The sequence below is a fragment of the Macaca nemestrina genome, chromosome 10 (assembly GCF_043159975.1).
Source record: "Macaca nemestrina isolate mMacNem1 chromosome 10, mMacNem.hap1, whole genome shotgun sequence".
NCBI classification, from domain to species: Eukaryota; Metazoa; Chordata; class Mammalia; order Primates; family Cercopithecidae; genus Macaca; species Macaca nemestrina.
The window spans coordinates 136,802,097-136,859,093 of NC_092134.1; the positions used below are offsets into that span (position 1 = coordinate 136,802,097).

The 56,997-nt window shown below is 51.2% G+C and overlaps 2 protein-coding genes across 9 annotated transcripts; one reads left to right on the forward strand and one right to left on the reverse strand.

Annotated features, from left to right (window-relative positions):
• Window positions 1–1,146: 1,146 nt before the first annotated feature.
• LOC105484178 (lymphotoxin beta receptor) lies at window positions 1,147–9,405 on the reverse strand. Of its 4 annotated transcripts, none has more exons than XM_011745559.2 (10): window positions 9,102–9,405; window positions 8,872–8,968; window positions 8,410–8,520; window positions 8,179–8,331; window positions 7,372–7,468; window positions 7,095–7,192; window positions 4,878–4,985; window positions 4,558–4,583; window positions 3,182–3,410; window positions 1,149–2,859 (listed from the first exon to the last, which is right to left on the reverse strand). In XM_011745559.2, exons 1-10 carry the CDS (start codon window positions 9,195–9,197, stop codon window positions 2,582–2,584), a joined length of 1,293 nt encoding a protein of 430 aa, XP_011743861.1. In that variant the 5' UTR covers window positions 9,198–9,405; the 3' UTR covers window positions 1,149–2,581. The 4 variants fall into 4 exon arrangements, with proteins under 4 accessions (XP_070928427.1, XP_011743861.1, XP_011743860.1 ...); XM_011745558.2 differs by having other exon boundaries at window positions 1,153–2,859; window positions 8,410–8,535; window positions 9,105–9,401; XM_011745557.2 differs by having other exon boundaries at window positions 1,153–2,859; window positions 8,410–8,535; window positions 9,102–9,400.
• Window positions 9,406–16,314: 6,909 nt separating this feature from the next.
• LOC105484177 (sodium channel epithelial 1 subunit alpha) lies at window positions 16,315–52,582 on the forward strand. 5 transcript variants are annotated; one of them, XM_024793577.2, is made up of 13 exons: window positions 16,315–16,427; window positions 18,841–19,310; window positions 33,824–34,091; window positions 36,034–36,224; window positions 43,892–43,995; window positions 44,337–44,500; window positions 44,923–45,021; window positions 45,213–45,330; window positions 50,031–50,109; window positions 50,218–50,275; window positions 50,428–50,483; window positions 50,631–50,706; window positions 51,178–52,582. In XM_024793577.2, exons 1-13 carry the CDS (start codon window positions 16,413–16,415, stop codon window positions 51,556–51,558), a joined length of 2,079 nt encoding a protein of 692 aa, XP_024649345.2. In that variant the 5' UTR covers window positions 16,315–16,412; the 3' UTR covers window positions 51,559–52,582. The 5 variants fall into 5 exon arrangements, with proteins under 5 accessions (XP_024649345.2, XP_011743854.2, XP_011743858.2 ...); XM_011745552.2 differs by lacking the exon at window positions 16,315–16,427 and adding an exon at window positions 18,118–18,177; XM_011745556.2 differs by lacking the exon at window positions 16,315–16,427 and adding an exon at window positions 18,195–18,329.
• Window positions 52,583–56,997: the final 4,415 nt, after the last annotated feature.

Consider the following 56,997-nt stretch of genomic DNA (forward strand, 5'->3'; position numbering starts at 1 on the left):
TCTAGCTATGTGGGAGGCTGAGGTAGGAGGATCATTTGAGTCTAGAAGTTGAGGCTACATGAGCCATGATTGTGCCACTGCACTCCAGCCAGGGTGACACAGTCAGACCCTGTCTCTAAAAACATATCGGCAGGTATAATCATAAATCTGAATGGTGTCACAAAGGGCTGTGCTTTAGTACCATTTCTTTGCTTTAGTACCATTTCTTTCAAAATATTTTCCTCCTTTTATTTTGTTGAAAAAAATGTGTAAAATTTGTTTTTTTTAATCTAAACACATTAGAACAATTATTAAGAATTCATGCAGTCTGGCCCCAGCATATTGCAGGGGCAGGAGGATTTAATTTTATTTAAAGATACAGCTCACCATTATTTACTTTTCAAAAAAGGAAGTTGGATGTGATACTTTCACAGTCAACCTTAAATGACCCATCCACTCAGTTGGATCAGACGCCTTCTGAGGTGTGTGTTTGGCAGCCACTCCATCCTGATGATCCCCAGTGACAGAGTTCTTCATATCAGAGCCACGACAGTGGCCTTTTATGGAAGGAGCAGCCAACTGGCAGCAGCTCCCTAACAATCCTGCAAACTAAGATCCTCTCTAGGGAGCACAGGAGATAATTCAGGGACGGGGAGGGGCAAACACTTACTAATAAGAGGACTTGAGAAGATTTAAAGTCCTTTTGGGGGGAAAAAATAAAAGAAGACAAAAAGAAACCAAAGAAGTAAAAATCACAAATACTCTTTCTGAACCAAAAGGAGGCCAGCCTAAATTTCTGTTCACCAACAGAATGTGAACTTGGCCTCTCTCATTTTATGTCTAAAGTGCACACCTCGCCGGGCGCGGTGGCTCACGCCTGTAATCCCAGCACTTTGGGAGGCCGAGGCGGGCGGATCACAAGGTCAGGAGATCGAGACCACGGTGAAACCCCGTCTCTACTAAAAATACAAAAAATTAGCCGGGCGCGGTTGTGGGCGCCTGTAGTCCCAGCTACTCGGGAGGCTGAGGCGGGAGAATGGCGTGAACCCGGGAGGCGGAGCTTGCAGTGAGCCGAGATCGCGCCACTGCACTCCAGCCTGGGCGACAGAGCGAGACTCCGTCTCAAAAAAAAAAAAAAATAAATAAAGTGCACACCTCGGGTCAGGCACGGTGGCTCTCACGCCTGTAATCACTGCATGTTGAGAGGCCAAGGCAGGAGGATTGCTTGAGCCCAAGAGTTCGAGACCAGCCTGGGCAACACAGGGAGACCTGATCTCTACTAAAAATACAAAAAATTAGCCGGGTGTCATGGCACACACCTACAGCCCCAGCTACTTGGGAGGCTGAGGCAGGCAGATCCCTTGAGATAGGAGTTCAAGGTTGCCATGAGCCATGATAGTGCCACTGCACTACAGCCTGAGTGACAGAATGAGACACTGTCTAAAAAAAGAAAAAATACACACATTTCCCTTCAATCAACCTTGGAGAAGTTTGCGTGTGGCTAGATGTTTGAGAGCTGACTGAGACTTAACACCTGCGGAACATGCAAGAGATCTGATTATTTGAGAAGGCCAGACCATTCTACCTGTTCAAAGAAATTCTGGAAGGGCGTGATTTTTCCCCCCCTCAAGAGGCCTCTAAAAGCCAGACAAACTGGGTGCAAATCCCAGCTTTGTCATTTGCAGCTGAAATGGGAAAGTTACTGCTCTGTGCCTCAGTGTCCTCATCTGTTAAATGGGAATCATATCTACCTCATGGAGTCATTGTGAGGATTAAATAAGTTAGTATTGTAAAACATTGAGAACACTGCCAGGCACGTTGTCAGCCATCGCTGACTCGACTGTTATTTCCTGGACTATATCCACCTCATTGAAATACCTTTATGGGATTATATTTTAGTGTCTTGACCTTTGTCTTTGGGACTGTCTCCATGGAATAGTGTTTCTGTATAAATCCCAAGAAAATAAATTATCTAGGTCCCATTCTTTTTATTTGCATGTGGTTACAATATAAATACACTCGCCATTTTCCTCCCCTTCCAAAACTCTTCCCCACACCTAGGAATCCTACCCAACCCCTAGTTGTTAATGACTCCCTTTCCTCTCCTCTAGGAGGGGAGGGAAGGAGCGTCCTCCCTATAATTTCATCCTCATGCAGGGTCTACCTCAGTCCATGTGAAGTGTGGAACCCCAAAGGGCCTCTGAAGCTTGGGGATAAGCACCACGAATCCTTTAGAGGGCCCGGTGACGTACTTGGAGGTGACCATGTGGCGGCTCCCTCGGTGCCGTGCTCCGGTGCGGCGTGCCATAGTGGGCAGCAGTTGGTATCATGTGCCCTGTCCGTGCCTGAGGCTGAGCAGCCCCAGTGGGTGGGCGGGTCTGCCAGGAGGCCTCAGGTTTGCTCAGGCAGTAGGGAGAGTCCTGTGGAGGGCATCGTACCCAGCCAGTGCCCACCTGCTCTCGGGGGTGTCTGAGCTTTCGTCCCTTAGGGCTCTGCCTCCCCGGGCCCTACTCAGGCCCCCTGTGAATCCCACATGGGCAGGGTGGCCTCAAGGGAGAAGGTGCCCTTGTGCCTCCAATCTTCTGCCTTTTCTCAGACGCCATCAGTCATAGGTGATAAATTGGCTCCTTGGGCCCCTGTTAGAGGGCGTGGCACCACAGTGCTCTGTCTCCGCCAGGTGCCAAGCCTTGCCATCTTCCTGGTGGGGAGTAGAGAGCCCGGGAGGGCCAGGGTCCCCCTCTTCGGGAATGGGGTATGGAGGGTCGGGGGTAGCTGGGAGATCTCCAGGACCTGGTGGTCCCCCCAGTACTGGTCCATTGTAGATGTAGATGTTGCCAGTGATAGTCATAGACCCGCCAGTGACATGAATGCCATTGGTACCTGTAGGAAAGGAGGCAGAGCGTTGAGGAAAGAAGGCCCCCAGTTCAGGCCCGCTGCTTCTTGAATTCCTACCTTCTTCTCGCCTTTCCCCTGCCCCTCTCCTGCTTGCTGCTGGTTTCTTGAGCTCTGTGTTCATTTCTCTGTTTCTGGGTTTTCCAGTCTCTTCCTTTTTCTCTAGTTGTGACACTGACTGGCAGCAGAGTCTCTGTCTGCCTCTGTTTTGGTCTTTTTATTTCATCTGGCCCACAGTCTCTCTCTGCCAGTCATCCCTCTCTCCCCATCCTTCCCCATCCTTCCTCTCTTCTCCCTGCCCCAGGCTCACCGTGGGCCACCTGGTTCTGCTCCCCAGGTTCCAACTGCGGCTCCCTGGTCAGGTCCAGAGGACTCTGCTGCTGCGGCACCCCTTCCTCCGAAACTAGGGCTGTGGGAAGCCCAGTGGATACTGGGGAAACATCTCCAGAGATGGGTAGCAATGGCTCTACCAGGTCAGGGTACTGTGGATTGGCCTTTGGAGGGTCCCAGCCTGCAGCTACAGGATTAGGTCCCTCTCCCTGCAGGGAAGAGATGGAGACCCAAACAATGACAAGGGCCCCAGACCCTTTTTTCTCCCTCCCTCCCTCCCTCCTTTCTCTCTCTTTTTCTCTTTCTCTCTTTCTTTCTTTATTGAGACAGGGTCGGGCTCTGTCACCCAGACTACACTGCAGTGGTGCAGTCATAGGTCACTGCAGGCCCAAGAACTCTTGGACTCAAGTGATCCTCTAGCCTCAGCCTCCTGAGTAGCTGGGACTGCCTGGCTATCTGGTTTTTTTTGTTTTGTTTTTTTTTTTTTTTTGAGACAGAGTCTCACTCTGTCACCCAGGCTAGAGTGCAGTGGCATAATCTCAGCTCAACTGCAACCTCCGCCTCCCGGGTTCAAGCAATTCTCCTGCCTCAGCCTCCCGAGTAGCTGGGATTACAGGTGCCTGCCACCAAGCCCGGCTAATTTTTGTATTTTTAGTAGAGATAGGGTTTCACCATGTTGGCCAGGCTGGTCTCAAACTCCTGATCTCAAGTGATCCACCTGCCTTGGCCTCCTGAAGTGCTGGGATTACAGGCATGAGCCACTGCACCTGGCCCTGCCTGGCTAACTTGAAACAACATTTTGGGTAGAGATGGGGTCTGGCTGTGTTGCCCAGGCTGGCTCATCTTTCTTTAGTTCTCGTACCCCACTCCATGCTTTGGCATCTCACCACCCGCCTCTGCTCCTCCCCATGCCCCAGCCTCAGGGTCTTTGCACTGGATGCTCCCTCTTCCTGGAGCACTTTCCCCCCAGATAACCCCATGGCTGGCTCCTCGCTTCTTCAGCTCTCCGCTCAAATACCAGGTTCTCAGAGAGGCCTTCACTGTCCCCTCTGTCTAAAATACCCCCCTCCTTTGCCACTGTCACTCTTTGAGCCCTTACCTGCTTTATTTAGCAATTATACCACCTGATATGTGGTTTAACTTTATTCTGGCTCCATGGGCATGTGGACTCCAGGAGAGGAGGTACCCCCAGTGCCTAGGACAGTGCCTGGCACATGGCATGTTCAGTCAATCATCAGTTGAATGAATGAATGAATGAGTGTGGAGTCAGCCTGCATACTCTTTTCCTGTCTGCTCCCACTTTGTACTCTCATCACCTCTTCCCCTCCTTGCTGCCTTCTCAGCCCCCGCCATTACCTGTGGACGCCTCTTGAGCAGCGATCCTGCAATGGAGAACGAAATGGGTGTAGGCTCCCGGGCAGGCCTCAGACCTAGCCTTTCAGCCTCCACACCCCACCACAGTGTGTAGCAACTTGACCACCCGGGGGCCAGAGGAACAAGCCACTGTCACTCTCATCTCCAGCCTCAGAATAAGCAGCTGGATGAAGATAAGGATGTCGATGTAGGGGGTAGGCTTTGGGAGTCTTGAGGGTGTGGAGGGTTGCACCGGGGAAGTTGAATATTCCTCCCTCTGCCTCCCACCGCCAACCCATCCACCGCAGCTGACCCCTTCCTACCCAGTTTCCTGCAAAGAGAAGGGTGGCTCTTCCAGATGCAGGCAAAGATGGTGGCAAGGAGCAGAAAGAAGGCCAGTGGCAGCAGGATGGCCAGCATCAGCATGGTTCCTGCCAGGACAGCAAACAGGAGGGGTGATCACAGCCCCAAAAAGGACAGAGGGGAGGAGAAGGAAGAGCTTTCCAGATCCCTGGGCAACCCAGACAGAGAAAAGGGAGCAGCTTTTTTTTCTTCTAGCCACACTGCAGCTCCTCAAGGCAGAATGAGAGAAACTTCCCTTGGGTTACAGAGAAGGGGAACTAAGTTGGACTTGAGGACCTCTTGGCAGCCAGGAGAGACTGTATCATGGATGGGCATGTTTGGGGGTGGTGCTGGTGCCCTCCTGCTCAGAGATCAGGATTGGGCAGGCTTGTGCGTGCAGGATGGGAGCTTGGGCAGCTGATTTTCAAGGTCTGGAAGTGGGATTGGGAGACAATAGGGAAGGGTGGGGCTTGGAGTTGTGGCCTCAGCCATTGTACAGAGGGGCCGCTGTAGAGGAGCTAGGGTTGCCCTGCTATACCTGTGAGGGTGTTTACGGGTATGAGAGAGTGGGGAACCTTGCTTTGGAACTGCCTGTGGTCACCTGGGAGAGCAGGGCTTGCAAGTTCTCCACCCCCTTGCTCAGGGCAGATTCTAGGAGGGGAAGAGAAAGAGAGGCTGGAGTTCAGCTTCTCCAGCTTTGATCTGTAGCAGTGGGTAATATCTCCTTCTCTGGGTACCAGAGCTGCCAGCAATAGCATGGAGTCTCCAGTGCCCTTCAGCTACGCCTGGGGAAGGGTGGGAGGACTGGCGCATTTCTCTGCTGGGCATTTTTCCCCTTCTCATTCATGTAAATCTGTAGCCTAAGGGAATATGGAATGGGAGGCCTGGGGAGAAACTGGAATGGGAGTCTGGGCTTTGGTTTCCTGCCCAGCTGTGTGACTTTTAAGTCACTTCACTTCTTTGAGCATCCGTTTTTCATATATAAGATGAGAAGGTTAGCTTACATACTCTCTACAATTCCAGCTCTAAAATGCCAGTTGTATTTGATAGATAGTTAAAAATTAACAGAGCACAGAAAAATACTTAGATTGTGGAATGAAAAAATCAGGTTATAAAATATTAAAATTACTTGGCTTTTAGTAAACAACACCACCAACAACAAAACCCAGTATGTATAAACATGCATAGAAAAATGTCTGGGAGGAATATATACCGCAATGTAACGAGTGGATATTCTAGGTAGTGGTTCTGTGGGTGAGTTTCAGTTTTGCTTATCTGAAGTCTCTAATTTTCTACAGTGCATGCATTATGACATGGGCTCTGGAGTAAGAAAACATGAGTACAGTTTCTAATAACACCAATGACCACCTGGGTGGATGATCTTGAGTATGTCACTTAACCTCTTTGAGCCTCAGTTTCTTCCTTCAGTCTATGAGGATGATAATATAATCTACCTCATAGCATCATTAAGAAGATGAAATGAGTTAGTAAATGTAAAGCGGTTACAGAGTGCCCAACACACACAGTGAACCTTCTGCCAATGAGTGATGTTACAGTCATTAGAAACATCTTGTAGTCATCTACCAGGCTAGCAAGCCAATCAATCCACAGGAAACAGTCAAGAAACAGTCAAATGGGAATCTTGTGTCTAATAATAAAAATATATAGTTTAATAAAGAGGTGTTTGGTCTAGTTAATGGAATGTGTGAAAAAAAATGGATTGTGTGATGTTGGTATGCCCAGAATGATGACAGTAGTAGCTATCATTACATCTCAGTAGCCTAAGGGAATATGGAATGGGAGGCCTGGGGAGAAACTGGACTGGGAGTCTGGGCTATGGTTTCCTGCCCAGCTGTGTGACTTTTAAGTCGCTTCACTTCTTTGAGCATCAGTTTTTCATATATAAGATGAGAAGGTTAGCTTACATACTCTACAATTCCAGCTCTAAAATGCCAAGGGATGTGTTCCTTTACATAGTATTACAGTATATATAATTTTAAAAGTAAGTGTGTGTGTGTGTGTGTGTGTGTGTGTAAACTAGCCTAGGGATACTCTAATTTTTTCTGTAAGGAACTTTTCTTCTTGCTCCAATTCTGGGAAGGAAGGATTAATCTTTTCTCCATTTTTTTTTTTTAGATGTGGAGCATTAAGGCATTTTCCAAGGCACCCCTCTGTTTCCCTCAGCCCCGGACCCTCACCTGACATCTCTGGGGGCAGCGACTCTGATGGATTTCTACAGGTTGTGTCCGACTGGGCAGTGCCTGGAGCTGCCTCCACCAGACCTTGGTCCTCACACCTGCAGAGGAAAAAAGAGATGATGAGCTTTTCACGCCCTGGCCCACCAGTGTCCCAGTGGGCGTGCGGGGCGGCTGAAAGTGGTGCGTCAAGTCCACAGTGTCGAGGATGGGGGCTGGGGGTTGTTCGCAGCTGAGGCTTCTCAGAGGGTGGAAGGAGCACGGGTGGGGCCGCACTCACCTGGTGTGGGGCTGGCAGCGGGCTCTGGGGGAGGAGGTATTCTGGAAGTGTCCTGCCTTGCAGGGGACGCAGTGGTTGTTACCCTTCCCAACTTCATCTGCCAAGAGAAAGGCAGGCCAGCCAGGGTGAATTGGCAAAAGGGAGGAGCCCTTTGCCGGGCTGTGAGTTTCCTTTAAGCCTCGGGATGGCCTCCTCCTTGCCCATCCACCCCATTCTGTAGCTCTCGCCTCACCTTTCCCAAGCTCTGCTTTGCTGCCTACCTTTTTTTTTTTTTTTTTTTTTAGAAGGAGTCTCACTCTGTTGTCCAGGCTGGACTGCAGTGGCGCGATCTCGGCTCACTGCAAGCTCCACCTCCCGGGTTCATGCCATTCTCCTGCCTCCGCCTCCCGAGTAGCTGGGACTACAGGCGCCCACCACCACGCCCGGCTAATTTTTTGTATTTTTAGTAGAGACGGGGTTTCATCTTGTTAGTCTGGATGGTCTCGGTCTCCTGACCTCATGATCCACCTGCCTCAGTCTCCCAAAGTGCTGGGATTACAGGCGTGGGCCACCGCACCTGGCCTACAGCTTACCATTTTGCCCCAGCTTCTCAGTACTGAGAAGAAACCCCTGGTGTGCCCCCTGCACCTGTCCCAGTTTCATGTCCCTCCAGCACCCTTCTGGGAGCCTCTGCATGGAATGAGAAGAGGAATTTTAAGCCAAGGACCTGGGGGGTCGCTGTGGACACAGTACCATATTCCCTTCTCCCACTTGCCATCCCGGGCACCCAGCCTCCTTTTCACATCCAGCCCCTCAGGGACCTCTGACCTTTGAGCTCGGCTTCAGTGCCAGGCGGGCAGTCAGAAAGTAGTTCGCAGTGTGTACACTCGAGGGCCCAGGCAGCACAGAACATTCCCGGCTGGCAGCGGCACTGGGTCTTCCGTTTGCTTGTGCAGGGGGCAATCTCCTCGAGGCCCATCACTGGTGGGGAGACGGGAGGGCTTAGGGAGGGGCCGAGCTCCAGGGGATCCAGCCCCCCGCAGGCACATCCCCACTCACCTGGGTCACAGGGGCGGCACAGCTGGCAGATGGTCAGGTAGTTCCAGTGCTCGTTGTAGGAATTTTCGGCACATGTGGCACAAACTGTGTCCCGGCTGCGGCTACATTTAGCTGAGACATAGGTGCCTAGAACGTGAGTGCGGTAGTAGAGCTTCAGGAGACAGGGTCCACCCTCACCTCTGCTGCCTGTGGTGTGACCCCGGCCTTTCCCTCGGTCTCTCTGGCCCCCCATCATCCTGCCCGTGGCCCTCTGGCTCCCTCTCAGTGAGGTAAGGAAAGAGGAGGCCCAGTGGGGAGGGCCAGTCCTATTTCCTCCACCTGATGTCTAGGGTTTCCCATGCTCCTCTCCAGCAGCCAGTTTTCCTGGGGGACAGTGCCCACCCTCCCTCCGAGGCCTCAAGGGGGCTGGAGACCCTGTGACCCACTTCCGAGGCCCAGGTTCGTCCTGCTATTGCCTCTCACCTGGCGGGCAGCGGGAGCAGCAGATGCGGTGCCTGGGCTCATAGTATTCCTTTTCCTGGTCCCTGCAGGTCTGGTTCTCCGACCCGTATGGAGGCACCTTCAGAGGGAGATGGAGAAGAGGAGAGAAGAATTAGTCAGGCGTCAGCTTGGGAGGGCAGAGGGAATGCAGCGAAGCCTGCCCAGATCCCTCTTCCCCACCCCCGCCCCCTCCTACCAGGCCCCTTCCTCACCACCTGGGGCTGGGATGCTGCCAGGAGCCCGAAGAGGCCCAGCACCAGAGGCCCCCAGGCCAGGCCGGGGGCAGAGGTGGCCCAAGGCAGGCGCATGGCGGCCACTCGGCCAGGCGGCCAGCAGCGTGGGGGCCTGGGAGGAAGGCAGGAGGCCCGACGCCCTGGGCAGCGGTGGAGGCAGCTGCCTGAGCCCAGAGCCTGGGACGGGACTCAGGGCTGATGTGCCCCCCAGGGCCGGGAGCGGCCAGGCCGGGCCTCCAGGGCTCCCACGGCGGAGCTCAGGAAGTGGGAGTGGAGCGAGCTGGCCGCGGGGCGGGGACAGGGAGCGCTGGGAGCCAGGCCGGCCTGTCGCAATCGCAGCCAAGGGAAGAGGAACAGGCTTGTCTGCCTCGATGCGGGGCGGGAGGGGCGGCCGGGAAAGCACGTGAGGGCCGCGGGGCCGGAACCGGCCTCCTCCCTTCTTCGGAAGCCCGACCAGGAGAGCGGACTGCGGACAGCCCGGGCCCAGCCGAGGGAAGGGCGGCAGGCCCGGGGTCAGCCCTTGGACAAGCCTCGCAGGGGGAGCAGAGGGAGTTTCAGAGAGCGCAGGGGACAGATGGATGCGGGATCTGGAAAGCGAGGGGACCAGGACGGGCGATCATGGAGAGGGCAGGGCGCAGGGACTGCAAGGCCGCAGAAGCAGCTCTGAGACCAAAGAGAACCGGCTGGCAGACGCCCGGGTTCCTCCCCTATTGTCCTGCCCTGCTTTGGGACTTTTTCAGACAAATTACAAGGGACTAGCAAGTCAACCAGCCCCCCACGCTACCAATCCAGCCCAATCCACACAGGAGTGGGCACAGGTCACCCAGGAGACCCTTGAGAGCTCTGCAGCTCGCCCTGCTCCCTGTCCTCAGGGAACCTCCCTCCCAAAGAGATGGGGAGGGTATGCGGAAGGGAGTCCTGGGGCCAGCAGGCTGGACCTGGGCACTCAGGCCCTCTGCTCTGGCTTCTTTGGCCATGAACTTTCAAACCCCTTAGAACTGGAGAAAGCTGAGAGCCCACCCAGTGCAGCCCCCTCACCTTAAGCATTGAGAGGGAAGCTAAGGGTGACACATGAGGGGAATGGAATTCCAGGGTGGCTTGGTCTGGTTCCTTTCATCCTCCCATCTCCCTCAACAGCCCATCCACCCATGGAGCTACTTGCAGCTGCCCCCTTTTACATGTGGTTCTCTAGTCCCCAAGTTTCTGTCTTCCTGACTCCCACCTGTCCTTGAGGCTTCACTGAGGCTCTGGAAGGCGTCCTCTGCCCTAGGCTGTCCAGTCCCCGTGAAGACCGCCCTCTGTACCTGGCTGTCTTGTCTGCTTCCTACCAGGCCGTGAGGGCCGCCATGGCCCAGGCTGAATCTTCAAGTATGTGTTCCCCATGCTTAGCAGAGTCTGGCACATACCATGTGCCCAAGAGGTATTTCTGGAATAAAGGAGTGATGGCCACATCACAGAACCAGTCCACAGCAGAGCCGGCTACAGTCTGGGTCTCCTGATGTCTAGGTCCCAACTCATTCCAGCAGTCCTGCCACCTCCTTGTGGCTCAGGGGTGTCTCCCTTGGGATGAGGGGTTAACGTCTCTTGCGATCGGTCACTTGGGCACCATCCCCCGCCCTGAAGGACTCTGTTCAGCACTCATCCTTACACTGGTCTGTCTAACTTCGGGTCTGATGTCTGGACAGGTGCAAGTGATGGGAAGTGTGCATGGGGAGGGGAGGTCACAAAACGGGGAAAGGACCTGCCTAGGCTGTAGGCATGTCACTCTGTGAGGGTGTCTCCCCTCACCTGGTGCAGGCAGCTCACTGTACACATGGGCCAAAGATGGCTGGAAAGGGCAGAAGTGTCAGAACAGCGTGCGCTGCGCGAGCGCTGGGGGCTGGGGTGAGATGCCCCACTGAGCTCTTACATGCGTAAAGGAGTATGTGTGTTGTGACCCTAGGCCCTTTTTTCTCTCTCTTCTTTTTACTTTTTACTGTGGAAATTTCACATGCAAGTTAATATAGCAAAAGAGAAAAAGTAATATTTGGAGTCTCCCGTATACTCCTTACGCAGCTTCAACTCACCGTCAGTTTCATTTATTCTGTATACCCCTCCCCCACCAACGCACACACTCTTCGAATCCCTCGTGATTATTTTGAAGTAAATCCCAGACATCATATCATTTCATTTGAAAATATTTCAGGAGTTTACTCTAAAAGACAGGGACTCTTTCTCTTTTCTATTTTTCCTCTTTTCCCCACCCTGTCTTACGTGCTGAGACCCTTTCTTTTAATAGAGGTGTAACATATAATACAGTGAAACACATGAGGTACACTGATCTTTTTTTTTTTTTTTTTTGAGACGGAGTCTCGCTGTGTCGCCCAGGCTGGAGTGCAGTGGCCGGATCTCAGCTCACTGCAAGCTCTGCCTCCCGGGTTTTTACGCCATTCTCCTGCCTCAGCCTCCCGAGTAGCCGGGACTACAGGCGCCCGCCACCTCGCCCGGCTAGTTTTTTGTATTTTTTAGTAGAGACGGGGTTTCACCGTGTTAGCCAGGATGGTCTCGAACTCCTGACCTCGTGATCCGCCCGTCTCGGCCTCCCAAAGTGCTGGGATTACAGGCTTGAGCCACCGCGCCCGGCCCTCTCCTCTTTCCTATACGGAGTCTTGCTCTGTCACCCAGGCTGGAGCGCAGTGGCATGATCTCGGCTCGCTGCAACCTCTGCCTCCTGGGTTCAAACAATTCTCTGCCTCAGCCTCCCGAGTAGCTGGGATTACAGGCGCCCGCCACCACACCTGGCTATTTTTGTATTTTTAGTAGAGACGGGGTCTCACCACGTTGGCCAGGCTGGTCTTGAACTCCTGATCTCGTGATCCACCTGCCTTGGCCTCCCAAAGTGCTGGGATTACAGGCGTGAGCCACCACACCCGGCGCCAGAATGTTCCTTGAACTACAAAAGGTTGCTACATGCCCTTCCCAGTCAAAGCTTCCTGCTTCAGAGGCAACCACTATGTCAGACCCCTTTTAACCCCAGCTGGCTGGACTGTATCCTTCTTTCTGCTGCCAGCCCTAAGCTGGCGCTTCAGCCCTCACGGACTCTCTACACCCTAAGGAATGAGCCCTGAGATCTGGGTTTTGATCCTGGCCCCATCACTTTATCTCTGTGGCCTCTTTATTGTTCAGTCGGCTGCTGGTTTGCCTGCGGATCTGTGGGACGGAGGTGGGGTGGGAGGAGAGAAGCAGCCGGGCTAGTTCTCCCCTCTCTGCTTTCCGGCTTCACCTGCAGTTGGTTGTCTTCCTTCCTTCCCCATTCCATAATCCCATCTCCTACCAGAAGTCCACACTATTTAGTTCCTGCCAAATGGCTCCGGAGGCTTCTTGGTCTTTGATGCTACATCACCCTGCTGTCTTTCCAGGCCTAGAGATGGTAGCTGTTTCCTGCTCTGCTGTTTTCTGAGCTACCTCCCACTGGCTTCTCAACTCCTCCATCACCCATGGACCAGTTAGTTCTCTGTGTTAAATTCCTTTGTTTGAAAGACTTTGAAAGAGTGTTTCTTGTTTCCCAGCTGGATCATGAAAGACAAATCTTACCAATAACTGGCTACCACAATGCCCGGCCATCCCCAGGAGGACAAAGGGAGACTCACAGGGGTGAGAAATTCACAAGTTCACCACGGGCAGGGCACTGTCTTTGCTTCTTTCCTTTTGTGTTCTTCACCAGTCTCCCTGAGACTGATTTCCACTGAGCAACACCAGACCCAGACCGAGCGCCCCAGGACTCCTAAAAGGTGTGTGAGGGTGGGACTCTTCTACCAGGACTTCTTCCGAGGGAGCTGCTGAGAGCGCCTTCTTTCCACAGGCCCATGAGGCATCCAGAAAGGGGGTTGGTGGGAATGGATTCTTCTTCTTTTTTTTTCTTTTTGAGACAGAGTCTCAGTCTGTCACCCAGGCTGGAGTGCAATGGTACAATCTCAGCTTACTGCAACCTCTGCCTCCCAGGTTGAAGTGATTTTCCTGGCCTCAGCCTCCCAAGTTGAGTAGCTGGGACTACAGGCATGCGCCAACAGGCCCAGCTAGTTTTTGTATTTTTAGTAGAGATGGTGTTTTGCCATGTTGGCCAGGCTGTTTTTGAATTCCTGGCCTCATGTCATTCACACACCTTAACGTCCCAAAGTGCTTGGATTACAGGCATGAGCCACTGCACCCGGCCAGAAGAAAAATACTATTTCTTCTCTCTTCTTCTCCACTCTGCTCTTAGCTGACTAGTGCTCTTGGAAAGGGTCTGGCAAACACCCAGAAGTGCATAACTGATGAGGGTTGTCTTTTTCCAGAGTATTTGCATTTTCAGTGGTGACAATGCCTTAACCGAGTCTTTTCAACGGGGGTGACTTTGCCCCCCAGAAGTCATTTGGCAATATTTGGAGATGTTTTGGTCGCAATGACTCAGGAGGTGCTACTAGCATCTGATAGATGGAAGCCAGGGATGCTGCTGAACGTCCTACAATGCACAGGATTGTAGATAGGACAGAATCATCCTGTCCCACCACAAAGAAAGATACAGCTGAAAATGTCAATAGTGCCAAGGTTGATAAACCCTGTCTTAACTCAAAGCGATCAACTTCTAGGAGTGAACTTCTAAGTAAACTGCCAGGGGACTAGATGAAGTGTGGCATTTTTCTGGTCCATCGTTTTAAATGAAAGAGAAATCTGTACCACATAAGGGCAGCTGAAAAGACTGTTGTCTTCCACAGTGGGCAGCCCCCAGTGTGAAGTGGCTAATTAGCTCCAAGTAGTAAGAATAAAGACTTGCATTTAACTAAGTAACTGATTCTCATCCTGGCAAGGATAGAAGTGAACAGGGAAAAGCGAAGAACATTTAGACAAAGTAATAGACCACAAATAAATGGGTTGTCAGAGGAAGTTAGGGTGTTTGAAGTTTTGCAGATGCTTTTTCATAGCATATCCTGCTCTGTCAAAGATAAACTAGCAAAGATGCTAGTTCTGCTGTCTTCCACAGAGTGGGTCGGCAAACAGTGACCACTAGACACTGAGGTCACCAAGATGAATATACCTGGTCTCTGTCCCTGCATATGTACAAACACACATACATCAGGATAATAATAATAAATAATAGTAAACAGTGGTAAGTGCAGAGATGGGCTCTCCCTAGGAGGCTGGAGTGATTACTTCCGTCATCTCCTGTCCGCGGAGAACAAGAGGCAGGAAGACCCTGTGCACTCATAACCCTCATCCCACGGCAGCCCCTCTGGTTTCACTTCTCTCCCTGCAGCCGTGCATATCTTATGGCCACACCACAGGGTTAGAGGATAGCTGGTGTTGGGAGGGGAAGGCAGCCCTGGGTTGGCGGGAAGGGCTGGGGCTCTGGGGGAGTCTGGGGGTAGTCCTGGGAAGGCAGGAGGTCCTTTCAAGACAGAGTCTACAAAGCTCTTGACTTCTTATAGAATAAAACTACTTCCCTCAAAATCAGAGAAGGAGAACTGAGCTTGGAAAGGAGTGGTGCAGTTTTCAGTCTGGCCCCACCCCTAACTCCTGGGTGACTGTGGCCAAGTCACTTTGCTTCTGTGGGCCTCAGTCCCCTCATGCGTGAAGCAGGGGGCTAGATGCAAGGTCAGCTGGAAAAAGTATTTGTGCCCATCCAGGTTGCCTTACCCACCCCTTCTTGCCCTTTCATTTTCTCAGGTAAGATCACCGGGGCCCACAGAGCTCAAGTGCCTTTCTCAAAGTCACATAGTTTAAAAGCAAAAATAGGGGCTGAGCATGGTGGCTCCCATGGTTGTAATCCCAGCGCTTTGGGAGGCTGAGGCAGGAGACTGCTTGAGCCTAGGAGTTGGAGGCTGCAGTGAGCCATGATCATGCTGCTGTACTCCAGCCTAGAGGACAGTGCATGATCCTGTCTCTAAAATAAATAAGAAAATAAAAGCAAAAATGGAAGTTGTAGAAACATACCTATAACATGGTCCCTCTTATAAAAAAGAACTATATGTTTTGTTTTTAAAAAATACATGTAGGCCGGGCACGGTGGCTCACGCCTGTTATCCCAGCACTTTGGGAGGCCGAGGCGGGCGGATCACAAGGTCAGGAGATCGAGACCATCCTGGCGAACACGGTGAAACCCTGTTTCTACTAAAAATACAAAAAATTAGCTGGGCGTGGTGGTGGGCGCCTGTAGTCCCAGCTACTTGGGAGGCTGAGGCAGGAGAATGGTGTGAACCCGGGAGGCGGAGCTTGCAGTGAGCCGAGATGGCGCTACTGCACTCCAGCCTGGGTGACAGAGCCAGACTTTGTCTCAAAAAATAAAAATAAAATAAAAAATAAAAAAATAAAATAAAAAATAAAAAATACATGTAAGTTTATAACGGCACACAAAAAGATACAGAGAGATATACAAATTACGGTGGCTCCCCTTGGGGGAGGGAAAGGAAGGGGACAAAGGGAAGCTTTTATTGTTCTACATACTTCCGTATTGCTGAAAAATTGTATTATGACAAAAACATATTTGTGTTTTATTTGTACACTTTAAAAAGATCATCTTTAAAATGGACTTCTGACCAAAGCGCAGGTCTCAGATTTCTATTTTCCTCACAACACCAAGCCTGCTCTAGCCCACTCCAGGTCTAGAATGCTGCAGCACTGGGCTTGCATTGCCACTCCCATACCCGGCAGGACGTGGCAGGGTCACCACCCTCCGGCTCAGCCCAGACCAGGCATTGCAATTCTTCTCACAGAGCCCTTGATACGAAAACTATTTGCCATGCTGCCTTCAGCTAGTGGTTGGATTTCAGGCATGAGCTAGCAAATAGAAAAGGCAGGGAGGTGCTTTTCAGAACCTTTGAGATCAAACAGCCAGGGTGCTGAGCACCTTGTCTGCAGGGAGGACCATGCCCAATGTAAGGACCTGGCTCGAGGGAGACTGGAGTTTCTAGGGGTATCTGGGATCTGTGGGGTGGCGAGGACAGTGCAGAGACCTTTTCACAGAGCCAAGGAGATAACCCTGCACCCAGAGACTGGATGAATCCATGGGCTCTGTGTGGGAGTGAGGGAGGCCTTCCCGGCTTTCCCATCCTGGTGCAGCGGAGCCCCGATCCCCCATGAGTCTGTCTCAGGAAGTAAATGGCTAAAGCGCTAAGTAGATAACGCCAGAGGAGGAGGAGGATTCTGAATTCTGTTTATAGCTCTGCTCATATTTTGTTTTCTAACCTCAGAAAACTGGTTTATCCTTGGGAAGGGTCAGTTTCTTCATCAGGACAATGAAGAAAAATCCAGCTGTCCCTTCCAAGGGGAGGTATCATGAGCAGTATCAAGGTAAGCAAGGCAACCCGGTTTGGAATCCTGGTTGACACCGCTCTCACTTTAAGAAGTCGCAAGAGACAGCGGCAAGAGAGGAAGCCACAGACCAGGTCGGACCCTGAGCCTGGAGTACTGCCTTTTCTCTTTGCCTGCTAAACTCCTTGCTCTTCAAGATTCAGCAGAGAGGACACCTTCTCTGGGAAGGCTTCCTGAGTCTCCTGCAGTGAGCCCTAGGCTCTCCCAGCCCTTGGCTCTTATCTCTTATCTCTGAGAAATCTGAGATCTGTGCTTTGGTTAGAAGTCCGTTTTAAAGACGATCTTTTAAAGTGTACAAATAGAAACCTTATCTTATTGTATGGCAGCTACCTATTTGCAGGCCTATCTCCTCCCCCAGTGTGTATCAGTGCTCAGGCTGGGCCTTTGTCTGTGGGCTTGCGGAGGGAGGCAGGACAAGCCAGCGACCACATTCCTGCACTCCTGGCTGCCTCCTGTGGGGCCCTCGAGGGAGCGGCAGGCCTCCCTGTTGCGTGCAGGGCCCGGGCTATGTGGGTGGTTCTCCAGAGTCTCCTAGAGCCCTTTTTGGGTCTGATTCTCTGACCCTCCCTTCTCTCCTTGCTCACCACTTGGCACTCCACTCCTTATCCTTTTGCTGCATTAAGTTTGGAAAGAGATTTTGGAGAAAAATATAGCCCCTATCAGTGAATTTCTCCTCCTCCCAGGGCCTGCCCAGGCTTGCGCCATGCCCACTCTCTTCCTTTCCAGCGCTGGCCACGTCCTCCCTGCACCTTCAGTGCCTACTGTCCCTGCCTCTCCCTGGGCTCCGGGTCTGTGCCCACAGTGTCCTGCTTGGCCCTCGTGCTGCCTCTGGTTGCCCACATTCCTGCAACTCTGTGACCACAACAGGGGCGATTACACATTCCTGGCCTGGCAGCCAATGGTGTAAAAAAGAACAGAATGTCCTAAGGCCCCGCCTAGCCCCCAGCTTCACCTGGGCCCCTCCCGGGTCTGGACAAGGTTGGAGGGAGTGGTGAGGACTCAGCAGGAAACAGGAGGGACCAGGAGGAGGCAGATGCGCCCCACCTGAGTGCGCCGCGTCCACTTATGAGTGGATGAGGAGGTTTGCAGAGAACTCTTCTCTCTTCTCTCCAGGGCCTGGGGGTGAGGCTGAGCTGTGGGTACCCTGAGAGGGTTGCCCACTTGCTGAGACTCCAGTTCCTGGAAGCACACTTGGGACTCCCCCCTTGCTCTCCTGCCTGGAGAGAGACTCCCTTTGGTGCTGGCTCCTCCTATTGCCCCCGCCTCCGCCCCCCACCCGCCTCTACTCACTCAGCGCCCCTCCTCCATCCCCATCTCTCCATCCTTTGCTGTCCCTCTCTATTGTCTCCCTTGTCCTCCGGTTTCCCCACCCAGGCCCTCTCAGCCTGGCTGGCCCCTTCTCCTTGTGTTGCCCTCCTGGCTGTGGGCTCAGGATCCTTCTACTTGTTCTGATCTTTGCCCGTAACCTGCCCTCCTGTCCCCCAGCCTCCTTGCCTGTCAGGTCTGCATCTAAAGCCCCTGCCCAGAGTCTGCCTTCTCAGGTCCAGTACTCCCAGTTCACCTGCCCTCGGGAGCCCTCCTTCCTTTGGAAAACTCCCAGCTCTGACTCCTCCTCAGCCCCTCCCCCTGCCCTGCTCACTTTTAATTGAGATGTTAATGAGACTCCTGTTGCTTCTATCCCTGGCCGGCCGGCGGGCGGGCTCCCCAGCCCGGCCGCTGCACCTGTCAGGTGAGGGGGAGGAGAGGCTTGGCTGCCAGATTCAACTGGAAAGGAACCAGTCCCAGTCCAGCCGCAACCTGGGAGTGGGAAGCTGGAGGCAGCCCAGACCTCCTGGAGCCCGGCAGTCCTGGGGTAGAGACAGAATCAGGACGCAGCTCGAGGTCAGGGCCAGAGGCTGCAGGTGAGGGCCTAGAGTGAGAAGGGGCAAGGCAAGTGGGGAAGAGGAAGAGAGGCAGGATTAGAGAGAGGAGCCAGGTCAGGAAGAGGAGAGCTAGGAGAGACCCAAAGAGAAACAGGGCAGATAGAGAGGGAGTGAGAGGCAGGCGCTGAGACACAGATCCCAGAGGAAGATCAAAGGAAGAGGGCAGAGACAGAAAAGGAGGTGCTGGGACAGAAACAAAAGGGTGGCCCTCTCAGGGAAGCAGAGGAGAGGCTGTTCCAGGGAAGCCCAGCTCCGGCACTTTTGGCCCCAACTCCTGCAGGTCTGCTGGCTCCAGGAAAGGTGGAGGAGGGAGGGAGGAGTGGGAGAATGTGGGCGCAGGGTGGGACGTGGGCATGGCCAGGGGCAACCTCACTTGGGTTCCAGGGGTGATGGGAGAGGGCACTCAGGGCCCAGAGCTCAGCCTTGACCCTGACCCTTGCTCTCCCCAATCCGCCCCGGGGCTCATGAAGGAGAACAAGCTGGAGGAGCAGGACCCTAGACCTCTGCAGCCCACCGCAGGGCTCATGGAGGGGAACAAGCTGGAGGAGCAGGACGCTAGCCCTCCACAGCCCACCCCAGGGCTCATGAAGGGGGACAAGCGTGAGGAGCAGGGGCTGGGCCCAGAACCTGCGGCACCCCAGCAGCCCACGGCGGAGGAGGAGGCCCTGATCGAGTTCCACCGCTCCTACCGAGAGCTCTTCGAGTTCTTCTGCAACAATACCACCATCCACGGCGCCATCCGCCTGGTGTGCTCCCAGCACAACCGCATGAAGACGGCCTTCTGGGCAGTGCTCTGGCTCTGCACCTTTGGCATGATGTACTGGCAATTCGGCCTGCTTTTCGGAGAGTACTTCAGCTACCCCGTCAGCCTCAACATCAACCTCAACTCGGACAAGCTTGTCTTCCCCGCAGTGACCATCTGTACCCTCAATCCCTACAGGTCGGTTAGTCCCTCTGCCCATTCCCTGGTGCCTGCGCCTGGAAGGGTGGTCCGGGGTGCTGAGGTGCTCACTGGGCAGGCACAGCCTCAGACCTGAGGGTGGGAGCCGATACCCCTGTCCCAGGTAGAGCTCACCACTGGCAAAACGAGGAGCCTCCAGCTTGCTGGACTGCTGTCCCTGCCCAGTGGAGCCGTCCTAGCACCCCAGGCTCACCCAGAGTGTGGTTGTTGGAGCAGCGTTGCCCTCCCCTGCCCTCTCTTCTCCTTCCCTCCCGTTCCCTTCTCCCTCCTGCAAGTGGGAGGGAGTGCTGCAAAAGGGCAGGGGTGTGCTCAGCTCCATCCTTTTCTGGAGCAAGATGCCAGCAAAGTATACGGCCTCCTCCCCCCCACAGGAGAGTCTGATGGAGAGGTGAGGCTAGGTGAGGGGAGGCGAGGCCTTGCAGGTGCTGCGGAGGTGGGTGCTGTCAGTCTTTGTTTAGAAGGGGAATTTGTTATGGAGAAAGCAAAGTGGGGGTTCGTGGAGGTTAGGGCTGCAAGTGAGCCCAAAGGCTGGAGGCAGGGGCCTTACAGAACAAGGAGAATGGGTCAGGCTAGAGAGCAGCCCCTTGTGAAGCTGTTCCCCCAAAAGACCCAGGCTGAAATGCCGCACTGTTGACCTGCCCAGGTGCCTGACCTTTACGTGCTTGGGTGTGTCCTGAAGTTTTGGGTTTCGTCAGTGCTGTTTTGCCAATGTTGGGTCTGGAAACCGGAGCGAGTGGTGAGCGGGTGGTGAGCGTGGAGAAGAGAGGAGGGCAGGGCTGAATGTTTTTATATACCTTTTATTTGCATTCACCCAGCCATGCCACACCTTGGGGACACCTGCGTCAAGCCAGACACAGGGCTAGGCACCAGGCAAAATGGATTCATGAATAATTCATACACCCTTTATTGAAGGGCATGTAGTTTGCTGTGTTCTGGAGACAGATAAAATAAGATGGCAGAGACAGGCATATAAGCCAGTAACTGTGGCACACTGGGATAAGTATGATAAAATAGTGAGTTAGTGTGCCTTCAAGGAGTGTCAGATCTTTATGGGTGTGAGTGTGAGTGTGTGTGTGCACACACTGGTATGTGTGCGATTATGGATGCTTAGGATTTGTCATGCTGTGGGTGGAGGCCCCTTCGCATATTCCATCATGTCCAAAGGTGCGTTACGGACTAAGAAAGGTTGGGACGTCCTGTCCAGGAGAGAGAGAGAAAAAAAAAGCCGGGCCATGTTGTTGATTAACGTCTGTATAATGTCCCGGGTAGGGACCATTTCCTTAAGAAGCTGCTGTGTGCACAGACACTGCTAAGGTGGCCACTGGCATCTCATTTCATTCTCACGTCTTCCCAGGCCGGTGCTATTGTCATCCCTATTTTACACTTGAGGAAACTAAGGCAAAGAGAGGCAAGTCACAACATCACAGAGAGAGTGACTGAGCTGTGACTCATCCTGTTTATGCCTAATCCCAAAACTCTGCCTCTTTTTAATACCCAAGATGTGGGGCGTTGAGTGAATGAAATTTCCAGGCAGACATGGTTTCCATCTCATTTCAGAGCTTTCTTGGGTACTTCCCCTCAACCTCGTTTTTCTCCCCCTGGTGCCTGCAGACATCTTCACCCCTTAAGGCCTTGGTGGAGGGGAGGGATGCAGCAGGAGGGGGAAGGACAGCAGGCGGGGCAGTGGGCACTCAATAAATATTTGTGGTTGAAAATATGTCAGTGAGAGATGGAGAGGGAGGGCAGGGGTGAACAGGGCGAGGCCTGCACAGTTCTTAGGTTCTGCTGCACAGTTCTTAGGTTCTGCTGTCCCTAGACAGTCCAGGAAAAAGCCGGGGAAAGGAGGCCAGAAGCTCTGCCTCTGGGGACTGCGGACTGGGAAGCAGCCATCCGTCCAGAAAGAATCCCTCCTGGTTGAAGGGCTGCTGCGGGAGTTAGGAAGGCAAGAACACCTAGGACGGGAGGGGAGTCGGGGAAGGCTCCCCAGCACAGGGGAAGGAGATTCAACACCCACCAAACACTACGCGCTTGACCTTGTAGTCACATTATGTGCTACACCCTAAAGCTGGGTGCTTTATAGACACTCTCTCATTTAATACTGACAAGTCCAAGGAGGTGGGCAGTATTATTCCCATTTTTTTTTAGATGGGGAAATTAAGGCTTGGCAAGAGGAAATAGTTTGAACAAGGGAACATACATTATTTATTTATTTATTTATTTAATTAATTAAAAAATAACTGCCGGGCCCGGTGGCTCACGCCTGTAATCCCAGCACTTTGGGAGGCCAAGGCAGGCATTGAGGGGTCTGGGATGGAGCCCAAACAAGGTTGTTTAAAAGAGCCCCTCACTTGAGGCCAGGAGTTCAAGACCAGTCTGGCCATCATGGTGAAATCCCCATCTCTACTAAAAATACAAAAATCAGCCAGGCATGGTTACGCATGCCTGTAGTCCCAGCTACTTGGGAGGCTGAGGCAGGAGAATCACCTCAGGAGGCCGAGGTTGCAGTGAGCTGAGATCATGCCACTGCATTCCAGCTTGGGCCACAGAGTGAGACACTGTCTCAAAGAAAAAAAAAAAAAACAGTAATAACGCTTGTATATATTTATGTGCCAGACATTTTTACAAATGAATCTAAATCAGATGATCTGCTTTAAATTATTTCTCACAACACACCTTGAAAGTAGGTATCATGATTACTCTAATTTTATGGATGAGGAAACTGAGGCCCAGAGAGTTAAGTAACTGGCTCAGCTTCAGACAGACAGCAAGTGGTGAAACTGGGACTCAGAAATCATCCCCCGCCCCCCCAATCCCCTCCCCCGCGCCTCCCCACTCCCCCCTCCCCGCCAGGCTCCAAAGAAAAGCCAGGGCATCTCAGGTTAGCAGCTGAGTCACAAACCAAGTGTGTTTGATTTCAAAGCTCTTTTTTTTCCATTACACTTTAAGTAGGGATCGGGCAGAGACCTCCCAGGTTCGGGGGCAGTTGGTGCGAGCCCAGCGGGCAGAGCAGCAGTCATAGGAGGACAGTTTGTCAGGCGTGCCGGAGGGAGGGAGCCAGGGCCACTCCTACTCAGGAGAGAGGCAGGAAGGTAAACAGGTTAACCAGCCCCAGTGAGTGAATCACAGGGAGCGCGGTGAGTGACTCCTACCGAGGAAATCAGTTGATGAGCTAGAGGAACTGGAGTGAGGCAGAGCTGCCCAGGGCTGCCCACCTGCTGAGGGTCATCACCAGCAGAGGGAGAGGAGGAAAGTGGACATGCAGGACTCTGCTGCTTTCTAACTTCAAGGAAAGTGGACAAAGCACTGAAGACTTTTCAGACTAACCAAGGAAGTGCTGAGTCCAAAGGGAAGGGTTACCCACTGCAGCCCCTTTTTCTCTGGTCAACAAAGGACTTCTTCACCGAAAGGAGTGGGCCAGTCATACCTACAGTCATGGGAAACAGAGCCCACAGACGTATTTTTCATCCAGTCCCAGGAACGGTTTAGACTGGACCTAAGAACTTGGGGTTCTTGAGCAATGAAGGTCATGCTAGCTTCTTTCCTGGAAATGGCACAGCAGGAGGCCAGGAGTGGGTGAAGCAAGGAGCAATTTCCCAGAGAGAACCCCTGTGGGGAAGGTGGGGAAGGCCTGAGCTAGGGAGTCCGTCCCTGCCTGCAGTTCCCTGATGTGGTGGGCAGGCTTTGCACTCCCCGGGCAATCTGGACACCGGGCTTTACTCAGCAGGGCTGGCAGGAAAAAAAGCCTGGACTTTTAAGAGTTGACTCACCTCTAACCCTGCCACGGTGGTTGGATCCTTCTCATGTCAGGAACCTTGCTACCTTTGTGGCAGATGCTATTAAAAAGTTCTTCCTGGCCGGGCGCGGTGGCTCAAGCCTGTAATCCCAGCACTTTGGGAGGCCGAGACAGGCGGAACCCGAGGTCAGGAGATCGAGACCATCCTGACTAACACGGTGAAACCCGGTCTCTACTAAAAAATACAAAAAACTAGCCGGGCGAGGTGGCGGGCGCCTGTAGTCCCAGCTACTCGGGAGGCTGAGGCAGGAGAATGGCATAAACCTGGGAGGCGGAGCTTGCAGTGAGCTGAGATCCGGCCACTGCACTCCAGCCTGGGCGACAGAGAGAGACTCTGTCTCAAAAAAAAAAAAAAAAAAAATTTCTTCCTGGCCAGGCATTGTGGCTCACACCTGTAATCCCAGCCCTTTGGGAGGCCAAGGCGGGCAGATCCCTTGAGCTCAGTAGTTCGAGAGCAGCCTGGGCAACACAGTGAAACCCCATCTGTACAAAAATACAAAAAAATAAAAATAAAAAATTAGCTGGACATGGTGGCGTGCGCCTGTGGGGAGGGATGAGAATCACCTGAACCCAGGAGGTGGAGGTTGCAGTTAGCTGAGATAGCGCCACTACACTTCAGCCTGGGCAGCAGAGTGAGACTCTGTCTCAAATACATAAATAAAATAAAATAAAATAAAATAAATTAAGAGAGTTCTTCCTTAGGCAAAGCTGCAGTTTGGCTTGTGATAACTTCTGCCCTCTCATCCTGGTTCTGTGTCCTTGAAGCAACCCTAAAGGCGTCCCCTCCTTCTTCTGGCTATCAGTTCAGGTGCAGCTACAATAGCAGTAATTGCACTGCAGTTTGCAAAGCCCACTGTCATATTTTGATCCTCATAACACGCTTGTGTAGGCAAGTGTCAGTCCCATAGTTAGAAAAGAAGATGGAGGCTCCGAGAGCCTAACAGGCTTTGCAGAGGTCACCCAGCTGGTAAGTGGAGGAGTCAGAATCGGAATCTGGGTCTTTAGCTCCACTGTTGTTAAGACACAAGGTCGGCTGGGCGCGGTGGCTCAAGCCTGTAATCCCAGCACTTTGGGAGGCCGAGACGGGCGGATCACGAGGTCAGGAGATCGAGACCATCCTGGCTAACACGGTGAAACCCCGTCTCTACTAAAAAATACAAAAAACTAGCCGGGCGAGGTGGCGGGCGCCTGTAGTCCCAGCTACTCAGGAGGCTGAGGCAGGAGAATGGCGTGAACCTGGGAGGCGGAGCTTGCAGTGAGCTGAGATCGCGCCACTGCACTCCAGCCTGGGAGACAGAGCGACACTCTGTCTCAAAAAAAAAAAAAAAAGACACAAGGTCACATGGTAGTTACATGGCAGGCAGTGCTCTTGTGTCTTGTGTCTCCTTAGCTTTTTCTTCTCCAATAACAGTAATACCAACAGTAATGATAATGAAAACAACATCAGCAGTTATACAGTACCTACTCTGCAAGGTACTTTTTTAGTACTTTTTCATATATTAAGTAATTTAATCTTCATAACAACCCTACGAGGCAGGTTCTACTATTATTCCCATTTTACAGATGATGAAACAAAGGCACAGAAAACATAAGTAACTTGTCCAAGGTTAGCCAGCAAATATGTGGTGAGGTCAGGATATGAGCCTGGAAAGCTGATTAGAATTTAGTCCTTTCCCCTTTCCTTGAATGAAATGGTTTATAGACATCTCACTGCCCTGGCTGTCCATCCTCTGGGTAATCATTGGTTTTTTTTTTTTTTTTTTTGAGACGGAGTCTCGCTGTGTCTCCCAGGCTGGAGTGCAGTGGCGTGATCTCGGCTCACTGCAAGCTCCGCCTCCCTGGTTCACGCCATTCTCCCGCCTCAGCCTCCCAAGTAGCTGAGACTACAGGCGCCCGCCACCACGCCCGGCTAGTTTTTTGTATTTTTAGTAGAGACGGGGTTTCACCATGTTAGCCAGGATAGTCTCGATCTCCTGACCTCGTGATCCACCCGCCTCGGCCTCCCAAAGTGCTGGGATTACAGGCTTGAGCCACCGCGCCCAGCCAATCATTGGTTTGTGAGCACCTACTGCTCTTCAAATGTCATAGCCAGGGCTGGGCGTGGTGGCTCATGCCTGTAATCCCAGCACTTTGGGAGGCTGAGGCGGGTGGATCACAGTTCGAGACCAGCCTGTCCAACATGACGAAACCCCTGTCTCTACTAAAAAATACGAAAATTAGTCAGGTGTGGGGGTGTGTGCCTGTAATCCCAGCTATTTGGGAGGCTGATGAAGGAGAATCACTGGAACCTAGGATGCAGAGGCTGCAGTGAGTTGAGATCACACCACTGCACTTCAGCCTGGGCAATGGAGTGATACTCTGTCTCAAAAGAAAAAAGTCACAGCCAGGACTGAACTCCACATATGATCTGAGAGCTCAGAACAGGCTCTAGTGGGGCGATCTCTGTTACCTGGCTCTGTCCTCAGGGGGACTCACGGGTTTGGGGCACCTGTCTGTGAACACACTGTGGTAGAGGCCGGACTTGTAGGGACGACTCCACTGGGGTTGTGTGTTCACAGCCCCCTGGGAGACAAGGCTGGAGATGCTGAGAGGTGGAGAATGGGGCTAGGGAAGGGGCCAAAGAAGGGGAAGTCAAGGCTTCTAGGTGGTCCCTGGAGGTGGGAGACAGCACCGCAGAGAAGAAGTTGGTGCATTTCCTGTGCCCAGCTCTGCCTGGTAATCTGGGAATGTGCCGAGTGCTCCAGTAGGGCTTTCCTGGGCTCCAGGCTCCTCTGTGTCTTCCTGATAGTCGATGGTCTCTTCACTTTGTGTCACTGAGTATTTTCTCACTTAACCCTCCAAGAGCTTCATGTGGTAGGCAGATCTAGTGTTATGCCCATTTTACAGATAAGGAACTCAGACTGAGATTCAGAAAGACTAGGTCACTTACTCAGCGTTACATAGACAGAAAGTGTGTGGCCCGAACACCAGGCCCTACGTCGCAGAGATTCTGGCCCAGGTGCTCTTTCTGGGGCACCACGTGGCCCTCCTAAAATAGCCAGAGGTAGCAGGGAGGGACCAGAGGGCAGTGTGGTGGCTGGAGTGCCGTCTGACCCATTTGCTAGCTGTGCCTTCTGCAATAAGTCATCATGCCTCAGGGTTTTCACCTGGAAAAGGGAATGACAACTGTGTTAGCTAACAGTGGCCAACGGTATACTGCGTTACACTAAAGACTGAATCATGTTAAATGAGTTTTAGCCTAAAGTTGCCTCTTTACAGGTTTTCAGTTTGGCCTACAGGTTTCTTCGTGCATAGTGAAATGCCACCTAACTAGATATGTAAACACACTATAACCTACCTTTATAGCAATCGCAGGGTTTTGGCCAATGAAAGGCAGCCCACTGTTCAAACTTTGTCCAAATAAAGCAAATGCCAGAGGTGTAACCAATCCGGGTGTTTCTGTACCTCATTTCCGTTTTCTGTGGGTCACTTTCCTCTTCCTGTCCACGAATATTATCTAATCATGCAGCAGACCCCAAGTCACTCTGAACCTATTCTGGTTGGGGGCGGGGGGGGCACTCGATTCCAGGTTCATTCTTTGCTCAGTGAAATTCAAGTTAAATTTAATTTGTTTAAAGTTTTCTTTCTTTTTTTTTTTTTTTTGAGATGGAGTCTCACTCTGTCGCCCAGGCTGGAGTGCAGTGGCCGGATCTCAGCTCACTGCAAGCTCCGCCTCTCGGGTTTACGCCATTCTCCTGCCTCAGCCTCCCAAGTAGCTGGGCCTACAGGCGCCCGCCACCTCGCCCGGCTAGTTTTTTTTTTTGTATTTTTTAGTAGAGACGGGGTTTCACTGGGTTAGCCAGGACGGTCTCGATCTCCTGACCTCGTGATCCGCCTGTCTTGGCCTCCCAAAGTGCTGGGATTACAGGCTTGAGCCACCGCACCCGGCCTAAAGTTTTTCTTTTAACAATCAAATAATGTACATTCTAATGCCAGTGCCTGGTTCATAGTAAGTGCTCAATAAACGCTAGCTATGTTGTCATTCTTTTTTTTTTTTTTTTTTTTTGAGATGGAGTCTCGCTCTGTCGCCCAGGCTGGAGTGCAGTGGCACGATCTCAGCTCACTGCAAGCTCCGCCTCCCGGGTTCACGCCATTCTCCTGCCTCAGCCTCCCGAGTAGCTGGGACTACAGGCGCTGCCACCACGCCCGGCTATCTTTTTGTATTTTTAGTAGAGACGGGGTTTCACCGTGTTAGCCAGGATGGTCTCGATCTCCTGACCTCGTGATCCGCCCACCTCCGCCTCCCAAAGTGCTGGGATTACAGGCGTGAGCCACCGCGCCCGGCCGTTGTCATTCTTTTAAGTACTAATAACAAGCAAGTCTCTTAGAATGCCAAACACACACCTTACCAGAGCTACATTTTCTCCTGTGAGAAGTTTAGGGGCTGCCAGAGCTGATGCCTAAGGCCCAGCCAACTATACTTTTCTGGTAGAGATGGAAATAGAGCTGACTGAAAGAAGAAGTGAAGATCTGGACTAGACGGTGGTTAATGTAGCTGCACCTTAGGACCACGTGGGGGCTCTTTTAAACAACCTGGTTCTGGCTCCGTCCCAGACCCATTAAATCTGAATCTGGCAAGTAAGACCCTGCACTGCTATTTTTTTCTTTAAGTGAGGCATAATTTACATACAATAAAATGAACAAATCTTTTTTTTTTTTTTTTTTTTTTTTTTTTTTTTTGAGACGGAGTCTCGCTCTGTCACCCAGGCTGGAGTGCAGTGGCGGGATCTCGGCTCACTGCAAGCTCCGCCTCCCGGGTTCACGCCATTCTCCTGCCTCAGCCTCCCGAGTAGCTGGGACTACAGGTGCCCACAACCGCGCCCGGCTAATTTTTTGTATTTTTAGTAGAGACGGGGTTTCACCGTGGTCTCGATCTCCTGACCTTGTGATCCGCCCGCCTCGGCCTCCCAAAGTGCTGGGATTACAGCCGTGAGCCACCGCGCCCGGCCTACAAATCTTTTTTTTTTTTTTTTTTTTTTTGAGACAAAGTCTCGCCCTGTCGCCCAGGCTGGGATGCAGTGGTATGATCTCGGCTCACTGCACCCTCCGCCTCCCAGGTTCAAGCAATTCTCCTGCCCCAGCTTCCCAAGTAGCTGGGATTACAGGTGTGTGCCGCTACGCCCAGCTAATTTTTGTATTTTTTAGTAGAGACGAGGTTTCACTATGTTGGTCAGGCTGGTCTTGAACTCTTGACCTTGTGATCTGCCCGCCTCGGCCTCCCAAAGTGCTGGGATTACAGGCGTGAGCCACCGCGCCCAGCCAAAATGAACAAATCTTGAGTGCCCACTCAGGTTTGACAGTCAAGATGTTGAACACTCCCATTACCTAGTGCCCCCTTTCCATCAATTCCTCTTCCTCTCCTACTATCATTTTCTGAATGCTATCACCATCAACTAGTTTTGTCTGTTCATAGAATTCATATAAATGGGATCATACAGTATGTATTTTCTTGTATGTGTGTCTGACTTATTTGGCTTAATGTTTCTGGAATTCTTCCCTGTTTTTTTGCATGTATCAGTTCCTTTTTATTGCTGAGTGGTTTTGATGAGCCTATTCCGGTTGAGGGGCTGCCTGATTCGAACATCGTTCTTTGCTCAAGTAAACTCTGTTAAATTTAATTTTTTCTAACGTTCTTCTTTTAACAATTAAATAATGTACATTCTAATACCACAGTGCCTGGCTCATAGTAAGTGCTCAATAAATGCTAGCTAGGATTGCCATTCTTTTTTTTTTTTCAAGACAGGGTCTTGCTCTGTTGCCCAGGCTGGAGTGCAGCCACACGATCACGGCTCACTGTAGCCTCAAACTCCCAGACTCAGGCAACTCTTTTGCCTCACTCTTCTGAGCAGCTGGGACTACAGGTGTGCACCACCACATCTGGTGAATTTTTGTATTTTTTGTAGATACAAGGTTTCATCGTGTTGCCCAGGCTGGTCTCAAACTCCTGAGCTTGAGTGATCCACCCACTTGGCCTTCCAAAGTTCTGGAATTACAGGTGTGAGCCATCATGCCCCGCCGATTGCCATTCTTTTAATTAGCAGTAATGAGCAAGTTTCCTAGAATACCAAACACACACCTTCAACACACTTTTGAGTTGCTTTAGGCTTTTTGGCTATTATAAATAAAATGGCTATGAACATTTATGTACAAATCTTATTTATTTATTTATTTTTGAGATGGAGTTTCACTCTGGTTGCCCAGGCTGGAGTGCAATGGCAAGATCTTGGCTCACTGCAACCTCCGCCTCCTGAGTTCAAGCGATTCTCCTGCCTCAGCCTCCTGAGTAGCTGGGATTACAGGCATGTGCCACCACGCCCGGCTAATTTTGCATTTTTAGTAGAGATGGGGTTTCTTCATGTTGATCAGTCTGGTCTCGAACTCTTGACCTCAGGTGATCCACCCGCCTTGGCCTCCCAAAGGGCTGGGATTACAGGTGTGAGCCACTGCACCCAGCCTCAGGTACAAATCTTCATGTTTTTCTTGCTCTTGTGTAGTAGCTAGGGGTGGATCTGGTAAAATATTCAGAAATGAAATTACTGGGTCATAAGGTAGATATGCATGTTTAAAATTATAAGCAACTACTAACTGGTCCTCCAAAGCAGTGGTACCATTTTATGCTCCTATCAGCAGCTTAGAAGAATTCCAATTGCTCTCTACATCCTCACCAACACTTATGTCAGTCTTTTTAATTTTAGCCTTTCTAATGGTACCTTATCATGGATTTAATTAGCATTTCCCTGAGGACTAATTATGTTGAGTAGCTTTTCAGGTGTTTAGTGACCATTTCTATATGCTTTTTGGTCATTAAAATTTTTTTTTTAATTGTTAATTTACAAGAATTCTTTTTTTTTTTTTTGAGACGGAGTCTCGCTCTGTGGCCCAGGCTGGAGTGCAGTGGCCGGATCTCGGCTCACTGCAAGCTCCGCCTCCCGGGTTTATGCCATTCTCCTGCCTCAGCCTCCTGAGTAGCTGGGACTACAGGCGCCCGCCACCTTGCCCGGCTAGTTTTTTGTATTTTTTTTAGTAGAGACGGGGTTTCACCGTGTTAGCCAGGATGGTCTCAATCTCCTGACCTCGTGATCCGCCCCTCTCGGCCTCCCAAAGTGCTGGGATTACAGGCTTGAGCCACCGTGCCCGGCCTACAAGAATTCTTTATTTATCTTTTTCTTTTTTTTTTTTTTTGAGACGGAGTCTCGCTCTGTCACCCAGGCTGGAGTGCAGTGGCGCGATCTCGGCTCACTGCAAGCTCCGCCTCCCGGGTTTATGCCATTCTCCTGCCTCAGCCTCCTGAGTAGCTGGGACTACAGGCGCCCGCCACCTCGCCCGGCTAGTTTTTTGTATTTCTTAATAGAGACGGGGTTTCACCGTGTTAGCCCAGGATGGTCTCGATCTCCTGACCTCGTGATCCGCCCGTCTCGGCCTCCCAAAGTGCTGGGATTACAGGCTTGAGCCACCGTGCCCGGCCTACAAGAATTCTTTATTTATCAAGATGATCTTTTCATTAGGTATTTTTCCTTTAAAAAACAGCTTTATTGAGATGTAATTCACACACCATACAATTTACTCACTTAAAATTCAATCGTTTTTAATATATTTCACAGAATCGTGCAATTATTAGTACAATCGATTTTAGAACATTTTCATCACCCCCAAAAGAAACCCCGTACCCTTTAACAGGCATTCATCTTTCCCTCCCATCTACCTAACCCCTAGCCCTGTGTAACCACTAGTCTACTTTCTGTCTATAGATTTGCTTATTCTGGACATTTCCTATAATTAGAATCATGCTATATGTCGTCTTCTGTGAGTGGCTTCTTTCATTTAGTATAATGTTTTCAAGCATCATCCATGTTGTAGCATAAATCAGCACTTAATTCCTTTTTATTTGCCAAATATTATTCCAGTGTATGGATGTACCACATTTTATTTATACTTTCATAAATTGATGGACATTTGGCTTATTTCTACTTTTTGGCTATTAGGAATAATACTGGTATGAACATTTGTGCACATTTGTGTGTGTGTGGTCGGGGGGCATATGCTTTCATTCTCTTAGGAGTGGAATGGATGGGTTATATGGTAACTCTATATCTAACTTTTTGAAGAACTTCCAGATTGTTTTCCAAAGTGATTGTATCATTTTATATTCTCACTAGCTGTGTACAGGGTCAGAATCTTTAAAAAATGTAGGTCTGTTCGGCTGGGCGCGGTGGCTCACATGCCTGTAATCCCAGCACTTTGGGAGGCTGAGGTAGGCGGATCACAAGGTCAGGAGATCGAAATCATTCTGGCTAACACGGTGAAACCCCATCTCTACTTAAAAAAATACAAAAAATTAGCCGGGCGTGGTGGCGGGGGCCTGTAGTCCCAGCTACTCGGGAGGCTGAGGCAGGAGAATGGTGTGAACCTGGGAGGCAGAGCTTGTGAGCCGTGATTGTGCCACTGCACTCCATCCAGCCTGGGTGACCGAGCGAGACTCTGTCTCGTTAAAAACAAAACAAAACAAAAAAAAAAAAACGGTAGGTCTGTTCATAAAGTGCCTACTACATAGGGTCGTTGTAGGGATTATTTGTTAGATATTTTTCTTACAAGAGAATTTTGCCTACCCCAAGGTCAGGAAGATATCTTCCATCTTCTAGAGTGTTTATGGTTCTGAATTTCATGTTTAGGTTATGATCCATCTTGAATTAACTTTTGCCTGTATAGTATAAGGTAGAAATTGAGGGTCATTTTTTTTTTTTTTCCAGTACAGTATTCAGTTGTTCTAGCAGAATCTGCTCACAAATTTTATTTTCTCCACTGAATTGAATTGGTGTTTTGGTCAAAAGTCAGTTGACCATCTATGCGTGAGTTTATTTCAGGACTCTATTCTGTTCCATTGATCTATTGTCTCTCCTTACGAAGAACCACATTGTTTTGATTACTGTGGCTTTATAGTAAATACTAAGGTCAGGAGGAATACATTTTCCAGCTGGGCTCTTCTTTTCTAAAATTTTCTGGCTATTCTAGATTGTTTGCATTTCCAGATAAGTCTTAGAACCAGTCTGTCAGTTTCTTTAAAAATATCTGCTGAGGCCGGGTGCAGTGACTCACGCCTGCAGTCCCAGCACTTTAGGAGGTTGAGGCTGGTGATTGCTTGGGCTCAGGAGTTGGAGTCCAGCCTGGGCAACGTGGTGAAACCCCCTCGCTACAAAAAAATACAAAAATGAGCTTGGTGTGGTGGCACACTTGTAGTCCCAGCTACTAGGGAGGCTGAGGTGGGAGGATTGCTTGAGCCCAGGAGGAGGCTGCAGTGAGCCGTGATTGTGTCACTGCACTCCAGCTTGGGTGACAGAATGAGATCCTGTCCAAAAAAAAAAAGCTGGAGTTTTGATAGGGATTGTGTTGAATCCATATATATACACATATATATCTCTCCACTTATTCTGAACTTGGATGTATTTCAGCTGGGATTTCAACATATTTTTCGGTCTTGCACATCTTTTGTTACATTTATTTCTATGTATTTGATGTTGTTTCTGTTATTTAATATTGCTGTTGTATTTCTGGTTTTCCAGTTTTTTTGTTGCCAGCATGTAGAAATGCAATTATTTTTTTTGAGACGGAAATGCAATTTTTTTTTTTTTTTTTTTTTGAGACGGAGTCTCGCTCTGTCGCCCAGGCTGGAGTGCAGTGGTGCGATCTCGGCTCACTGCAAGCTCCGCCTCCGGGGTTTACGCCATTCTCCTGCCTCAGTCTCCCGAGTAGCTGGGACTACAGGCGCCCGTCACCACGCCCGGCTAATTTTTTGTATTTTTTTTAGTAGAGACGCGGTTTCACCGTGTTAGCCAGGGTGGTCTTGATCTTCTGACCTCGTGATCTGCCCACCTCGGCCTCCCAAAGTGCTGGGATTACAGGCGTGAGCCACCGCACCCGGCCTAAATGCGATTAATTTTTGTTGTGTATTTATTTTGCACCCTGCAACCTTGTTCAGTTTATTAGTTCTATATTTGTTGTGTTTTGGTAGATTACATCCCTAAGGCCCTGCTACTCTGGACTTTCATGATGGAGATGGTAATAGGAACTGTATTAAGAAGGAATGTAGGGATTTACAGTGAGCTGTGTTTAATTTATGGTGTTTGGGCCGTACCCGAAATACATTAGAACAGTCTTTGGAGGAGGGAGGAGGGGTGGGTGCGGCATCCTGTATTTTTGCAGTTGGAGATTCTAAAAGTGCAGTTGTGAACTCTTGATTTCGGCACGCCGAAAGGCCACTCCCCTGAGGGGATCAGGGCCGGATGACCTGGGCACCGCAGTCACGCCAAGGCCGAGGCCCCCACTCTTCTCCTCCTTGGGAAAGGGCAGACAAGTTCCGGGTTCCCTTCTACGTCCGGGCGAGGGGGAGGAGAGCGCCCCGCAGACGACAGGCGCCTCCTGCCTCTCTTCTTCAATAAATAGTCCGCAGTAACTGCCGTCCCGGCCGGGCTCGCCTTCCCGGCGGACACACCTGTTTACCCTTCACCGCCGGACAGCCGGGAGGCGCCACGACGACCCCAGCCCCGCCCAGGCTTCTCCGGGATGGACCCGCCTCCTGGGGCACAGATGAGGATCCTGACCCACGGAGGGGCCAGACACTCGCGCCAGGGCCCCTGGCCTGACCCTTTTCCCCTCGCCCCTTCAGGTATCCGGAAATTAAAGAGGAGCTGGAGGAGCTGGACCGCATCACACAGCAGACGCTCTTTGACCTGTACAAATACGACTCCTCCCCCACCCTCGTGGCCGGCTCCCGCGGCCGTCGCGACCTGCGGGGCACTCTGCCGCACCTCTTGCAGCGCCTGAGGGTCCCGTCCCCGCTTCACGGGGCCCGTCAAGCCCGTAGCGTGGCCTCCAGCGTGCGGGACAACAACCCCCAAGTGGACTGGAAGGACTGGAAGATCGGTTTCGAGCTGGTGAGGCCCGCAGCGCTGAGGGCCCCGCCCCGCCCCGCCCCGCCCCTCGCCGGCCCCCTGGCCCCGCCAACCCATGGGCTCCGCTCCTCTCCGGACCCGCCTGCGCAGCCCACCGACACCACGCGGGGCCTGGTGGGCTCGCGGGCAAAACAATAAGTAAATAAATACACATAGCAACTAGATAATTAAAATAACACCTGTTGGTGCCCCAGCTTTTGGGGCCTCCTCCCTGGGGTCCTGTGTAGAAACGTTTCAGGGGTAGGAAGTCAAATCTATTATGGAAAATGCACTTTTATTATTATTATTATTATTGTTTTACTGTTTCTGGTCCTTGATTCAGGAAGGAAAATGCAACTTTCTGAATTCCAGTCCCCACTAGTGGGACACAGTTGGGACCCTCCAGCGTGATGGAGAACTGGGCTAACAGCCCAAGATAGAGAAGAAGGAGACAATAAAAAAAGGAAACTTAGCTGGGGCGCGATGGCTCATGCCTGTAATCTCAGCACTTTGGGAGGCCGAGGCGGGTGGATCACCTGAGGTCAGGAGTTCAAGACCAGCCTGGCCAACGTGGTGAAACCCCATCTCTACTAAAAATACAAAAATTAGCCGGGCTTGGTGGCATGCACCTGTAATCCCAGCTACTCGGGAAACTGAGCCAGGAGAATCGCTTGAACCCAGGAGACAGAGGTTGCAGTGAGCCGAGATCAAGCCACTGCCCTCCAGCCTAGGCGACAGAGCAAGACTCCATCTCAAAAAACAAACAAAAAAAAAGGAAACTTAATTTTTTTTTTTTTTTGAGACGGAGTTTCGCTTTTATTGCCCAGGTTGGAGTGCAATGGCGTGATCTCGGCTCACTGCAACCTCCACCTCCCGGGTGCAAGCGATTCTCCTGCCTCCATCCTGAGCAGCTGGGATTACAGTCATGCACCACCATGCCTGGCTAATTTTTTATATTTTTAGTAGAGACAGGGTTTCTCCATGTTGGTCAGGCTGGTCTGGAACTCCTGACCTCAGGTGATCCACCCGCCTCGGCCTCCTGAAGTGCCCTATTACAGGAGTGAGCCACCGCACCTGGCCCAAATTTTTTTTTTTTTTTTAATATAAAATGAGGCTGGGCGTGGTGACTTCCGCCTGTAATCCTAGCACTTGGGAGGCCAAGGCGTGCAGATCACCTGAGCACAGGAGTTTTAGACCAGCCTGGGCAACATAGTGAAACCCCATCTCTACAAAAAAATACAAAAAGTAACCTGTGTGGTGGCACAAGCCTGTAGTACCAGCTACTCAGGAGGCTGAGATGGGAGAATCGCTTGAACTCGGGAGATGGAGACTGCAGTGAGCCTTGATCACACCACTGCACTCCAGCCTGAATGACAGAATGAGCCCCTGTCTGCCAAAAAAAAAAAAAGAGAAAGAGAGAGAGAGAGAGAGAGAGAGAAAGAAAAAGAAAGAAAGAAAGAAAGAAAGAAAAGAAAGAAAAAAGAAAGAGAGAAAGAGGGAGGGAGAGAAGGAGGGAGGGAGGGAGGACCCAAGGAAAGGAGATAGGGAGGTTCCCACTAGTAAGAGTGGGCTGGGGACTAGAGTTCTAGTCCCAGCTCTTGCTGGAACAAATCTGTTGATCCCTCAGTCTTCCCATCAGTGAAATGGGAGGGAAAGTCTTGCTCCTCCCTGCGCCCCCCCAGCAGGGGAGGTATAAATGAAACCAAACCATGTGTGTGCAGCTGCTGGTCTCCTTCCTGGCCGGCGACTCCCTTAATCCCATGCTCTCCTGGTCCATGCTCCTGGGGACTTCTGCTTCTCTTCCACTTCTGTCTTTCCCCGCTCCTGGCTTCCGACCCCATCCATCAGTCCTCAGAACCCCAGATCACTCATTCTTGGCCCCTGGCCCTGCCAAGGGGCTTATCCACGGCTGCGTTTTCCCTCTGACTCTGGTCTCTGTGTCCAGTGCAACCAGAACAAATCAGACTGCTTCTACCAGACATACTCATCAGGGGTGGATGCAGTGAGGGAGTGGTACCGCTTCCACTACATCAACATCCTGTCGAGGCTGCCAGAGACTCTGCCATCCCTGGAGGAGGACACACTGGGCAACTTCATCTTCGCCTGCCGCTTCAACCAGGTCTCCTGCAACCAGGCGTGAGTCAGTCTTGCCTGGCTCCTTGCTCTCCTCAGGGTCCCCTTCCCTGGGTCAGCCTCACGCCCTGCATGGGGAGGGCCCAGGAAATGCTTGTTGACTAAAAAAATGCCAGTGCCGGCAGGCCAGGGGGAAGCACTGGCTTCGGGCCCACACCCTGCCCCAGAGTGCCCTGTGAACTCCTGCTGCTCCCTGCACTGCTGGATCTGAGGGAAGTGGCCTCACAGGATAACTTGGGAAGACTGGGGCTTTGAGAAACCAAAGGCTGGCAGCATGGGTCTTGGGTCTTATATATTTTTTTGAGATGGAGTTTCACTCTTGTTCCTCAGGCTGGAGTGCAATGGCGCGATCTCCGCTCACTGCAACCTCCACCTCCCGGGTTCAAGTGATTCTCCTGCCTCAGCCTCCCGAGTAGCTGGGATTACAGTCATCCGCCACCACGCCTGGCTAATTTTTTTGTATTTTTAGTAGAGACGGGGTTTCTCCATGTTGGTCAGGCTGGTCTCCAACTTCCGACCTCAGGTGATCTGCCCGTCTTGGCCTCCCAAAGTGCTGGGATTACAGGCGTGAGCCACCGCGCCTGGCCAGTGTCTTGGTCTTTCTAAGGCCCTTTTCTCCCTAGCATCAAAGCTCAAAAGGGCCTAGGAGGTCGTCTGTCCCATACTCTGCTCCCGGAGCTGAGGCTGGCAGTAGTAGTGAGGTGGAGTTGCATGGGTTGAGGGGCTCCCTCTCTAGCTCTGTCAGTTCCTGGCCAGGTGACTCTGGACGTATCATATCATTCTTCAGAGCCTATTTCTTTGATTGCAAAATGGAAGTAAAACAAAAAATGAGATTCGTTCAATATTCATTCAACAAATAGTTTTGACTATCTGGGCTATGTGCCAGTCACTGTTCTAGGCATTTGGGCTACATCAAAGGAAAAACTATATAATCCGTGCCCCTTTGGCACTTTTACTCAAGTGGTGAAGATGATGACGATAACACTCATCTCAAGAGCTGCAGCAAGTGCGAGATACAAACGTGAGGGCACTTTACATTACAGACCGCGGTAAATGATGGGTTTCATTACTCTTGTACTCAAACAGGTGAAGTGACTTGCCCTTGGGAATGGGCCGGCCCTGGCTACGGATTCTTCCCACCCCACCGCCCCTCGGGCATTCATTCTGTGAGGACCCCTGTTATAATGTCCTTGCAGTGAGCTCATAGCAGCTGCAGGTTCTTTGATGGCTGGGAGAGGATGAGGCAAGGGGGGTCCCCTTCTGTAACCTCTGTAACCTCTGGCCCCCTCCTGCCCTGGCTCCTCCTTCTCCTGCTCATTGATTTTCCGGAGCCATCTCCCTGCCTCCGCCTGGCTCCACTCTACAGGGGGCGTTCCCTCCCCTGTTGCTGAAGAATGGCCACAGGGCACAGTGTCACTTCTCACCCTTCACACACACTCTGCCAGTACACGATTTTGTTCCGTCTTTAGTCTTTTTGTTTGTTTAAGGACAGAAACTACCAGCTGGGAAGTAAGATGGTAGCAACGCCTAAGCCTGAGTCAGCCCACACCTGCCACCAGGATCATCTAACCATTACTCAGGCACCTGTGCTTTTCCTATGCCCTCATCCGCTGCCCTCCCTTTGCTCTGTGTGCCTGCCTCCCCATCAACAGAAAGTCCATGGTTCATCTTTGTCTTGGCACTTAGGCACTTAGATCAGCTCAGAGCCTCATTTCTCGCTTGGGTTGTTATACCCACCCCTCCATCCTACTGTGTTCTTCTGCCTCCAAATCATCCCTTCCTTCTGCAACCACAGGAATCTTTGTACTTCATCCTTACTTCACGTCACCACACGTCACTATTCCAGTTAGTCCTGTGTGTTAGCCCATTTTGTGTTGCTATAAAGGAATATCTCACTGGGCGTGGTGGCTCCAGCCTCTAATCCCAGTACTTTGGGAGACCGAGATGGGCAGATCACCTGAGGTCAGGAGTTAGAGATCAGCCCCACCAACGTGGTGAAACCCCGTGTCTACTGAAAATATAAAAATTAGCCAGGTGTGGTGGCACGCACCTGTGGCCTCAGCTACTCAGGAGGCTGAGCCAGGAGGATCACTTGAACCCAAGAGGTGGAGGTTGCAGTGAGCTGAGATCGCACCACTGCACTCCAGCCTGGGCAACAGAGCAAGACTCCATCTGGGGAAAAAAAAAAAAAAGGAATATCTGAGTCTGGGTAATTTATAAAGAAAAGAGGTTTAATTGGCTGAGGGTTCTGCAGATGGTACAAGCATAGCACCAGCATCTGCTCAGCTTCTGGGAGGACTCAGGAAACTTTTACCCATGGTGGAAGGGGAGGAGAGGGGGCAAGAGAGAGAGACCAGGCTCTTGAACTAATTAATAGTGTGAGAATTCACTTATTACTGCAAGGAGGGCACCAAGCCATTCAAGAGGGGCCCGCCCCTGTGACCCAAACACCTCCCACTAGGATCCCCTCCAACATTGGGGATCACATTTCAACATGAGATTTGGAGGAGACGAACATCCAAACTATATCCTGCTGTTTAAAATCCTTCAGTGTCTCTCATGGCCTCCAGCATCAAGCTGGAGCTCCTTAGCATGGCTTTCTCACCACTCTCCTCCCCCGTAACTACACCCTTTTCCCCTACCCTGTAATCTTTTTTAAATAACACTTTTATTGACATATAATTTACTTACCATAAATGTATCCTTTTAATATGTATAATTTAGTGATTTTTAGTATATTTGGAGTTGTGTAACCATTACCACGACCTGGTTTTTTTTTTTTTTTTTTTTTTTTTTTTTTTTTTTTTTTTTTTTGAGACAGAGTCTCGCTCCGTCGCCCAGGCTGGAGTACAGTGGCGCGATCTTGGCTCACTGCAAGCTCCGCCTCCCGGGTTCACGCCATTCTCCTGCCTCAGCCTCCCGAGTAGCTGGGACTACGGGCGCCCACCACCACGCCCTGCTAATTTTTTGTATTTTTAGTGGAGACGGGGTTTCACCGTGTTAGCCAGAATGATTTCGATCTCCTGACCTTGTGATCCGCCCACTTCAGCCTCCCAAAGTGCTGGGATTACAGGCGTAAGCCACCGTGCCTGGCCACCACGACTTGTTTTTAGAACATTTTCCTCACCCCAGAAAGAAACCCTGTACCCATTAGCAGTTCTTCCCCATTTTCTCCCCTCCTCCAAGCCCTGAGAGCCACTCTTCTGCTTTCTGTCTCTATGGATTGCCTATGGTGGACGTTTCACATAAATGGAATCTTACAATATGTGGCCTTTTGTGAGTGGCCTCTTTCACTTAGCATAACGTTTTCAAAACTTATCCATGTTGTAGCTGGATCAGAACTTCATTTTTATGGCTGAATACTATTACATTGTGTAGATATACCACTTTTTTTTTTTTGAGACAGGTTCTCACTCAGTCACTCAGGCTGGAGTACAGTGGCATGATCAGACCTCACCGCAGCCTTGATTTCCTGGGCTGAAACGGTCTTCCTGATTCAGCCTCCCAAGTAGCTGGGACTACAGGCTCAGGCCACCATGCCCAGCTATTTTTTTTTTAATTTTAGTGGAGACTAGCTCTCACTATGTTGCCCAGGCTGATCTCTAACTCCTGAGCTCAAGCCATTCTCCTGCCTCGGCCTCCCAAAGTGCTGGGATTATAGGCGTGAGCCACCACGCCCGGCCCACATTTTTGCTTATCCATTCTCAGTTGATGGACATTTGGATTGTTTCCACTTTTTGGCTATTATGACTAATGCTGCTGTGAACGTTCCTGTACATGTTTTTCTATGGATCTATGTTTGTATTTCTCTTGGATGTTCACCTACGAGTGGAACTGCGGGGTCATGTGGTAAGTCTATATTTAACATTCTGAGGAACTGCGAGACTTTTCCAAACGGCTGTACCATTTAACGTTCCCAACAGCAATGTATGAAGATTCTTTTTTTTTTTTGAGATGGAGTCTCGCTCTGTCGCCCAGGCTGGAGTGCAGTGGCGCGATCTCGGCTCACTGCAGGCTCCGCCTCCCAGGTTCACGCCATTGTCCTGCCTCAGCCTCCCAAGTAGCTGGGACTACAGGTGCCCGCCACCTTGCCCGGCTAGTTTTTTGTAATTTTTGTAGAGACGGGGTTTCACCGTGTTAGCCAGGATGGTCTTGATCTCCTGACCTCATGATCTGCCCGTCTCGGCCTCCCAAAGTGCTGGGATTACAGGCTTGAGCCACCGTGCCCGGCCCAGCAATGTATGAAGATTCTAAATTCTCTACATCCTCCTCATGTTGTTTTCTGTCTTTTCGACTTTAGCCATCTTAATGAATCCCTGTAATTGTGCTAGTGAGCTAATACAGCTCTTACTAAGGCTAAACACCATTCTAAGCATAATTTCATGCTCGACACCCCTGTGAGGTTGATATTTTTATTATCCCCATTTTACAGCTGAGGAAACTGAGGTACAGATTAAGTAAGTAACTTGTTTGGTCCCACATCGAATACTTGTTAGAGCCCCAGGATTCAAATACAAGGAATTTAATTCTGGAGTCTGTGCTCTTTTTTTTTTTTTTTTTTTTTTTTGGAGATGGAGTTTCGCTTTTACTGGCCAGGCTGGAGTGCAATGGCGCAATCTCAGCTCACCACAACCTCTGCCTCCCAAGTTCAAGTGATTCTCCTGCCTCAGCCTTCTGAATAGCTGGGATTACAGGCATGCACCACTATGCCCGGCTAATTTTGTATTTTTAGTAGAGATGGGGTTTCACATGTTGGCCAGGCTGGTCTCAAACTCCTGACCTCAGGTGACCCCACCCGCCTCAGCCTCCCAAAGTTCTGAGATTATAGGCATGAGCCACCGCGCCCGGCTGAGTCTGTGCTCTTAACCACCACATTATACTGATTCTCATAGGCCACTATATTAATGTGCTTAGTGTGTACCTCTATGTGTTTTTGCAAAATCTGTATTTAATTTACATAAATGGTACTGTGTTATAGATCCCATTTCACCTCTTTTTTTTTTTTTTTTTGAGACAGAGTCTCACTGTAGAGTGCAGTGGTGCAATCTCAGTTCACTGAACCTCCCAAGTTCAAGCGATTCTTCTGCCTCAGCCTCCTGAGTAGCTGAGGTAATAGACGCCTGCCACCACACCTGGCTAATTTTTTTTTTTTTTTTTTTTTTTTTTGAGACGGAGTCTCGCTGTGTCGCCCAGGCTGGAGTGCAGTGGCGTGATCTCGGCTCACTGCAAGCTCCGCCTCCCGGGTTCACGCCATTCTCCCGCCTCAGCCTCCCAAGTAGCTGAGACTACAGGCGCCCGCCACCACGCCCGGCTAGTTTTTTGTAGTTTTAGTAGAGACGGGGTTTCACCATGTTAACCAGGATAGTCTCGATCTCCTGACCTCGTGATCCACCCGCCTCGGCCTCCCAAAGTGCTGGGATTACAGGCTTGAGCCACCGCGCCCGGCCCCACCTGGCTAATTTTTGTATTTTTGGTAGAGACGGGGTTTCACCATGTTGGCCAGGCTGGTCTCGGACTTCTGACTTCAACTGATCCACCCGCCTCAGCCTCCTCCCAAAGTGTTGGAATTACAGGTGTGAGCCACTATGCCCCGCCACTTTTTATTTATTTAATTCAACGAAGCTCTATGCTTTAAAATCCATCCATGTTGCTCCACCTCACCTGCTGATCGAACCTGTGCCTGCTTTCCATAGGGGCAGCACCCACCACATTGTGCTTGTCCCCTCTCTGTGTGCAAAGGGCTCTCCAGCCTTCAGGACTGGCCACTTCTGTAGCCTCTCCTTCAGTCCTTCCCTGCATCTAGTCTGGGCTCTAGAAGTGCTGACTTCCCAGTACCTCCTAGAATGGGCACCAGTATGTCATGCCTCTGTGCCTGTGTTCTTCAAGGGCCAATGGAATATCCCGGATCATCTGGTTCCAATCTCCTCATTTCACAGAACCATCCTACATTTTACAGAGGAGGAGAATAAGCTTAGAAACAATGACTTGCGGCCGGGCGCGGTGGCTCAAGCCTGTAATCCCAGCACTTTGGGAGGCCGAGACGGGCGGATCACAAGGTCAGGAGATGGAGACCATCCTGGCTAACATGGTGAAACCCCGTCTCTACTTAAAAAATACAAAAAACTAGCTGGGCGAGGTGGCGGGCGCCTGTAGTCCCAGCTACTCGGGAGGCTGAGGCAGGAGAATGGCGTAAATCCGGGAGGCGGAGCTTAAAGTGAGCTGAGATCCGGCCACTGCACTCCGTCTCAAAAAAAAAAAAAAAAAAAAAAAGAAACAATGACTTGCTCAAGGTCGTACAACCAGAACCCCACTCCTTATCTCTGGCCAGCCTCTTCTCCCTCTTCTCTTTTTTTTTTTTTTTTTTTTTTTTTGAGACGGAGTCTCGCTCTGTAGCCCAGGCTGGAGTGCAGTGGCCGGATCTCAGCTCACTGCAAGCTCCGCCTCCCGGGTTCACGCCATTCTCCTGCCTCAGCCTCCCGAGTAGCTGGGACTACAGGCGCCCGCCACCTCGCCCGGCTAGTTTTTTGTATTTCTTAGTAGAGACGGGGTTTCACCGTGTTAGCCAGGATGGTCTCGATCTCCTGACCTCGTGATCCGCCCGTCTCGGCCTCCCAACGTGCTGGGATTACAGGCTTGAGCCACCGCGCCCGGCCCTCCCTCTTCTCTTTATTCCTCCTCTGCTGCTCACTGGCCGAAGTCCCCTTTCCCTCTTTGCCCTGCTCCCGTCATTAGCTCCAAGATGGCAGGGTAGCAGAACACAGATACTGTCTGTGCTGTGTGACACACGTGCTGTGCTTTACCCCACACAGGCTCCCTGTTCTGGAACCTGTGGTTTGCTGTGAAATTACAGTCCTACTGCAGCCGTGATGCCTCTGTGATTGCATTTTCTCTGTCCCCACACCTGTCACAGATGAGTTTTGGACCTACCGTTCTGAGACATGCCGATGCAAGAGGCTGCCCGGAAGCACTTGGTACTGATCGTCCTCCCCTCAGCTCCGTGCTCACCACTGCTCACACTTTCTCCTTTAACCCTGCTCCCCTCCACCTCCCCACTTCATTCATTCATTCATTCGTTCATTCCTCACTCAACAACTATTTATTAATCATCTCCTCTATCTCCTAGACGACAGGAACTATGCAGCTAACCTAGAGATGACACAGAGATGAATGAGATGTGGCTGCTGTTATCAAGGAGCTCATGATTCAATGGGGAACTAACGTTTAGACACATGGGCAGTTAGGGACATGCAAGAATCTTTGTAGTGCAAAAAGAGAGAAGTTACAAGGCAGCACGGAAGTCAAGGCCGGTGAGCCTAGATGGCCTGGTGAGAGGAGCCTGGGCTAGAAGGTAGATGACCTAGGTGTGAACCCCCAGGCTCATCATCGCAATGGGACCTTGGGCCGGCTGTTTGAGCTCTCTGAGCCTTAGCTTCCTCCTCTGTGATATGAGGATGAGACTCTCACAGGCTGTTGGTTGGAGTGACTGAGGGAGTGTGAGTAAAGCTCTCAGCATTGTGCCAGCACATGGTAGGTGATCAGGAAACAAACGACTCTGAAAGCCCAAGTCCTGTAGGAATTTAAGGGAGTGGAGAATTCTCTCTGCCTCATCTCCCTGCTCCCTGGACCACCTACACTTTCTTCTCTGACCCTACTCTCTCTTTCCTGATAAGGAATTACTCTCACTTCCACCACCCAATGTATGGAAACTGCTATACTTTCAATGACAAGAACAACTCTAACCTCTGGATGTCTTCCATGCCTGGAGTCAACAACGGTGAGCAACTCCCCGCTTGCTCCATGGAGCCCTCTGCCTCAGCCACTCCCGTGTACTTACCTTGAGCTCACCTCCTAGAACTGCTGGGAGGGGTCCCCTGTGCTCTCTCTCCCCAACAGGTGCCACATAGTCCGTTCCAGGCATGAGAGGAATCCTGTCCCAGGTCTTCCTCCTGCCTCCATATTCCAGCCCGTGGGTTGCCAGGTCCCTTTGCGGGTCTTCCTGAACTTGCTCCTCTTGCAGTGTTGGAGACTGGGCAAGGAAAGGAGGGTGGATTTCCATCTTCTAACTCTTCTCCAGGATTCCCGCCTCTGCCAACTCTGCTCTCTCTGCACCCCTAGGTCTGTCCCTGATGCTGCGCACAGAGCAGAATGACTTCATTCCCCTGCTGTCCACAGTGACTGGGGCCCGGGTAATGGTGCACGGGCAGGATGAACCTGCCTTTATGGATGATGGTGGCTTTAACTTGCGGCCTGGCGTGGAGACCTCCATCAGCATGAGGAAGGCAAGGATGCTGACTGGGAGGCCTGGAAGGAGAGCCTCAGATTGCAGAGGGGCAGGGGGAAGGCATGGGAGGCTGCGGAGGGAGAGTGTGTGGGGTGGGCCTTGAGCATGTGGAGGTCTTCAGGAGCAGGAACGAGGGGCAGAGGGGCTGGCACTGGGAAGTAAGGCCCTGCAGGGTGGACCTTGGGGGACAAGTGCTGAGAAGGCATTCAGGGCATGCTTAGGATTTCTGGGGATGCTCTGGGCCCAGTGGCCTTGAAATGAGCAGTGGGTGGGCATGAGGTGGCTAGAGGCATGTATTGAGAGGGTGAGGCTGGTAGGAGGGGCTGGCCGGTGTGAGATACAACCTGGAACTGAGGGAAGGGAGAGAACCCGGAGGCACTTGCTCTGTCCTCTGATCTCTTGGTGTATGTGGGTTCATAGGAAGCCCTGGACAGACTTGGGGGCGACTATGGCGACTGCACCAAGAATGGCAGTGATGTCCCTGTCAAGAACCTTTACCCTTCAAAGTACACGCAGCAGGTGAGGCCCAACCTGCTTCTGTGGCAGCCACTCCCAGGCCTGCCCTGGCTGGTCCTGCAAAGCTGGAGGGATTGTGTGTGTGTGAGAGAGAGGGAAACGGGGGGGTGGTGAAAAGAGGATGGAGGCTCTGTGCAGAGAACTGCTGAGTTCAGTCCCGAACCCCCTCTCCTCTCCACCCTCCTCCCTTCCAGGTGTGTATTCACTCCTGCTTCCAGGAGAACATGATCAAGGAGTGTGGCTGTGCCTACATCTTCTATCCGCGGCCGCAGAACATGGAGTACTGTGACTACAGGAAGCACAGTTCCTGGGGTGAGACTCCAGGGAGTCCCTGCCCTGCCCTACTGACCCCAGCACTCACTGAGGCGCTTCTTCCTGTCAGTCCCCTGTTTGTGGGGATGACTTCTGGCTGGGATGACATCCCACCTGCTGGGATGAGTCCTCCCTTGCTCTTGTTTTTCAGCCTTTAGTCTCTGCCTCTGTCAGTTTCCCTCACCCTCAGTCTCTCCTCTCTTTTTTTTTTTTTTGGAGACGGAGTCTCGCTCTGTCACCCAGGCTGGAGTGCAGTGGTGCAATCTCAGCTCACTGTAAGCTCCGCCTCCCGGGTTCACGCCATTCTTCTGCCTCAGCCTCCCAAGTAGCTGGGACTACAGGCACCGCCACCTCGCCTGGCTAATTTTTTTGTATTTTTAGTAGAGACTGGGTTTCACTGTGTTAGCCAGGATGGTCTCGATCGCCTGACCTCATGATCCGCCCGCCTCGGCCTCCCTCTCTCTTCTGTTTCTTTCCTCCCTCTCAGTGTTGCAGTCTCTCTGTTTTGGCCTTTGTGTGTTTGTCAAGGAACTGTCCCATTTAAAACAACCTGCAGCAGAAGGAAGAAGAGCACCCGAGAAAACCTCCAGCCGTTCCTCACTGGCTGCTGAGGTTTCCGTGCACGCTCTGCCCGCAGCTTCCCTGCTCAGTGCCCAGGGTGCTTAGCTGGGCAGGCTCCGGAGGGGCTGGGTGGGGTACACAACACTTCCCTGGGGTGCAGGAAGAAAATATTAGAAGTTACATGGGTCTGTCTCGTTCCTTCACATTTTCCATCTTATGTGCTTTAGAATGGACGTACTGTATCCATTCAACAGTAGAGGTATGTAATTTATAAATCAAATATGTATATTGGACCTGCTTATTTAAGATTTTTTTTTTTTAACCTGAACAAGGACACAATCAATAAAGTTTGAAGCACCTTGGAATCTCCTCCTTATCCTGGTGTAGGAGTAGACAAATCTCTTTCCTTTGGACTACAGCTGAGTTGTTTGGTAGGGAAGTTGTGTGCCAGGAAGCTGAGAGAGAAAGAAAATCACAAAAATAAAATATGGAAGCTGCAAGGGTTTGCATTCCTGGAGTGCATGCTCTTCCCCAGCACAACCAGCCTGTTCCCCCTGCAGTTCCTCCTCCCAGGGCTCTCCCCTGGGCCCAGCTGTCCCACAGGGTGGGCCGAGGGCCATCCCGGGAGGTGACATGGTAGCGGACACTGGAGACACGGAGGCCTCAAAGGCAGCGGATTGTCTCACCCCAGAGTTCAGCGTCCATCCCTACCTTGTTCCTGTCTGTGGTGACTTTCCCACTTCTGTCCTTCCCTGGGCTGGCTCCGCAGTTCTCTTCTGCCTGGACTTTCCAGTCGTGGCCTCCTGGTTCCTGTCTCTCTGACCTTAGAGGAGTGTAGCACATCAGAACTGGGGGAAACCCAAAGGCCATCTGGCCTCACCTCCTTTCTCAGATGAGCAAATTGAGGTCCAGGGGGAGGATGTGACATGTCCCAGGGTATACAGGACCGGGACAGAGGGGATGCCACCCGGGATTTCTCCCTCCCCTCAAATAATTATTTCTACGTCGTGGGTTTGCACATCTGTGAGTGAAAAATAACAATATTGATTGCTGAGAAGTTGTGAGGATGAGAGAGGAAGTAAGGCTAAAAACACAGTCTGCTGCATTTCCTAGGGCTTACTTCCCCGGAGAAGAGGACCAGCTGCTTCCCCTTCTTCCAAAGATCTCCAACCCTGGTAGGGATTTGGGTCAGAAATGAAGAAGGACTTCGGACTGAGGAACTAAAAGTAGCAATAATGACAAAATAACCTTACTTAGAATTTGGGAAATAGGGGAGGAGGGGAATCTGCAGTTCCATTATTCTTTTTTTTTTTTTGGTAATAGCTTTATTGACATAATTTATATCCCATAGGATTCACTCATTTAAAGCGTACAGCTTCATTTTAGTCAAATTTTAGTTTTTAGTTTTAGGTTTTCAGTATAGTCCCAGAGTTGTGCAATCATCACCACCATCAATTTTGGAATATTTTTAGTGTTCCCAAAAGAAACCTTGTACTCACTCAGGCCGGGCATGGTGGTTCATGCCTGTAATCCCAGCATTTTGAGAGGCCAAGGTGGGCAGATCACTTGAGCCCAGGAGTTCGACACCAACCTGGGCAACATGGTGAAACCCTGTCTTTACAAAAATTAGCTGGGCATGGTGGTGCACACCTATAGTCCCAGCCACTTGGGAGGCTGAGGTGGGAGAATCACCTGAGCCCAGGAGGTCGAGGCTGTAGTGAGCCATGATCAGGCCACTGCACTCCAGCCTGGGCGATGGAGTGAGACCCTGTCTCAAAAAAATAAATAGATAAATCTTGTACTCATTAGCAAATCCCAAGCTTCCCTCCCCTCTTCCACCACTGCCAGCCCTTGGGCAACCACGATTCTTTCTTTCTCTATGGATTTGCCTATTCTGAATCTTTTTTTTTTTTTTTTTCAAGACAGAATCTCCCTCTGTCGCCCAGACTGGAATGCAGTGGCACAGTCTCGGCTCACTGCAACCTCCACCTCTCAGGTTCAAACAATTCTCCTGTCTCAGCCTCCCAAGTACCTGGGACTACAGGCGCATGCCACCACGCCCGGCTAATTTTTATATTTTTTAGTAGAGAGGGGGTTTCACCATATTGATCAGGCTGGTCTTGAACTCCTGACCTCAGGTGATCCACCTGCCTCGGCCTCCCAAAGTGCTGGAATTACAGGTGTGAGCCACCGCGCCCGGCCATTCTGAATCTTTCATACAGACGGAATCTTAGAGTGTGTGACCTTCGTGTCTGCCTTATTTCACTTAGCATAATATTTTCAAGTTTCATCCATATTGTAGCAATAGCAGTGCCTCATTCCTTTATATGGCTGAATAACAACACTCCCTTGTATGGATAGACCACACTTTGTTTACCCATTTATCAGTTAGTGGACATTTGTGTTGTTGCCACTTTTTGGTTACTGTGAATAATGCTGCTGTGAGCATTTGTGTACAAGTTTTTGTGTGGACACATGTTTTCCATTTTTTTGCGTATATACCTAGGAGCGGAATTGCTGGGTCATACGGTAATCTATGTTTAACCTTTTCTGAGGAGCTGCCAGGCTGTTTTCCAAAGTGACATCACCATTGTACATCCCTAGCAGCAGTATATGAGGTTTTCAGTTTCTCTATATCCTGCCAGTTCTTGTTATTATCTTTTTAAATTTAAATTTAATTTAATTTAATTTTTGAGAAGACTCTCACTCTGTTGCTCAGGCTGGAGTGCGGTGGCACGATCTTGGCTCACTACAACCTCCACCTCCTGGGTTCAAATAATTCTCCTGCCTCAGCCTCCCAAGTAGCTGGGATTACAGGTGTGCACCACCACACCTGGCTAATTTTTGTATTTTCAGTAGAGACTGGATTTCACCATGTTGGCCAAGCTGGTCTCGAATTCCTGACCTCAGGTGATCCATCTGCCTCAGCCTCCCATAGTGTTGGTATTACAGGCACGAGCCACCGCACCTGGCGTATTGTCTTTTTTTAAATAATAGACATCTTAATGGGCATGAAGTGTTATCTTATTGTGGCATAGTTCCCTTATTCTTATACAATTATTGTTCCCATTTTTCTTTATGGCGTTTAAGTTTTTGTCCATAGTGTGTATTTCCTTACACTGGTGTATCCTGTTTTGTTTTGTTTTTCCCCTGACTTAGCTTATTTTCTTTCTTTATTAATTTATTTTTTAGGCCGGGTGCGGTGGCTCGCGCCTGTAATACCAGCACTTTGGGAGGCCAAGGCGGGCGGATCATGAGGTCTTGAGATCGAGACCATCCTGGCTAACACAGAGAAACCCTGTCTCTACTAAAAATACAAAAAATTAGCCGGGCATAGTGGTGGGCGCCTGTAGTCCCAGCTACTTGGGAGGCTGAGGCAGGAGAATAGCGTGAACCCGGGAGGTGGAACTTGCAGTGAGCCGCGATGATGCCACTGTACTCTAGCCTGGGCAACAGAGTGAGACTCCGTCTAAAAAAAAGAAAAAAAATTAATTTATTTAAAAATTTTTTTTTAGAGACAAGGTCTCACTCTGTTTCCAGGGTTGGAGTACAAAGGCACACTCATAGCTCACTTGCAACCTTGAACTCCTGGCCTCAAACGACCCTCCCACCTCAGCCTCCCAAAGAGCTGAGCCACTGTCCCTGGCCTAACTTAATTTCTTTTTTTTTTTTTTTTTTTTTTTTGAGATGGAGTCTTGCTGTGTCACCCGGGCTGGAGTGCAGTGGCCAGATCTCAGCTCACTGCAAGCTCCGCCTCCTGGGTTTACGCCATTCTCCTGCCTCAGCCTCCCGAGTAGCTGGGACTACAGGCGCCCGCCACCTCGCCCGGCTAGTTTTTTGTATTTTTAGTAGAGACGGGGTTTCACCGTGTTAGCCAGGATGGTCTCGATCTCCTGACCTCGAGATCCGCCCGTCTCGGCCTCCCAAAGTGCTGGGATTACAGGCTTGAGCCACCGCGCCCGGCAACTTAATTTCTTAAACATTTGGTACTTCTTGGTACTGCCACTCATAGGACATCATTATAATGCTAAATAATGCTCTCGTAAAGTGGGTACCCAGGGATCTTGGGAGACCTCTTGGGTGTGGGGTAGAGAAAGTTGAGGTGCCCTAGGAGAATAGGCATCTCTCTGTACCCACAGGCTACTGCTACTATAAGCTCCAGGCTGACTTCTCCTCAGACCACCTGGGCTGTTTCACCAAGTGCCGGAAGCCATGCAGGTTAGTGTCCCTTGCCCGGGTGCAGGTTGGGTAGAATACAGGTTACCCAGCCAAGCCTTCGAGTGGGAGAGCTCTGCCCCAACACTGAACACCTTTCTCCATCCCCAGTGTGACCAGCTACCAGCTCTCGGCTGGTTACTCACGATGGCCCTCGGTGACATCCCAGGTAGAGTGTGGGGAAGCGACGGGTGGGGGATGTGTATGCCCATGTAATGCTGTGGCCTTCTCTGGGTATTTTGTGTATGGGTGTGTTTGACACAACCTATCCCTGTAAGCCTGAAGCGTATGGACCTTGATGACAGCCCCATTCTTTCCTAGGAATGGGTCTTCGAGATGCTATCGCGACAGAACAACTACACCATCAACAACAAGAGGTGAGTCCCACCCTGGTCCCAGCCACAAGAAAGGAATCTTTGGGAGGGAAAATAGACCTAGGAAGAGGGATCGATATGGTTGATGAGAGGAAGGTCCAGGAAGTTCATCCTCTACCATTTCTTCCCACCCTCTGCCCCACACCTAAGAAATGGAGTGGCCAAAGTCAACATCTTCTTCAAGGAGCTGAACTACAAAACCAATTCTGAGTCTCCCTCTGTCACGGTAGGTCGTGCCTGGATGGAGCCTGTGATGCTCTGAGGGTCTTACTTAGCAGGGCAGCTGTCAGGGGAAACCAAAAGGTTGTCTGTGGGCCAGAAGGCTCTGGGTCTTAAAGGCGGGGGACCAAAGAAGAGGGTCAAGGGAGAGGTCAGGAGGGTTGGAAGAAGGAGCTCGGCCGGGGCATAAGGTCTCTGGGGGTGGTGGGAGGGATAGGCATGCTAGATGCTGAGGTGAAGGCGCTTGAGCCATGCCCCCATTTCAGCTGCCCCTGACTGTGGGCCAGTTGCCAGTTTTCTCTGGGTGACGCTGGCCAGGAGCAGAGACAAGGAGCCCAGGGGGCTGCTGAGAGGCCGACAGGACTCAGGGGTCCTCAGGGATGAAGGGAGACAGCTTGGTGAGGAGGAACGGGGGCTCCTCTGCCAGAGTCCATCCAGAACCCTCTGTCCCATCGTCAATGTACCTCTTCTCTCACAGATGGTCACCCTCCTGTCCAACCTGGGCAGCCAGTGGAGCCTGTGGTTCGGCTCCTCAGTGCTGTCTGTGGTGGAGATGGCTGAGCTCATCTTTGACCTGCTGGTCATCACATTCTTCCTGCTGCTCCGAAGGTTCCGAAGCCGATACTGGTCTCCAGGCCGAGGGGACAGGGGTGCTCAGGAGGTGGCCTCCACCCAGGCATCCTCCCCACCTTCCCACTTCTGCCCCCACCCCACATCTCTGTACTTGTCCCAGCTAGGCCCTGCTCCCTCCCCAGCCTTGACAGCCCCTCCCCCTGCCTATGCCACCCTGGGCCCCTGCCCATCTCCAGGGGGCTCCGCAGGGGCCAGCTCCACTGCCTATCCTCTGGGGGGGCCCTGAGATTGGAGAGGTTCCTCGCACCAAGGCAGATGCTCCCCTGGTGGGAGGGTGCTGCCCTTGGCAAGATTGAAGGATGTGCAGGGCTTCCTCTCAGAGCCGCCCAAACTGCCTTTGATGTGTGGAGGGGAAGCGAGATGGGTAAGGGGCTCAGGAAGTTGTTCCAAGAACAGTGGCCAATGAAGCTGCCCAGAAGTGCCTTGGCTCTGGCTCTGTACCCCTTGGTACTGCCTCTGAACACTCTGGTTTCCCCACCCAACTGCAGCTAAGTCTCCTTTTCCCTTGGATCAGCCAAGCCAAACTTGGAGCTTTGACAAGGAACTTTCCTAAGAAATGGCTGATGACCAGGACAAAACACAACCAAGGGTACACACAGGCATGCACGCGTTTCCTGCCTGGTGACAGCTGAAGCCAGCCCCTGACTGACCTGGCCACACTGCTCTCCAGTAACACAGATGTCTGCTCCTCATCTTGAACTTGGGTGGGAAACCCCACCCAAAAGCCCCCTTTATTACTTAGGCAATTCCCCTTCCCTGACTCCCGAGAGCCAGGGCCAGAGCAGACCCGTATAAGTAAAGGCAGCTCCAGGGCTCCTCTAGGCTCATACCCGTGCCCTCACAGAGCCATGCTCCAGCGCTTCTGTCCTGTGTCTTTCGTCCCTCTACATGTCTGCTCAAGATATTTTCTCAGCCTGAAAGCTTCCCCAGCCATCTGCCGGAGAACTCCTATGCATCCCTCAGAACCCTGCTCAGACACCATTACTTTTGTGAAGGCTTCTGCCACATCTTGTCGTCCCAAAAATTGATCACTCCCCTTTCTCGTGGGCTCCCGTAGCACACTATAACATCTGCTGGAGTGTTGCTGTTGCACCATACTTTCTTGTACGTTTGTGTCTGCCTCCCCAACTGGACTGTGAGGGCCTTGTGGCCAGGGACTGAGTCTTGCCCGTTTATGTATGCTCCGTGTCTAGCCCATCATCCTGCTTGAAGCAAGTAGGCAGATGCTCAATAAATGTTTGTTGCATAAAGGAATGTCTGGAGAGCTGGATGGGGGTAGGGAGTGGATACAAGTCACCACCCAAGCTTCTGGGTGGTCATGGGGCTGGGGGAGGGTACACACTCCCATGGCCCTTGGTTGCACCACGAAAGTGATTGTTCTTCACAGGGTCTTAAGAGGGGCAAACGGTCTGGTGAATTCCTCCATGGTCATTGCTGAGCATCTGCTGTGTGCCTATGGGCATTGCTGAGTGTCTGCTGTGTGCCCATGAGCATCTTCCATGTTAGGGTGGAAGGGGGAAGACATGGTGCCGTCCCTTCAGGGGACCTACCTCGCAGTGTTTGGGGAGACTTGCCCTCTCCAGTGTCTGAACCTCCTTTTCCTTATCTCCTTTAGTCACCATCATCACTAACCTCCCCACCCCTGCCGCCGCATTTGCTGAGTCCCACTTACCACCTGGAGGCAATGAACCGTCATCTGCCTGCCTCCCATCAGCTGCCTGGTGGTGGTGGAGGATGACGAGGCTCAGGCCAGTTTCTCCTGGAAATGCAAAGCCTTATGTGGTCTTATTGGTACATGATTGCAGAGAGGGGCACAAGGAATCCTCCCAGCTTTAATAGAGGAGAGACCGAGCTCCAGGGAGGGGCTGAAGGATGTGCGAGTGGAATTCCAGCTCTCTGACCCTGGCTTCTCCCCCACTCCAGCATAACACCTGGAATCCGGAAGTGACCCTTTCTCACCATCTTTGGGGATTCTGTCCCTGCCACCTTAGTCTCATTCATCTTAATTGCAGCCTTCCTGTTCTGAGGAGCCAAAGGGGGAAGACCTCGGGGAAGGAGGAGAAGGAGCTGGTGACGGGGATAGGAAGATAGACAGGGTCATGACCTAATACGGTGTGGCGACTGCTGACTTCCCTTTCCTAGACTTGAGCTGATGAAGGGGAAATGGTGTTGCTTCAGCATTCTCCTCCGTCAGAGCCCTCAGGTGCAGACTGCCCTTGTCTGCCCGCTCAGCTTCAGCCTTGGCCCGCCTGGGCCCCAGCACCCTCTCCTCTGGCTGGGGCGGGAGGACCTGCCGGACACAGCCAGATGTATTACGGATGACTGTAGTCAGCTCCCCCAGACTCCTGCTTCTCTTGCCTCCTGCTTTTTTTTCCCGGAGCTGTCTCCTTATCTCCATTCGCTTGTCTATGGGTTACTCCTGGACCCTGGGGTTAGGAGTTGGAATCAAGCTGTTAGCGATAAAAGGGTTCAAGTTGACTCATTTTCCTTATCAGGCTTAGTAGTTGATGTGACTTGCTGAACTTCATAATTCTTTTTTTTTTTTTTTTTTTTTTTTTTTTTTTTTTTTGAGACGGAGTCTCGCTCTGTCGCCCAGGCTGGAGTGCAGTGGCGTGATCTCGGCTCACTGCAAGCTCCGCCTCCCGGGTTCACGCCATTCTCCTGCCTCAGCCTCCCGAGTAGCTGGGACTACAGGCGCCCACAACCGCGCCCGGCTAATTTTTTGTATTTTTAGTAGAGACGGGGTTTCACCGTGGTCTCAATCTCCTGACCTTGTGATCCGCCCGCCTCGGCCTCCCAGAGTGCTGGGATTACAGGCGTGAGCCACCGCGCCCGGCCTGAACTTCATAATTCTTACAGAACTAGCCATGAACCCAGCTCCCTTTCTATGACTCACCCTGCCACGCTGTGACACGTGGAGTCTGAATGGCAGGTCTGGGGCTAGAACCCACGTCACCTGGACTTGGAGTTCAGTGACCTTTTGGGTTAAGCATGTGCCTCTGTGTGTGTGTGTGTGTGTGTGTGTGTGTGCACGTGCACGCACCTATGTGTGTGACATGGGGGAGGAAGGTCACTGCTCTCTGTAGCTGTTTTCTTCATCCTTTGCTCTACAAACCCAAACAGCCAATTCTGCCATCCCCAGTCTGCCCCTTTCCTGTTTCTCCATCTCCTCTGACCATGATTTTTTTCTATCCCTGGAGGGATGATGGTCTCATTCTCACCTCCTCCACAAAACGTGCTGGCTTTTCATATTCCTAGATCCACCCACTTCTCACCATCTTTTCTTTTTTCTAAACAAAATTTTATTGAAAAATTTAATACAACATATGTCAAAGTTGTAAAGTCATTGAGTAAATAAGCATTTATCCTAAATATTGAACAATATTCTCCTTTTGTGGCAGGCTATGTGTCATGGCTTTGGCACTTTGCACAGACTATTAGAAATACCTTTTAATATTAAAAATAGGACATTGAGGCCCGGCGCGGAGGCTCATGCCTGTAATCCCAGCACTTTGGGAGGTTGAGGTGGGTGTTACCTGAAGTCAGGAGTTCAAGACTAGCCTAGCTAACATGGAGAAACCCCATCTCTCCTAAATACAAAAAATTAGCCAGGCGTGATGGCACATGCCTATAATCCCAGCTACTTGGGAGGCTGAGCAGGAGAATTGCTTGAACCTGGGAGGCGGAGGTTGTAGTGAGCCGAGATTGCGCCACTGCACTTCGGCCTGGGCAACAAGAGCAAAACTCTATCAGAAAAAAAGGCCGGGTACAGTGGCTCACACCTGTAATCCCAGCACTTTGGGAGGTGGAGGCAGGTGGATCACAAGGTCAGGAGATAGAGACCATCCTGGCTAACACAGTGAAACCCTGTCTCTACTAAAAATACAAAAAAAACTTAGCCAGGTTGGGCACGGTGACTCAAGCCCATAATCCCAGCACTTTGGGAGGTCGAGACGGGCGGATCACGAGGTCAGGAGATCAAGATCATCCTGGCTAACACAGTGAAACCCCGTCTCTACTAAAAATACAAAACATTAGCCAGGGGAGGTGGCAGGTGACTGTAGTCCCAGCTACTCGGGAGGCTGAGGCAGGAGAATGGCGTGAACCCAGGAGGCGGAGCTGGCAGTGAGCCTAGATCGTGCCACTGCACTCCAGCCTGGGTGACAGAGTGAGACGCTGTCTCAAAAAAAAAAAAAAAAAAAATTAGCCAGGCGTGGTGGTGGGTGCCTGTAGTCCCAGCTACTTGGAAGGCTGAGGCAGAAGAATGGCGTGAACCTGGAAGGCCCAGCTTGCAGTGAGCCGAGATCATGCCACTGCACTTCAGCCTGGGCAACAAGAGTGAAACTCTATCTCAAAAAAAAAAAAAAAAATAGGACGTTGAAGTTGGTTTCTTTTTTTGATACAGAGTCTCGCTCTGTCGGCCAGGCTGGAGTAAAGTGGCAGGATCTTGGCTCACTGCAACCTCTGCCTCCCGGGTTCAAGGAATTCTCCTGCCTCAGCCTCATGAGTAGCTGGGATTATAGGCACGGGCCACCATGCCTGGCTAATTTTTGTATTTTTAGTAGACACAGGGTTTCACCATGTTGGTCAGGTTGATCTCAAACTCCTGACCTTGTGATTCGCCTGCCTCAACCTCCCAAAGTGCTGGGATTACAGGCATGAGCCACTGCGCTCTGCCTTTTTTTTTTTTTTTTTTTTTTTGCCGCCCTCTCCCATACCACACTCCCCTGTATCACTTATCCTTCTGAAGTTGTTATTAATCATTAATACAACTAGCTGGGCATAGTGGTGTGCGATGGTAGTCTTAGCCACTCGGAAGGCTGAGGTGGGAGGCTAACTTGAGGCCAAGAGTTCTAGGTTAGGTGAGCTACGATTGCACCATTTGCACTTTAGCCTGGGTGACAGAGCAAGCTCCTGTTTCAAAAATAATAATAATAATTGCTACGACTTATTAAATGCTTAATATAAGGCAAACACTTGCTAAACACTTTATATGCCTGATTTAAGCATCAAGCCAGTTCTGTGAAGGGTACCAGCAAGTTTCCCATTTTTTAGATGAGCAGACTGAGGTTCTTCTCACTGCTTCATACTGGAAACTTGCACTTGATTCTAAGGCCCCTGCTTCTTCAAGAACTCCACTTTGGGTTCGCTTCTACTGTCCCCGGAGTCTACCTTTGTGATGGTGGTGAGCTGCTTCCTTTCTGAATCCACTTTCAACCCTACAGTTCTCCAGAAGCTGGATGATGGGACGGAGTAAAGTCAGCTCCCCCAGCAGTGAGGGACACAGAAGCTCCATTCTCATCTACGGATCACAGAGGGGAAGCCAGGAAGAGCCAGGGGACGGTGGACTTGGGGCTGGGAGGTCATTTCAGAGGGAGAAGGGGTGAGAAGCTCTGATTTCAAGTTCCAAAGCCCTAGGGCCTCCCTCTTCTCTGTCTCCCTGCATTTCTAGCTGCCTCAGCAGCTGAAGGCCCTTGGGCGGGTGTAGGAAAGGTCATTGTACCAAGAAGATAGTTGGGTAAATGCTGTACCTTTGTTGTAGGATTCTCTTGGGAGATGTCTGCATCAGTGGGGATGGCATAAAGTAACCAGAGTCAGGATGTGGGGTCTGACTCAGTAACAGAAAAAGTGGCAGCGTGTGTCTCATAGCCAAAACAGCCCTTGG

Coding starts and splice junctions, on each gene's coding strand:
- LOC105484177 (XM_024793577.2), top strand. Junction 19,311..33,823: donor TGTACCCTCAATCCCTACAG/GTCGGTTAGTCC, acceptor TCGCCCCTTCAG/GTATCCGGAAATTAAAGAGG. Junction 45,022..45,212: donor CTTCAAAGTACACGCAGCAG/GTGAGGCCCAAC, acceptor CCTCCCTTCCAG/GTGTGTATTCACTCCTGCTT.
- LOC105484178 (XM_011745557.2), bottom strand. CDS start 9,197: ATGCGCCTGCCTTGGGCCACCTCTGCCCCCGGCCTGGCCTGGGGGCCT. Junction 8,969..9,101: donor CAGCATCCCAGCCCCAGGTG/GTGAGGAAGGGG, acceptor CTCCCTCTGAAG/GTGCCTCCATACGGGTCGGA. Junction 2,860..3,181: donor GCAGAACCAGGTGGCCCACG/GTGAGCCTGGGG, acceptor CCTTTCCTACAG/GTACCAATGGCATTCATGTC.